This window comes from Anser cygnoides, chromosome 19 (genome assembly GCF_040182565.1).
Source record: "Anser cygnoides isolate HZ-2024a breed goose chromosome 19, Taihu_goose_T2T_genome, whole genome shotgun sequence".
NCBI lineage: Eukaryota > Metazoa > Chordata > Aves > Anseriformes > Anatidae > Anser > Anser cygnoides.
Window position 1 is genome coordinate 1 of NC_089891.1, and position 63,558 is coordinate 63,558.

Here is a 63,558-nt window from a genome sequence, read left to right on the forward strand (position 1 = left end):
AGAGTCACACATTTGTGGTAAAGTTAGAGAAAGGCTTTGATTTTTTTTTTTTTTATCCAGAAGGTTGTACCTGTGAAAGTCAGAACTGGAAAATTAACAATTTACAAAATTGTATACCATTCTGCCTGTGAAGGAAGAACTGTTTGCCGTACAGCAACAAGACTGATGCTCACACAAATTTCGTATAAGCTTGACTGCTTTTTTTTTTTTTCCTGTAAGCTTTGATTTTCAAACCCATGTGACCTCTTGACCCCTGTGCAGATTGTTTGAACAAAGCTCTTGGAATTAATTTTGCTCTGCTCTGAAAATACAGGGTGGTTTGCTGTTTTTATTTTTTTCAGCTGCTAACTGCACCATGTATGAAAATAAGAACTGCCATAGCAGACAGACCAATTCTATGACCCCAGTATCTGCAGCAATATCCACCTGAAAGATGTCTTCATTGGTAGATGTATTTTGCTCTGATCTATGACATTTACCCCCTTAAAACTGCATGATGTACAAGATCTTCTGGCAGAACTGGTCCTTCTAGAATGTCAACTGTTAAAATATTTTCATTTTGTTGCACAGATAGCTGATGACTCCTCTGAAGTTTCGCCAGTGCTAAACTGATCAGAACTGATCAGAAAAATCTAGTGCTGATTTGGATTTACAATATAAACACTATTTCTTGAACCAGTTAAGCAATTCACATACACAAAGATCCAAAATTAACTCGAGGTTCTCTTTTATGGCAATTTGCATTCATTCCACTGGTATTTACATAGTAAGAGTGAAACTCAGTCAAATGCCTCCATTCATGATTAGTGAGTCTCCAAACTGTGTTATAGCAAGGTGAAAATAACCTTCTTCTGCTTCCCTTTATTGAAGGTGAGATCACAGTAAGAAAATGAAAATACCTGTGCTTAAGAGGAAATCCATGAAAAAACTTAGGTCTCACAGAATTAATTGGTCAAATGAAAATCCATTTATATATATATATATATATATTTAAAGAAGCATATTATGCTTTTAATGTTGCTCCTGTGACATCATTCAAGACAAATATGTTCATTTTTGCCTAGAGGAGTAACAACATCAGCAAGAATAAAACACTTCCCTGTTAAAGTCATTTAATTTGCTGTTTTATCTAGAAGTGTATGAAGTTTTTCATCTGTACTATAATCTGTCACCATAAAGTTCTTTACAGAAAATATTAGATTTTTTTTTTTTGGAATTGAACAGAAAGTACTCTCTAAGATCCCCCTTTCCAGAGTAGAGCAACTTTTTAGGGATACTTTTTCCTTTAAAATACATACATGATATTGCAGCAAAGAGGAAACTGACACCAAATAAGTAAAAAAAACTCTGATTAATTTCTGAAGTAAATGTACATATTTTTACTCACCTTCCCCATTTATAATCTCTTCACAGGAATACCAGATCCCAGCATGAAACTTTCGGTCAATGAACTTGTCATCTCCTGTCTCCCAAATATATTGCACAGCATTACTGTTGTTGGCATCAGGGCTATTAAAGCGGATGCAGTGATCCCCTTGGTTCTGTTCTGTACAGAAAGGTTTGGCAACTTTTCTTGTCCCTTCACACCAGTAACTGCTACTGAATGCTGTAATAGAGAAAACTAAAGAGAAAAGACCGAGAGAAAATGCTGCTGAGGCTCTCTGTTGTCTTGCTGTGCCAGGGACTAAAACTGGCATCCTTCAGGACTGCAGTATCAATTATTCTAGAAACAACCTTTTATAAAGCTATGTATATGTCTGTCTGGTGAAACACCTGCCTGTGTTTACCATCCCAACCTTTTTTCCTCTCAGCAAAGTGTACCAGCTTAGTAGTTAAGACAGAAAGCAGAGATATGGGCATAAGGAGAAATCATGTGGCAGAAGAGATTAAGGATATAGGACAGTGTTGTCTGGCACTAATATCTTGTGAAAGAAATATGAGGGGAAGAGATAAATTATAGTTTGGCCAATGAATCATAGGAGAAAAGACACAAAGAACACAAAAGCATAGGAAGTACAACAATATACAATCAGAAAAAAAAATATTTACAGAAAAAAAATTCACATATTTACCTCGATCAGCAGGTGGAGTCAGACTGATGAAGATTCTACATTTCTCACCTACGAAATAAATAAAATTAACCTTGCAATTCCAAATGCTCCTGTTACACAGAACATTGAATTAAATAGAATACAATCAAGAATCTAAAGAAGTTCTTAAAGAGATGAAAACAGTTGCTAAGTTAGACTATTTCACAGCATTACATCATTTTCCAAGACCACTGGGAAGGTGAGCAGACTTGTCTGAAGTTCTACCAGTTACAAATGAAAGTCATAAGTTACACGTTTTAGCTATGGACAGTATTCTGGGCACTGGCCAGTCTGCCTCCATGAACACATAATTGAAACCTTGATAATGTTAGGTGAAAGAGTAGAGAAAAGGCTGTATTGTCTTAATTTTGTCTGCCCATCTGTTTGTTCACTCTGTGAAACAGCTATTTTTTCCTTCACCTAAGAATCATTTCCCACCTTGACATGTTAGAGATGTGTCTTTTTCTGCCTATTTGATAATGCAAAGGATTTAAAACTTTTTCTTATGAAACGAGTGAGAAATTTTGTGAAACCTTCTGTGGAACAATTGTTGCGTGATGAGATAGTAAAAAAACATTTGTGCTAAAAGGAACAAGGGACAGGGTCCCTGCAAAACAATGCACAACCTACAGGAACAGTAACAGGTCAAATCCACCTGTCCCTGCTGTGTCAGTGTATGAATATTACTATAAAAATATGTGATGCAAAAAAAAAAACAGAAGGAGCAGGAGTGTAAGTAAATTATCACTTTGACTGTAAGGTCAAAAACATTCACTAAGGGAAAGTGATACTGCAGAACAGACATGTATCTTTTAACAAAAGTCGTGTGTATCTTTTAACGAAACCCATTCTAATCTTTAAGACAAGAAGCTGTTGGGGAAATAATGAGCCCATAAAACATCAGTACTTAGTCCTCCTAAAATTTGCAGGTAGAGGTATATATATGGCCTCCTATGTCATCTGTTTACTCTTCCTATCACAGGATTTTCACTTTCCTTATGATTATGGGTGTGATGCACATTCAGCAAAGGACCTTGAGGACCTCCTTAGTTGTTTTGTAGCCCCATCTAAGGCCTAAGAAAAATTGAAGGAATGTTTCCACTCCCCAGCTTTACAGAGTTCCTATTTTCACTTATGAAAAATTAAGCTTGAGGAAGTAAACAAGATTGCTGGTCAGGTATCTTCCTCTCTTGAATATTAGCACTTAACCATTCATTAATTAGATTAATTAGTGGCATTTCCAAAGAGAGTTTGTCTTTAGATCAACTGTAAAATTACATCTGGAGTGAAGGCATGTTGTTAAAACAAAATTGATCCATACAATTGCTCTTTTTTATGAGCCTTGTTTACAGATTCCTTTGTAGTCACTGTATCTGACAACTTGAACAATAGGAATATTGTTGCATTCTTAGTACCCATTGATATGATTATGTGACAAATACAGAGCTTTTTTTCGCTTGCCACAAATCCCCTTCCCTTGTACTGAAAGTCTCCTAAAATGCCATTATGTGCTACAGAAGAGGGAAGGGTGTAGTCAAGATGGAAGATGCTGAAAGCAGAGTTTAGTATATGCCCTTGCTTGCATTGAAAGGTCACCTGGAAACCATATAAGCACTACAAGAGAGGAAGACACCTGTTTACCATATTCTGGATTATGATTTTGGGGTTTAGTAGAGCACTCCAATGAAACTGATGGTGTTAGAGGTATCAAGAGATGCAAAAGCAGCAAAACCATAAATGATGGTGTTGAGGAAAGCAGGAGGAGATACGAAGCTGGACCTTGGTGTAAGAGCAAAAAAGAGATACAAGACCCCTTAATGTGGGTCTCCTTCATTGACCTAGCCTTGGGTATTTTTAGCTCTAAAGAGAGACCACAAAGCTTGATCAAGCATAAATGATGATTTTAGAAGGTGAGTAGGTAAAAACAACTTTTAGAAGTTGAAAACAGAAAACAGACCACCAGCTGCTGGGTACCAGCTATCAGTAGAGCAGATGGGAGGTATTGCATGGTCCTAAGAAATATCAAGGATGTATTGTAGAAGATCCTGTGAATCTGCTCATTTAGGGTCTAGGTAGACTTCATGATTTCTTTAACATTGAGATATATATGGTGGTCTCAAAAGAGCTCCAATGCCAGAGCGTTATTCGGGTTTGCTGTTTGTAACCTACTGCAGAGGTAGTTGATCTTACATAACAATTAGAAAATTTGCATTTATCACTTGTAGCAATATACAGCTGAGCAGTTGCTCTGGGGGTTTTGAGGTGCATCTCCCTGGTCCTTACAATTACTGTTATGTGTGGCTTTGGGAGGTTGTATACACGGAAGAACAATTCCTGGCCACAGGCACAATAGTGACAGCAGTCAATGCCCTTGCTGCCAGGCCTCTCTAGAGTAGGATGGGTCCATTTCCATACTGAAATGTTTGTCTCCAGAGCACTTTCTCATTCCATGTCCCAGCACACTTATCTACCACATCCAGGTTTCATGTAAAGATTGCATATAGTTACACATCATGCCCTTCCACCCCTTGATTCATCTAGACAAAACCTTGGGCATGTGAGTGGGTAGTGAGTCAGGACACACCACTACTGACAAATATCTAATATCCTTATCAATGACATAAACAATGGGGTCTAGTGCACCCTCAGAAAGTTTGCATATGACACCAATCTGAGTGGTGCAGTCAACACAACGGAAAGAAGGGATGCCATTCAGATGGCCCTGGACAAATTTGAGAAGTGGGCCCATTTGAACCTAATGAAGTTGAAGGTGCTTTTCCTGGGCTGGGGCATTCCCCATCATGAGTACAGACTAGGAGAAGAACTCATTGTGAGTAGCCCTACTGAAAAGGATTTGGTGGTTCTGGTGGATAAATAGCTTGACATGAGCCAGCAGTGCACGCTTGCAGCCCAGACGGACAACTGCACCCCGGGCTGCATCAAAAGATCAGTGACCAGCAGGTTAACAGAAGTGATTGTACCTCTTTACTCTGCCCTTGTGATACCTCACTTGGAATACTGCATCCAGGCCTGGGGCCCCCAGCACAAGAAGGATGTGGATCTGTTAAAGCCACAGAGGAGGTCCTCAGAGGAGGACCACGAAGATGTTCAGAGGGCTATAACATCTCTTCTATGAAGAAAGGTTGAGAGAGCTGTGGTTGAACAAGAGAAGGCTATGGGGAGACCTCATTGCAGTTTTTCAGTACTTACAACGGGCTTATAAAAAAGATGGAGAGAAACTTTTTGCTTAGGCAGACAGTGACAGGACAAGGGGGAATGGTTTTAAACTAAAAGAGGGGAGATTAGATGTTGGAGGAAATTCTTAACTCAGGGTGGTAATGCAATGAATCAGGCATCCCAAGGAAGCTGTGGATGCCCCATACCTGGAGGTGTTTAAGGCCAGGTTGGATGGGGCCTTAGCCAACCTTGGGTAGCATCCCTGCCCATGGCAGGGAGTTGGAACAGGACAATGTTTGGTTTCCTTCTACCTAAGCTGTTCTATAAAATCACAGAATCATAGAATATCCCCAGTTGGAAGGGACCCGTAAGGATCATCAAGTCCAACTCCTGGCACCGCACAGGTCTGCCCAAAAGTTTAGACCATGTGACTAAGTGCACAGTCCAATCTCTTCTTAAATTCAGACAGGCTCGGTGCAGCGACTACTTCCCTGGGGAGCCTGTTCCAGCGTGCAACCACCCTCTCGGTGAAGAACCTCTTCCTGATGTCAAGCCTAAACTTCCCCTGCCTCAGCTTAACACCGTTCCCGCGGGTCCTGTCACTGGTGATAACACAGAATAGGTCACCTGCCTCTCCACTCCCCCTCGTGAGGAAATTGTAGACCATGATGAGGTCCCCCCTCAGCCTCCTCTTCTCCAGGCTGAACAGGCCCAGTGACCTCAGCCGTTCCTCATATCTCTTCCCCTCTAGGCTCTTCACCATCTTTGTCGCCCTCCTCTGGACACTCTCCAACAGTTTAACGTCCTTTTTGCACTGTGGTGCCCAGAACTGCACACAGTACTCGAGGTGAGGCCTCACCAGCACAGAGTAGAGCGGGACAATCACTTCCCTCGACCAACTAGCAATGCCGTGCTCGATGCATCCCATGATACGGTTGGCCCTCCTGGCTGCCAGGGCACACTGCTGGCTCATACTCAACTTGCTGTCAGCCACAACCCCCAGACCCCTCTCTGCAGGGCTGCTCTCCAGCGTCTCATCGCCCAGTCTGTACGTATAGCCAGGGTTGCCCCGTCACAGGTGCAGGACCCGGCACTTGCCTTTGTTAAACTTCATGTGGTTGGTGATCGCCCAGCTCTCCAATCTGTCCAGATCTCTCTGCAAGGCCTTTACACCCTCATCCGAGTCCACAACTCCTCCAAGTTTGGTGTCGTTGGCAAATTTGCTCAGAACACCTTCTAGTCCTACATCCATATCATTTATAAAAACTTTGAAGAGGACTGGCCCTAAAATGGAGCCTTGAGGGACCCCACTAGTGACCATCCACCAGCCAGATGTGGCCCCATTTACAACAACCCTTTGAGCCCTGCCCGTCAGCCAATTGCTCACCCATCGTATGATGTTTTTGTTTAGCTGTATGCTGGACATTTTGTCCAATAGGATCCTATGGGAAACCGTGTCAAAAGCTTTGCTGAAGTCCAAAAAGATCACATCAGCTGGTTTCCCTTGATCGACTAGATGGGTGATCTTATCATAAAAGGAAATCAAATTTGTTAGGCAGGACCTACCCCTCATGAACCCATGTTGGCTGGGACCAATGACTGCATTGTCCCTCAGGTGCGCTTCAATAACTTCAAGGATGATACTCTCCATAATTTTACCAGGCACTGACGTGAGACTGACAGGCCTGTAATTGCTAGGGTCTTCTTTCTTACCCTTCTTGAAAATTGGCACAACATTTGCCAGCTTCCAGTCCAATGGGAACCAGATTCCTCACCAGATTCCCAAGATCGTTCAAAAATAATTGAGAGGTCCCACAATGACATCTGCCAGCTCTTTAAGCACCCTGGGATGAATCCCATCCGGACCCATGGACTTGTATGGATCCAGGTGCAGCAGCAAATCCTGCACACGTTCAGGGTCGGTTGGGAGTTTGTCATTCCCACCATCATGGTCCTCCAGCTCAGGGTACCCTGGGTCCCGAAGCCCATCATCAGCGTTGAAGACAGAGGCAAAGAAGGCACTAAACGTCTCTGCTTTGCCTATGTCATTGTCTGTGAGGAGACCTTCCCCATCTAGTAGCAGACCTATGTTTTCTTTGGTTCTCCTTTTTCTGTTCACATATCTAAAAAAAACTTTTTTATTGTCTCCCACAGACATGGCCGGTTTCAACTCTAGTTGGGCTTTGGCCACACGAATTTTCTCCCTACAAACAGGAACAGCATCCCTTTATTCCTTCCTCGTCGCCTGACCCTCCTTCCAGCAGCCGTACATTTTCTTTTTTCGCCTTAGCTCCAGTAGAAGATCCCTGGTCAGCCAGGCCGGCCTTCTGCCCCGCTTGCCTGACTTCCGATATTTTGGAATTGCCTGATCTTGAGCTTTTAGGAGGCAGTGCTTAAAGATCGACCAGCACTGATGGACGCCAATGCCTTCAAAAGCAGTTTCCCAGGGGACCTTGCTGACTAGTTCCCTGAGCAGCCTGAAGTCTGCTTTCCCCGTATCCAGGGTTGAAGTTTTGGTGACAGTTTTCCTTCTGTCACCATAAATTCTAAACTCAACCACTTCATGGTCATTATGACCGAGACGGCTGCCAGTTGCCACGTCTCCCACAAGACCCTCTCTGTTCTCCAGCAACAGATCTAGGAGGGCACCTTTATTGGTTGGCTCTCTTAGCACCTGCACCAAGAAGTTATCATTGAGGTGCTTTATGAACCTCCTGGACTTGCTCGTGTCAGCCGTGTGGTGACCCCAGTTGACGTCTGTCAAGTTGAAATCCCCCATAAGGACAAGGGGAGTCGATCTCGAGGCATCTCTTAGTTCTGCAAAGAATAATTCATCAGCGTTGTCGTCCTGGCCAAGTGGTCTGTAATAGACTCCCACAACGACATCCCCTTTATTTGTTTGTCCCTTAATCCTTACCCAGAGGCTCTCAACTTTGCCATCGCCAACTTGAAGTTCCACACAGTCCAGCCCATTCTTCACATACATCGCCACCCCGCCACCTCGCCTACCCTGCCTGTCCCTCCTGAAGAGCCTGTAACCATCTATTGCAACACACCAGCCACAGGACTCCTCCCACCAGGTTTTGCTTTTGCCGATGATGTCGTAGCTGTGGGACTGGGCCAAGACTTCCAGCTCATCCATTTAATTCCTCATACTGTGTGCGTTTGTGTAGAAGCACTTCAGGTGCGCCTCCCTACACGCAGCACCTTGTGTATCCGACCGAAGGGCCTCACTAGGACACAGTCCCTCTGATTCTAGTACACCATCCCTTAGCTCGTCACCAGCGTGCCTGGTTCTATCCCCTTCCCCCTTCAACTCTAGTTTAAAGCCCTATCTATCAGCCCAGCCAACTCCTGAGCAAAAATCCTCACCCCTCTCTGAGAGAGGCGCATCCCATCTATGATCGCATTCTATGATTCTATGGTTCTATGATTCCATGACTGCTGGACAGGTTGAATGATTGTACTGCAGAGTTTAGATATAGACTATGTCTAGTGTTGAAAACTGGCTACCACTGGCTCTATGGTCTTAGTGGCACATCTCTGCCCCTTCTTGCCCAGCTGCATGGGATGCCCATGAATTCTGGGAAAGGTACAGAGAATCCTCCTGTACCAATAGCAATTCTGGAAATGCAGAAGGTAACACCTACCTGTCTCTCCATGCTGTCAACTCAAAGCATAAACCAGACATGAAAATTATTGTACTGCAAATGGACTGTTTTCGTTTCCTGAGTCTACGTATCATATACAGTTATTCATGTTTTCAGGCTTTCCTCTAAACCTAGAAAAGCTACAAAAAATGTTTTGAAAATTCAAGCTGAAATTCATTGGCAGCTTCTCAAAACTTGCAGCTGACATTGTGACAAAACTTTGAATATTACAAGAACTGCAGTAAAACTTAAAACGCTGGTTAGATCAGGTTTTGTATATTTAGATTCTCCCTGAGAAATATGTACTGATTGTACATATTTGATGAAGTATGACCAGAAATTATTAAAACAGCTATTATTGAGCAGCTGCCTATCAGCCAACTTGATTCAGCAACCTTCCTACAGTTTTTTTTCATTCTGGGTAGTCTTTTAATAGTTTCATGAAGTATGTATAAATATATGTATATATTCGTGGAGCTGTATTCCATTCTTGCAAAACCACTGGCAAAATTCCCATGAAGTTTCAAGGGAACAGGATCAGCCCTTTAATGTTTTAATAGTTTTGCGACTTCTTATTGGCTAAGGGACAAGCTGCAGTAAGCAGACATTCTGTGAAGTTTAGAGAAAATTCTCTGTGCCTTTAATCATAAAAAATACAAGACTTAGTTGGAGTCCCTCAAGCTTAGACATTCTTGTAGACTTCCAGGCTTGTTTGTAAGAAGATTCTTGAAACAGTTGCACTAGTAAAAGAAGATATTTTTTTTGTTGTTGTTGTTGTTTTGGTGTTGTTTTTTCTTTTTTTTCTTTTTTCACAGGACTGGGTGATATATTTGATCTATAGTAGAGGGAAATAGCAGCATACTGGGTACAAAATTATTAGAATGGTCATGATGACACTTTTTGATCTCTGCTCCACCATGGGGCTCTGGTCCAGAATATCTGCTGGACCTGCCAGCTCTGTCATGGTATTATTTCTAATTAAACAGGTAAGCTAATTCAATAATTAATAATTAGCAGTATAAAACTATCACACAGCATTTTAACCTTCACTGCATGTTTGTTTCAAAAATAGTTCTGATATAACTATTAATGTTAAAATGAGTTATGAGGAATGTTGACTGAGAAGCTGTAGAATTTTGTATTGTAACTCATTCTGAATAGGTAATTTATTACAAATTTCTGCTATTAATGTTGATTCTTACAGTGAATAAGTTGTGTTTACCTGTGTTTATACAATTTCTTTTCATTACAATATTGATCACTATTAAATTATTTTTATTTTACAGCTTGACTCAGATATCAATTCCATTCTGAAATGTGTTTATTTTCTACTATTTTTCCCACTTGTATTCTAAAGTCACCTTAGCTTTGTTTATAGAGCTACTGCTTAGCCTTTTAGACATATATTAGGAGTGAGTGTTACATCTCCAATGCAAGCCAAGGTTATTGGCATTGTTCTGCACCTCAGCTTCTTAAGAAGGCTAGAAAAAACTATATACAATATTTACTTTTATTTCTTGTAGAGCTTTAGCAAACTGTTCACTTCTTTTTCTTATAGATCTATAAAAACTTAAAAGCATGTTTCTTCATCTATATTGTCTAAAAATTTTAAGAACTTTCAGTATTTAATGATAATATCTCAATGTAAGTCACTTAAAGGAAATTTTCTTTTTCTTTTTCTTTTTTTTTTTTCTCATTTTCATGTTCATTAATGTGTTCCATTAGTTCAGTAACTTTAAAACAAAAAGTCTTAAGGTGTTGTAGTAAATTCCAATTTGTCTGAATAAAACTAATATATAAATTTAGGGTAAATTTATATGAAATAACTATACAAGAAAATCAGCACAATTGATAGGTTTACTTTAAACTGAAAGTAGTAAGTTATTTCTATCCACCTGTCCTACACCTAACTCCACAGGAAATCTATTTGCATGTGTAAGTGCTGTAAAGACTCTTATTTTGCTCCTTTTCCTTTTTTATCCTGAAAAAATTACCAGGAGACACATATTCTGATATTTATTTTCTTTTAGTAGAAAATATTCTTATTGCTTTTGGATAATTGAATCTAGAGCTTCTTTCATATAAATGAGAATAGAACTGAAGCATCTCCCAGTTTTTTGAGAAGCCTTGAATCCATAGCACGTCTTGACCTTAGTGCTGGTGCCATCAATATTAACAAGAAAATCTTCTAATGAGTTTTGTGAAATCAAAGTTTTACAAGACTATAAATCACTGTGAGTTACTTTATTGTCGTGTTTCCTGTAACTTGTTTACAACAGGTCATGTAAAGAAATGTGTAATTTTTTTATATTTAACAATAAAGTTAACAATAGTCATATAGCACTATATCCACATGTTCTAGCAAACACCTCTATAGATAGGAAATTATCAATCAGAGTAAATCAGGATGATGGATGAAAGAATGAACAAACATTTAAACTCTTACATTATTTCTAATTCATTCCAGAATTTTGTTTTTTTCTAACCATAATAGCATTGTCCAAATAAACAGAACCATTTCATTTTATTGTTAGCTTAGTATAAGAAATTTAAAAGGTGAAATCCTGACTAAAATGTAGTCAGTTATGAAAAAAAAAAAAAAAAAAAAAACAGATTTAAATCAGTCTATTTGCAACCTTGGAGGTTTATTATTTTAATCCACCTCTTAGACAAGAGCTTCATGCAGTGTTCTCTGCTTATTTTTAAACAGCTGTGTCAACTTTGTGCACCTTGTGTGCTCTGAGTGAACTAAATGTACTTAAAGACCCTTCCAGGAAAGTCTGATCAAATTTCAGTGCCAGTGAACTTTGGTGCAAGCATTTAGGACTAATGTGGTTTATATGTTACCAGCAAATCTTCAGACACTCTGAAGTGAAGAAATGTCCAGTTTAGGTCAAAAGGTCACAGACTTTCTGAGCTTCTGTCTTGGACTTTGGTATTTAATTTCTTCTGAGCTTAAAGTTCTGTTTAAATGCTAGAGTGCCTTAATGTCAACTGAAATGTAAAACTGAGACAAAAAGCCATGTTTAGCTGCATGTTGTCAGAATGTGAGATCACTGTAAATTTACCTGAAAGCTTGAGAGCATGCATCTAAGTTTTGGTAGCAGAGTAGCACAAAATTTAAATCATAATCAAACCTCAGTGGGATCTCTAATCACAGACCCATTTCAGATGCAGAGTGATGTGTCATCTCTTTTTAGAACACACCCACAGAACTAGGTCTTCACACATGGTGAAAGCAGGAAAAGTCCCTATGATCACAGCAGTTATTGCTGTACTCCTCACATTGACTCAGGCTGTAGATATTCCTCTTTCTGAGAGAACCTGCACTCCTTTCTGAAGAATATTAAAGACACAAATATAAGATACAAAATCTGTATCTTTTTCCTGTCTCTTCGATATTTTTGTTGAATCCTTTTCACTTAGCTAAACAGAGACAGGACATCAAGGTGTCTCACCTCCTTAATTTCCCTTAATTTATTTACTTTTATCAGAAAGTCTTATGGCAGAAAACCAAGCATCTCACAGACATTTACATCAGTAGTGACCAGGTATTGGATATCTGACTCTGCTTATTGTTTTGCAGAGAATGACAATTAGGAAGGGAAATGAAACTGCATTTATGCCTAATCTGCTCCTCCATCTTATTAACTGAGTTTCTTCATGCCAGCTTCTCAGCTCTTTCCCCAGTAATGGAACCAAACAAGCAGCCAGGTAGCCACTATATGGCTTTTTCTGTGTTTCCTTAGCTGTTTAATGCATTTGTTTATTAGAAACAGAAGTGCTATCTCTTAAATCAAGCAGTCTTTTCTACAAGTGCGTCATCTTCTCTTTGCCTCTTCGAATGAGGTTCACTGACCCAGGAGTGTATAAAGAATCTCCCCATGCTTTCAGCATTTTGAGACCCACATGATGGAAATGTCAAGATTTTTATTTTGGAAACATGCATTCCTTTCTCATAGCTGATGTAAATATTCTCTCCTTATCTTACAAGCCCATCAACTGAAGAATAATTATAGTCTTTCTACTCCCTGGAATTTAAAGCACAGTGTCTGGAAATTAGCTGAGAGTCTCAAAACAGAGCAGGGAGCAGGCAACATCTTACATAGCAAAAATATGCATAGGGTGTGGTCTCATATAATAAGTAGCTAATATTCACCAATGTTCTTGTTTGAAAGTAAATAAATACAATTTTATTTATTTTCCAACAAACTTAGCTTCAAAGAATAAGGTACAGGTGCCAGTCCTTGGCACATCACCTAGCTCAGACAAGCCCAGTACAATTGCACAGATGTGAAAGGCAGTTTCCAAAAAGGGGGTAGTCCAGACAAAAGGAAGTGGATTTTCCCTGGTGAGCTAAAAAGTATTGTTTGGTATAAAGATAATTGCTTTTTAGAAAACTTGTACTTAGCCCACTATCCACATTTTGAGACCACATCTCAAGTATTGTGTTCAGATTTGGGCCACTCGCTACACGGAACCCACTGAGTTGCTGGAATGTGTTCAGAGAAGAGCAATGAAGCTGGTGAAGGGACTGGAAAACAAGACATATGAGGAGTAGCTGAGAGAACTAGAGTTGGTTAGTCTTGAGAAGAGGAGGCTGAGAGGAGACCTCATCTCTCTCTACAAGGGCTTGAAAGGAGGCTGTAGCAAGGTAGGGGCTGGTTTCTTTTCTCAGGTGACAAGTGACAGAATGCAAGACAACCGCCTCAAGTTGCACCAGGGAAATCTTAATTAGATGTCAGGTGGAACAGGCTGCCTAAGGAAGTGGTAGATTTGCCATCCTTGGAGGTATTTAAGAGATGTATGGATGTGACACTCAGGGATATGGTTTAATGGTGGACTTGGTAGTGTTAGGTGGTGGGTGGACCTGATGATCTACTGGGTCTTTTCCAATCTAAATGATTCTACAATTTTATTATTTTATGTGTTTCAGCAGCTTCAATGCTGTCCATATAAATGAAACTGTGCTCCCTCATGCAGCCCACCAGGATTTGTACATCAAAGTGCTCATTTAGGGAAAGGAGCAGCCAAGAACGGCTCTTGACTTTGCAGGAGGGTTGATTTTCCAGGCACTAGAGGGGCAAGTGCAGAATTCACTGTCACCAAACTGAATAAATCCAAAGTTGAGCCTATACTACACTACAACAGTAAAAGATAAATTGTTTTTGAAGTGCTCCTCTTTCTATTCTCTTTAAGCAAACCACATCAAAGCAGTTATTCCAGATTATATTCTCCAGAAATCTAACTTTTCAGAGGAGACAGTAAAACTGTACCATCTCCAGGCAAAGAGGATAAGATAATTAAGATGAATGATTGAGTGTTTTTCAAAATGCTTAGGAAAATAAAAGTGTCTATAGCACAGTTGCAGGTGTTGGAGGAAGAAGTGTCTGTTGAAGTGCTCAGGTGGAGCACAGAATGCGTTGCAGAATAGATAGCAGCTAAATATTATTGTTTGTTTATTATACTTTTATTCAAATTATTACTGAAGTACTCAAGTAAGGTTGATTATCTTTTTAAAAGCTGTAAAAATAAACAGTCCTCAAAACTGTTATCAATCAGATTCATAAATTAATCTAGCAAAAACAGAAACATAAATGAGAAACCTACATGAGAACAGTTAGCTGACTTTGGCATAAAATGATTGTAAAAGGCTTGGAAAGACTGAAAAAGTTTTGAAGATCAGCACACATTTTCTACAGTGGAGGAATTAATTGCCTTTTTTTTTTGGTGGTCATGGTTTCTGTGGTAACAGAGTACCATGGCAATACATTTCTTGCTCAGGCAAAAAAAATTGATGAAATTTCAGTAAGACTCTCCTAGGCTCCCAGGAAGGTCTTTTTCTCCCTGCTTACCTAACTTGTCTCCATTCTCCTCCCCCCTCCTCTCCTCTGTTCTTAAATTTGTTAGAATGGAAGGAAACTAGCTCACTTAAACACCACAAGGATCTTATTTTCCTCATGCAAGGTGTTCTTACTCACAGGCCAAAGCATCTCTGCTGGAAAAAACAACTACTGGATGGAACAAATATAAACAAGAATGCTTGAAAATGCTACAGGAATCAACTGTAGATGCTGGTAAGGAAACAAGCAGAACAACAAAGAAATGTGTTAAGTAACATTGCTGAATATGCAAATATTCAGATTATTTTACTTGCTTTGCCCAAGTGAGTGCCTCTTTATAAATTCTAAATGTAAACAGTCAGCCATAACTAGACCCACAGACATGCAGTCATGAAGTTAATGGCTGTCTTTGTCCTGAAATATATTAGGTTTCTATATATAAAACCAGATCATATACTGAAATGAACTACTGAACAGCTGGTCCTGAGCTACCATTATGATAAGTCACAGAATACACAGTCAAGAAATGGCTGCTACCCATTATTGGGACAAAACACATCCTTTAGATGAAGGAAACCTATGTTCACTCCCCTTTTCAGCCTGAAGGAAAGTCAAACCCATATTCCTGGAAACTGTAATAGCCATAAGACAACAGGTCATCAAGGGAAAACGGGATGACTCCCATTTCTCATTTAGAAACTGAGCCATGGTAGACAAAAACACAAAACAAATGAGGTAAGGCATAGTCTGTTTTTTACCTAGGCAAGGCACCTGGGGCCTGCTCTCTTCTCACAGGACTGCTTATGCTTTTTGCAATAATGTAATTAGGTTAGTAAACTAAGGCACAGTAACCAGGTTGCCCCATGTTCACCTGGCACCTGTAACCTTTAGCTTACAGTTCCTTATATATTCTCCCAACTCTGTAACTTGGATTCTTGGCTCAAGAGCAGAATAGCTTCAGAGGACAGTGTCTTCTCCTGAAAAGTGGCAGAGGGAGGGCCTTAGTCCATGTCTCCTACCTCTGAGTGTGTGCTCTAAGATTTATGCTCTTTAGCAAAAGGGGAGCTCATAATCTGTGATTATTTTACACTAAAAGTATAAGTTCTGTTCAGCCAGGTGTTTGTCTTCAGGAGAGGATGACACAGGCTCTGTCTGCTAGTTGGAGAAGTTCAAGAGGCAGCTGGGATAGTGATGACTGCAGTCACCAAGAAAAGATTTGGAGTGTATCTGTGTTCTGTGTTTTGCACTCAGCATCTATAGGCAACTTTCTGATCCTCTGTGCAAGTGATACACTCATGGGTATTGCTTGGTGGCTACCTCAGCCCATCAGCTGTATTGGGAGACTCCAGGACAATATTACAAGCACTTTGCTAGTAACAGAAAGCTGCAATACAGTCCACAACTGTATTGGCCAGAACATGGGGTCTGATTAAGATCAATGTGTTTATTTTCCATAATTCAAAATGCCTTGAAGCTGAAAATTGATCCAAAGCAAAGAATTTAAAAGAGCAGAAAGAAAACCTGATAGGTATGTAAGCCTGAATTATACAACACTTTATATTTTTAGATTTCTTTATGTTTTTTCCCAAAATATTGAAACGTCTAACATACCCAAGCCTTTGAAAAGAGGAAAAAAAAGATAAAATTGGAGAGTCAAGGAAACTGTTTTTAGTGATCACACATAATATAGAAGCTTTTATCTTCTTTCAAGTGAATTAGGAGTTGCTGAAAATGAGCAGCTTGGCTTGGCATGGCAGGATGCTAAAAGTAACTAATTCTTATGCTCTCCAGGCTTCATCGCTGATCTGCTCGAGGCAGTTACTGTTCCTGGCAGCTGTCACACCATGAGCTAATTGCCTTGGCATGTGACGTGAAGCCTCGATGGCTGGAAAGCAAAGCAAGACCCCATTCCCATTTCTGACCCTGATCTCCATCAATAATTTGATTCTGCTTTCATACCACTTGGGGGCAGAAAATGCTCCACTGATGAAAGATTAGCAAGTAGGCACACAGCTAATGATAGTGTATTGCTTACCAGCAACAGCTACAAGCTCTGTACCTGTTTTGTTGATCTGGGCTTTGGGCTTAAAGCTTGTACTAAAGAAATATGACCCCATTTTTAAATAGGACAGAATCAAATTTATTCACTTCTCTCCATCTCTGAGAAGAAGCCTTGGAAATACCTAGTTTTACTTTTCTCATTGCCCAATCTGTTAGTTTTTAGATATCTTTTCTAAAATTTTATTTACTGCAAAAAATCTGCTGCTGCTAACTAGTGCAATTCAATGCACAGAAGTAGATCATGTGCCAATGAAAGTGGGAAAGGAAAGGAAAGGAAAGGAAAGGAAAGGAAAGGAAGGAAAGGAAAGGAAAGGAAAGGAAAGGAAAGGAAAGGAAAGGAAAGGAAAGGAAAGGAAAGGAAAGGAAAGGAAAGGAAAGGAAAGGAAAGGAAAGGAAAGGAAAGGAAAGGAAAGGAAAGGAAAGGAAAGGAAAGGAAAGGAAAGGAAAAGGAAAGGAAAGGAAAGGAAGGAAAGGAAAGGAAAAGGAAAGGAAAGGAAAGGAAAGGAAAGGAAAGGAAAGGAAAGGAAAGGAAAAGGAAAGGAAAGGAAAGGAAAGGAAAGGAAAGGAAAAGGAAAGGAAAGGAAAGGAAAGGAAAGGAAAGGAAAGGAAAGGAAAGGAAAGGAAAGGAAGGAAAGGAAAGGAAAGGAAAGGAAAGGAAAGGAAAGGAAAGGAAAGGAAAGGAAAGGAAAGGAAAGGAAAGGAAAGGAAAGGAAAGGAAAGGAAAGGAAAGGAAAGGAAAGGAAAGGAAAGGAAAGGAAAGGAAAGGAAAGGAAAGGAAAGGAAAGGAAAGGAAAGGAAAAGGAAAGGAAAGGAAAGGAAAGGAAAGGAAAGGAAAGGAAAGGAAAGGAAAGGAAAGGAATCATGGATCTCTATATGATGGATCTCTATATGATGGGATTGGTATCCACTCCACACAGAATGAACCCATGTGATTGCAGGTTACTCAGTATTCAATGTTTTTCATGATTATCCATTGTCTAAACTTTTTTTTTTTTTTTTTTTTAAACATCTATTTGCTTTTCTCCCCAGGAATACACTGCAATGGAACATTTGATCAGTTTGTTTGCTGGCCTTACTCACCCCCAGGAAATGTCTCTGTTCCTTGTCCTTCATATTTGCCATGGTTGGAAAATGGTAATGTGAATGTAGTAACTTTTCTTGGAGTTTATGCTGTGAATCCAGACATAGGACAGATGGTTCTGGTCTATTTTGTCCTAGTGTCCTTTGAAATGTCTGAGGGCTGTCATGTCTCACCTCTTTTCAACTCTTTTCTTATTCGAGACACGGAATTACTGTTACTGTTCAATTTTTTACCCTTTTTCTCCATCTGTGCTCGTTACAGCTCTGTATTGTCTGCTACAAAGCAAAATTTCCAAGAACATATAACTGTACTGCCAGGCCTTGATTGGCAGTAACATATTTAGGGTTCAGCTTCTGGGATCCCCACTGACACCCAAGATGAAGCTCTCACACAAATTGGAATAGCCAGACAAAGGTATCTATCTGAGCAGTCAGCCCCCCCAGTACAATGTACTGTGCCACCAGCGAACGGTGTGCTGAACAAAAGGGTTTTCAAAGCTGCATTGTCCTGGCTGGAGCAGATCAGGGAGACTTTCAAGAAGGGAAAAGTAATAATATTTGTAGGACCAAAGCTATCCAAACACAAACAACCTTCCCTTTCTACAAAAGAAAGTAAAAGGCATTCCTACCAGCATAGCCTAGTGATTCTGACTCCTGCTACACCGTGTTTCTTAGCTAGCTACTTGTGGCTTTCTTAGTGTGAGAAACACTCTGTAGCCAATAACTTAGGCTCAGGCCAGGATCTCAGTGAAGTAGCTTTTTTATTCGTGATTGCAATGGCGGGCATCCCACAAACAGGAGCGCACCTACTAGTTCCATAACACAGTTTATATACCTTTTTTCTCGACAACCAGGACCCTCCCCTGTTTCCCCACTGAGTGGGTAATCCAGGTTCACAATCTATCCGGTGCTTCACAGACTCATTGAGGTGGTAATGTTTCTTACACAGTGATTTCTGCCTAATTGTTCTAAGGATTCTGGTTGTCTGCATTTTACAAAGTTGTCTGTTAAGCTTTCTTATCACTGCAAGCATATCTCAATACCACATTCCTTCCCTCTATACAATGTAACTCTGCAAAAACAACATTTTTTTCCCACATTAGTCACATTTGCAATACCACTTAAAAGAACCAGTTGTGGGTGAGTCCTTTAGTTTATGGGAGACTACCATTGTGTGCCTATCCTATCTTTTCTCCAGGTAGGTTTGATATGGAATTTCATCATTTGTCTTTTTTGTGGCTGCTAAGCTGAAAGATGACCAGCCTCTATCTATTCTACCAAACATCTGCTTCTGCCAATTGTTTGGAACAAATTCAACTGTTCATAACAAATATAATAACAAACATCTTCCTTCCCTCCATGTAATAGACTCCTTTGTTGTTGTTGTTGTTGTTGTTGTTTGTTTGTTTTCTTTCCCTCCTCTTTTTCTGTCTGAATTTCTGCAAAAGCAAGATGTAAGACATTGCACCAGATCATGATGCTTTTCACTGTGATCACAATAGGGAATACCTTGGAGATGCATTTTCATCCATGCCTACATACCTTAGGAAAAGAGGCATTGAGATAGCCCTGCTGCCTGTCCTAGGATTTCTGTGTGGCTGCTCTTTCTAGTGGTCCCTATTTGCATTGCTGGTCCCCTTTCCAAGGCACAGGTGTGTGGGACTTAGCTGGACTTGGACCAGAAATCCTTGGAAGTTTGAGGTAGATTTTTTGTGTTTTGTCATCATTGTCAAGTTTGAGCACTAGAAAATTAGAATAGTCTAGAACTAAGACTAGACCCTAAGATTCCTCCTGACCTGACCTGACCTTATCTGGAATTCCAGGATCCCTTTTTTTTTTTTTGTCCTAGACTGGGACACTCTTCTCCTCTGGCCTGTATTTCTTTTTTTATTATTATTATTAAAAACAAAAACAAAAACAAACAACAACAACAAAACAAAAAAACACCTTGTATAAATCAGGTCCTTTAAGAAAACCTTCCTCTCTGTGCAGTGTGCCAGATTGCCAGTAAAAGTGGAGAAGCCATTTTCTGCCTGGGGAACCTGTTTTAACTCCACTACTTGTTAGACCACACGAACTACACTGGGCATGGGCAGCAGTCCTCCCACAGAGCTCCTGCTCTGTAAGAACAATGTGTGCTCTAAAAATAGTTCTCTCAGTTCCAGTTATTCTAAGTAAAATGAGATATTCTGGTGGTTGCTCCAACACATTTTATATATATTTATTATATTTATAATTAAACACTTGTGAATTCAAGAATGAATGAAAAAGCTCAAGTCTGATTAGAAATCATCTAATGATTTAGGAAGGCATCTGTTGAGGACAATCTTAAGATGAGGTCAAGAGGCTAAGAGAGAAAACATGGAAAAAATCAGGAGACACTGAAAAACAAACATCAGCCAGAATCTCCATACCATTTTTCTGATGTTATGGGCAAATTCTAGTTTAGTATAAACTACAATGCACTAAAAGCCAAGAAAGCTCCACCTGCTGATAGGGTCCCAAAGCATATAAATAAAACATCAACCACAGGTGCTTTGAAATTCAAAAGAAAGATAATTCCCTAGTCAAACCACAGTCTTCTTCCTATAATTTTTGCAGCACAGCATAGGCAATGTTGACGGAACTTAGGAACATAGTGAGGAAAAAGAATTAAAATGAAACGTGGGCTTATCTTTTGGATGGAGTAACCATGTTTTTTGTAAAGAGTGAGTATATACTGGGAACTGATTTTTGCTATATTATGGTCCAATTTTCTTCTGTGTAAATACGAAAAATATATTGTCAAAAACAAAATAGAAGATGTGGGTGTTTTTGGTGTTTTGTTTTTGGTTTTTTTTTTTTTTTTTTTGCAGGAACTATTGCTATGGTATGAGGGAGAAATCCTTAAAATGTGCATGAAAAATGATATCTTTATTTTGACCTTTCAGACTAAACCTCTGTTTACTTTCAGGAAGTGCGGGAAATGTATACAGAGTCTGCTTGGATGAAGGAATTTGGCAAACAAAGGAAAACTCCACAGACATTTGGCGTGACAGTTCGGAATGTTCTGAGGAAAATCATTTCAGAAAAAAAGTAAGTATGATGTTTTATATTATGGTTTAATACTTTAATCTTCTTAATCCCTTCTTGAACAACTGATAAAATGTTTCTATTGAATACCTGCAAAAGATATTCATATTTCATTTAGATTACCAAATAGGAAACCTGCTTAGAAGAAGCAAAAGAAGAAAGATTAAGGAGGAGGATTCCTGCTTTAGATGAAAGAAATTATTTTTGGTTCAGTCCACTGTTCACATGTACTGAATTCCTCCTAATAATACTGAGAGGAAAAAGGGCAGGGCGGGGCAGGGCAGGGCAGGGCAGGGCAGGGCAGGGCAGGGCAGGGCAGGGGCAGGGCAGAGGCAGGAGAGGAGAGGAGAGGAGAGGAGAGGAGAGGAGAGGAGAGGAGAGGAGAGGAGAGGAGAGGAGAGGAGAGGAGAGGAGAGGAGAGGAGAGGAGAGGAGAGGGGAGGGGAGGGGAGGGGAGGAGAGGGAGGGGAGGGGAGGGGAGGGGAGGGGAGGGGAGGGGAGGGGAGAGGGAGGGGAGGGGAGGGGAGGGGAGGGGAGGGGAGGGGAGGGGAGGGGAGGGGAGAGGGAGGGGAGGGAAGGGGAGGGAAGGGAGGGGAGGGGAGGGGAGGGAAGGGAAGGGAAGGGAAGGGAAGAGGGAAGGGAAGGGAAGGGAAGAAGGAAGGGAAGGGAAGGGAAGGAAGGGAAGGGAAGGGAAGGGAAGGGAAGGGAAGGGAAGGGAAGGGAAGGAAGGGAAGGGAAGGGAAGGGAAGGGAAGGGAAGGGAAGGGAAGGGAAGGGAAGGGAAGGGAAGGGAAGGGGAAGGGAAGGGAAGGGAAGGGAAGGGAAGGGAAGGAAGGGAAGGGAAGGGAAGGGAAGGGAAGGGAAGGGAAGGGAAGGGAAGGGAAGGGAAGGGAAGGGAAGGGAAGGGAAGGAAGGGAAGGGAAGGGAAGGGAAGGGAAGGGAAGGGAAGGAAGGGAAGGGAAGGGAAGGGAAGGGAAGGGAAGGGAAGGGAAGGGAAGGGAAGGGAAGGGAAGGGAAGGGAAGGAAGAAGGAAGGGAAGGGAAGGGAAGGGAAGGGAAGGGAAGGAAGGGAAGGGAAGGGAAGGGAAGGGAAGGGAAGGAAGGGAAGGGAAGGGAAGGGAAGGGAAGGGAAGGGAAGGAAGGGAAGGGAAGGGAAGGGAAGGGAAGGAAGGGAAGGGAAGGGAAGGGAAGGGAAGGGAAGGGAAGGGAAGGGAAGGGAAGGGAAGGGAAGGGAAGGGAAGGGAAGGGAAGGGAAGGGAAGGGAAGGAAGGGAAGGGAAGGGAAGGGAAGGAAGGGAAGGGAAGGGAAGGGAAGGAAGGGAAGGGAAGGGAAGGGAAGGGAAGGGAAGGGAAGGGAAGGGAAGGAAGGGAAGGGAAGGGAAGGAGGAAGGGAAGGAAGGAAAGGAAAGGAAAGAAAAAGAAAAGAAAAGAAAAAGAAAAGAAAAAGAAAAAGAAAAAGAAAAGAAAAGAAAAGAAAAGAAAAGAAAAGAAAAGAAAAGAAAAGAAAAGAAAAGAAAAGAAAAGAAAAGAAAGAAAGGAAGGGAAGGGAAGGAAGGGAGGGAAGGAAGGGAAGGGAAGGGAAGGAAGGAAGGGAAGGGGAGGGAAGGGAAGGGAAGGGAAGGAAGGAAAGGAAAGGAAAGAAAGGAAAGGAAAGGAAAGGAAAGGAAAGGAAAGGAAAGGAAAGGAAAGGAAAGGAAAGGAAAGGAAAGGAAAGGAAAGAAAAGAAAAGAAAAGAAAAGAAGAAAAGAAAAGAAAAGAAAAGAAAAGAAAAGAAAAGAAAAGAAAAGAAAAGAAAAGAAAAGAAAAGAAAAGAAAAGAAAAGAAAAGAAAAGAAAAGAAAAGAAAAGAAAAGAAAAGAAAAGAAAAGAAAAGAAAAGAACCCTACAACTTTCCTAGCAAATAGCTTAATCTCAGAGGACCCCTGTTCTGCCAAAGTCAGACAGCTTCATTCCCCACGGCCTCCTGAGCTTTTCTGTACTTAACGAGCCGTTAACTGGTCCTTTCAACTGAAAAAGTGTGAAAAGCAAACCCTTATTTTCCATTTGCCTGGAATTTCACCTCATAATCTAGCTAGCAGCAGACTGGAGGATTTAACATAACACAGATTCCATCCTGCCTGATACAGCATATAGCCCCAGCACTGGACTTTGCCAGAATGGGAAATTACTCTCCCGGGCTGAATATAAAGCATAGTATAAATACCTTGACAATACTCAGCTCTTAGTACTGAAGATAAAATTTAAATATTTACTAATCAGCTTTGGGTTTTGAAGCTGGGAATCATCCTTGCTACCTCTCTGTTTGCAAAGAAGCCTGGCTGCATGTTCTCCATGAGAAAACACTTTGCAACTGTGTATGCTCGCTTTCAGTTTTCATGTTATGTTTTAAACAAAGAAGAGTTCAAACAGGAACCCAGGGGTCAATCCTGCTGCCTGCTTGCGCACCCATGCAATGATGTGCAATGAATGCAGCAGAATTTCAGATAACAATAAAGTATATAGTTTACCTCATTTCAGTTTCTTGTAACTTCTTTTGCCATAGAGTTCAGCTTTACTGATGTCAAAATAAAGTCTCTTAGATGAGCACTATTACTGTGGAATGCTTTATAATTCACCTTTTGTTACTTTGTTTGGTGAGCACTTAAATTTTTTATTAATTTACTGACTATATTATTCATTAAGAATTTATTGATCATATTATTTGTTGATTACTTTATTAAGAACTGCTATTTCAGGATCCTCATGTGTTACCAAGATTTTAGTAAACTATAGTGAGTATATGGATTTCCAACCTCACAGTTTATTTAAGTACAATAAAATCCCAAGAGTACTGAGGGCTTTCCATTCTCTATTGACTGTTCTGGATTGTAACTTGTGGGCAGAAAAGTACCACGTTAAGTCATCATGTGTGAGGTTTCTCTGAAAGCTTTCCAACCAATCCTAAATGTGGATGTTAAGCATAACATACCAACATACCAGAGCTAGTATCCACCCACAATGGATTATTCACCTTGATTTGATATACTTTGGTTTTGAAAAAATGTCATATCCAAGGTGATAACTCACCCTCTTTATTATGTTCTTGCCTGTTTGAATCTTTTCATAGAGCTGAGTATGGCCATGCACCCACATTGCTCTTCCTGGGCACTTGCACTCCCTCCAAGAGAGTTTCTACCAGCAGGCACAGCTCACTCTGCTATCCAGATAGTACTCATTAGCATAAATTCATCAGAGACAACTAACTGGCAGGAAGAGAGTGCTAAAATCTCTGGCTGAACAAGTAGGTAGTTCATATAGGAAACAGCAAAATCACTAAGGAAAAGAGACAAGTTCCAAGAAAATCTTTGTAGGGCAGATATGGATTATGAAAATAACATATTCTGCATCTCCATGTTCCCACTGTAGAGAAGCTTTTCTTGAACTAGAAAAGCAAAATGAACATATGGGAGGCAGATACACAAAGAAAAAAATATAGCAGGAACAAATATCAATGGAAGCGCTTCCCTTCTTCCTCTGAGGTCTTGCTCATGGCATAGAATCATAGAATCATAGAATGGTTTGGATTGGAAGGGACCTTAAGGATCATTTAACTCTATCCCCCCCTGCCATCGGCAGGGACACCTTCTACTCGACCAGATTGCTCAAAGCCCCATCCAGCCTGGACCCTAGTTCCCAGGTTCTTCATTTTTTCCCTTTTTAAAAATAGAGGTTATGTTTTCCCTCTTCTAGTCAGTCAGAACTTCACTAGACTGACACAACTTCTCAAATATGATGGAGAGTGACGTAGCAACTACATCTGCCAGTTCCCTCAGGACCTGTGGATGCATCTCATCAGGTCCCATGGACTTGTGCACCTTTAGGTTCCTTAGCTGGTCTCAAACCTGATCTTCTCTTACAGTGGGCAGTTCAGCATTCTTCCAGTCCCTGGCTTTGCCTTCTGGGGCCTGGGCCATGTAGCTGGAGCTCTTGTCAGTGAAGACTGAGGCAAAAAAGTCAGTAAGTATCTCAGCCTTCTCCATATCCTGGGTGACTGGGCCTCCCATTTCCTTCCAGAGAGGACTCACAATTTCCCTAGTCTTCCTTTTATCAACAGTGTACCTATAGAACCCTTAGAACCCTATAGTACCTATAGAGCCCTTGATGTCTCTGGCCAAATTTAATTCTAAAAGGGCTTTGGCTTTCCTAACCTGATCCCTGGCTGCCCAGGCAATATCTCTGTATCCCTTCCAGGGTATCTGTCCTTGCTTCCACCCTCTGTAGGCATCCTCTTTCCACTTGAGTTTGATCAGGAGCTCCTTGTTTCCCCACACAGGCCTCCTGGTGTTTTTCCCCAACTTCCTCTTTGCTGGGATACATCTCTCCTGAGTTTGGAGGAGGTAATCCTTGAATATTAACCGGCTTTCTTGGGCCCCTCTTCCTTCCAGGGCTTTGTCCCATGGTATGCTACTAAGCAGGTCCCTGAACAGGCCAAAGTCTGCTCTCCTAAAGTACCAACTTTGCTGTGCTCCCTCCTTGATGTCTTCTGAATGCAAAACTTCACAAATACATGATCTCTGCAGCTGAGGCTGCCCTTGAGTTTCAAATTCCCCACCAGTCCTTCTTCGTTGGTGAGAATGAGGTCCAGCATAACATCTCTCCTCATCGGCTCCTCTATCACTTGAAGAAGGAAGTTGTCATCAATGCATTTCAGGAACCTCCTGGATATGCCCTGCTGTGCCGTCCCTCCAACAGATACTGTGGTTTTTGAAGTCATGTGTGAGGAAAAGGGCTTGAGAATGTGAGGCTCCTTCTATCTGGCTATAGAGGGCCTCATCTGCTTGGTCTTCTTGGTCAGGTGGCATTTAGCACACTCCCCTGTAACATTCCCTATCCCTGCTATCCCTTTAATCCTGTCCCATCACCTCTCTGTCAGCTCCTCATCTAACCCCAGGCAGAGCTGTATACACTCCAGCAGCTCATTGACATAGAGGGCAACGCCCCTTCCTCGCCTCCTCTGTCTGTCCTTCCTAAAGAGCCTGTATCCTTCCATCCTTCCATCCAGTCCTGGGATCCGTCTATTTCAATGACTCAGACACAGCTGACTCTGAAAACTGTGCACACAGGACTGTTATGTGGCTGTGTCCCCAGGCCACACAAATAATAATTGCATTTGATTGCACAGGTGGAGTCAGTTAACTCTGCAATTATTAAACCAGTAGGATCCATTTTGTTCCATGTAGTCATGGCAATGACTAGCTGTAATTAAGACTCAAAATGGTGTTTGTGCAAGATCATTCTGGAAACGAGACCTTGAGTGCATTCAGATTTGAAAAGAAACTAAGGCTGTTCTCCATTTGTGTCTTTCCTGCAACGATTTCATGAGGACGTGCAGGGAACTGACACCAGAAACCCGACCTGGCTGTGCTGTAACACAAAGTTTGACTCAAAGGTTTCTGAGCTATCTTCATGCCCTGCTTACCTGCCTGCACATATTGTATAGATATATTATCTTTCTTTTTTTTTCCTAGGAAGAAGAACATAAATTACTTACCACACTACAGCTGTTGTACACTATAGGATATTATTTTTCTCTCATCTCACTTGTATTAGCTCTCCTTACACTTTCTTTGCTCAGGTTAGTACAAATTTGCATGCATTTTTAAATTATAGACCACAGTATGCACATTCTTGTTTTGATATATTTGAGTTTATTATTTAACTTCTGATATATATATATATATATTTTATAATAATAAGCCTTACAAAGATAATTGCTAATTAAAATCCATTAATGGCAGCAATATGACTACAACAGTATTTAGTTGTTGGTGTTATTGCTTTAATTAAATATATTCCAGAGGACTGATATATTTTCTTCCTACAGAAAACTTCATTGCACAAGAAACTACATCCATATGAATTTATTTGTGTCTTTTATCTTGCGTGCCACAGCAGTTCTTATAAAAGACACTGTATTCTACAATATTTACTCCAAAAGACCAAATGATGAAACTGGATGGATATTATACCTCAGTCCTGAGGTAACTTTTTAGTTCATTGCTAATAGTGAATGTATGCTGTCAGTAGACACAACAGTTACGGTTTCAGAAGTTTGCCATGTGGCATCAAGATTTCAGGTATTTGTTAGTTGAGATTCAAATGCTAAAGCTTTACTGATAAAGCTTGGGGTAATCTGAAAAAAAAAAAAACTGATTTGATAAATTATAAAATATTGATTTTATTATAAAGGCCTGTATAGAAAAAAATGAATAAACATATATATATTTAGAAACTTCTACATAAGCAAAACAATTTTATTACATCTGTAGTTTTAGAAGGAAATCTATACATTTATTTTGCATTTTCATATTATATTTATTCGCTCTAGATATGCATAGCACAATGCAATGCACACAAATCTTACTTTTGAGCAATGTTATTAAACTATGTATTTGCATTGAAAGTACACTAACGGGAAAATGTACTTTAAAGCTTTTTCTGTAGTAGGAAAATATTCTGATTTTCTTACACTTCTATATATAATGGAATAACAATGTCTTTCATTGCCACCACTGTGGATATATTATACTTTTATGATGTATCTATACAGTTTGCCCATGTAAGCAAGCTAAATTACCTGTAAGATGTTTATCACTTCCTAGCATAGGACTTCTGCTTGGGGCCTATTGACTTAATAGCCCACCAGTAAAACCTCTGATATGCAGGTCATGACAAAGAGCACATACCACAGTGTACACTGTCAATATCCTATCTCAATTATCAGCTCTTCTCAAGCTTTGTGGCCATCCAATATAGAAACCTTCAAACTGTTACACTCCCTTCCAGCCTCTCCCAAGTAGCACACAGAGTCTCAGAAGTACTACAAGTCTTGTTTCTCCTCATTTCCTCTTAAAAGTACTGAATACGGCTTGATTAATCTCAGATTAATTCAGTAAGTCCTTTCTGGTTATTGGTACATAAGTTTGGAATATGTTTGGATGAATCATATAATCATAGAGTATCTTGAGCTGGAAAGGACCCCCAAGGATCATCTAGTCAAACTCCTGGATCCACACGGGACCACTCAAAAATCAGACCGTATGTCTAAGAGTGTTGTCCAAATCCTTCTTGAACTTCAGCAGATTTGGTGCCATGACCACTTTCCTGGGGAGCCTGTTTCAGTCTGACCACCCTCTCAATGAAGAACCTTTTCCTAATATCCAACCTGAACCTGCCCTGATACAGCTCCATGCTGTTCCCTTGGGTCCTATCACTGGTCACCTGAGAGAGATCAGCACCTCCCCTCTGCTTCCCCTCATGAGGAAGCTGTAGATCACAGTGAGATTGTAACCAGAAATTAATCAGAGTAAGTATTGAACACAACAGCCGCTGTAGCGTCACTTTCTGCTGACCTGCTTGTGTACTAGCAACACTTCTTTTCTACTGAGTATAATTCGTGAAATGAATACTCCTCAGTTCTTCCCCTTGCTCTTAGCATCAACCCCTGGCACAAACAGGAGCCGCTCTACCTTCAGCTCCTTTTTCCTCCAAAGAGCCATACACAGCCTAATTGCATCACAGGTTCTCTACTCTCAGAAAGCCCAGATCTCCCAAAATAACAGCAGCTCGGTATCTTGCAAGATACATGACTGAACTACATATGTACCAAAACCACGCACTGGTTTTAAAATGGTTGCTAAACTAAGAAGAATAAAACAGGATTTGTCAGAGTTTTTATATATTACAATGATGACTGGTCTTTCATTCCTACAGATTTTAATCATTTGCAGGACTGCCCAGTTTTTCATGCATTACTTTGCTGGGGCAAATTATTTTTGGCTATTGGTAGAAGGAATTTATCTCCATACATTATTGCTTACTGCTGTACTCTCCGAAAGGCGACTGCTACAGACATATATTGTGATAGGATGGGGTAAGTACCTAACAATTTCAAAGTTCTTGGTTCTGTGGCATTATTTTTAAGTCATTGGAGGATATTTTGTAATGAAGAGAGAAAAAAAAAGTATTTTTTTTGTTGTTTTGAAGTCAGCAGTTGTCAATAGAAGTATATTAGAATTGATACACTAGTTGCAGTTCAGTTTGACCTGCAGGTACAGAAAATGGGTTAATTGTTTTATAAGATAAAATAGCTTAATAGACAGAATGAGAAGAAATTTTTACTATATTTGACCATATTTTCTGTCGTTACTGCATATTAAAGCACTATCAGCACCTTCACTTTCTTCCTTTGTAATAGAGCACCTACATGGTGAAGACATCTGTACATTAAGCAATTGGCTTTTATATATTTACCTTGCTATCTCAAGAAGTTCCTCAAGTTCTAAAGTATGCTTTAAATCAGAGGACAGTGTGAAAGTCTATACGATATAGGTCCTATATTTCAGGCATATTTTAATGGAATAAAGATAATGCAAAGTTAGACAATGCAAAATTTGAACAATTTTGTGTAAATTGTATTCTTTTTTCTTTTTGTATGAGAGGTGTGTGTAATCTGACAGTTGTATTTGTTGCTCACTCAGAGAACATAATAATGGACAAAATTATTTGCGTGGACAAAGGGCAAAGTCAAGGTTTCCTAATTCCCAATTGTCATCTAAGATCTACCTGTACAACTTGCAAGTCTTGTAAGGTTTTAAATGAAGATTAAAAAATGTACTTTTAGACAATACTTGGGTTTGGTGCAAGAGTTATTGATTCATATTCAGTGGCCTGACTTGAGGAGGATGATAGGATGGAATGCCATATGAATAACTTCTGACCATATAACTTTTATCAATGTATAGTTTTACAAGCTTGTTCACTAATACCTTTATATTTTCTAATGTAAAATTGCATATCCAGGACTGTAGGATTATGGAGAATAGTCCAATCTTAAAAAAAAAAAAAAAAAAAAAAAAAAAAAAAAAAAAAGAACCTAGAAGAACCTATGTTAAGGAAAAGTGATTAGACTATGGTGGATGATTACATAGTTATAAATAAATTATTCCATATTTGCTCTGCTGTTCTGCATGCTAAAATTATCAATCCAGGATAAAGAGGAAAATTTTAAAGATATGTTTAAACTCAAAAATAAATGAAGCAAATGTCAGCTAAGACTGAAGTTACACTGATTACAGCTGTAATTTAAAAAAATCTACATGTTTAAAAGAAATTTTTGTGGATTGTTACTAAGAGTGTAGAAAATTCCTTGTCAATTTGACAATAATTCATGCCCTTTAATTCTAGCTATCTTAAAGTTGTACAAAGTTCTTTCACAGAGAATTCAAACAGCTAATTTTACTCCTTTTTGACATCTACATTGTCTCCTGAGATTTTAATTGGATAGCGTCTAAAGCAAATGGACTACTGGAAAAAATTCCTAGAATTAAGTGAATTTTAGATAAGGTCACTCTTCATGCCTTTATAGCTGTATTTATTAAATAAACTATATTTATTAAATGAGAACAATTGCTGTAGAAAATATCAACACTTTGAGAAAGATCTGAAACAGGGCTTCAGCATCAAAAATACCACGCAGCGGAAATCTCAACAAAAAATAAATAAATTCAAAAATGTAATTTAAAAGCTTGTTGAAGTAAGTGTGGTAAATTAATTTTGGGCAAAACTGCCTAGTCTGAAAGAATATTGATGCATGAAAGAACCCAGAAACCTTAACTCTTACAGAAAAGTCTTGCTTTTGCTAACACTGACATGGTTAAAAGGTATCTGATATTTGTCTCTTACAAAATTTGAACCAGGTTTTGGATACTTATGATATGGTATCATATGCATTGCTCTGAAAATGTTAATATAATGTGCATTGTGAAATATTGCTATCAGAAATCACTAAAATAGTAGTCAGACCTAGTGATTTTGGCAATGACACATTTTATTCTGGAGTATTAAATCAGTTAGTTCTATGATGCGAATGCAAAACTTACTGTTGACCTTGTTTGTTGTGTCATTTTTTTCTTTTGTTAACAGTGAGAATATCCATATTCTTTTCTTCTTGTTTTCAGTTTTAAAGCCAAAAAATACTTATTTTATTTTGCTTCCTGTACCAATAAAAGAACTCTAATACATGGTTCAGTACCTTGTGCCTCTTAGTTCTTTATAGATGAGGAGAACAAAACAAACAAACAAGAAAAAAAAAACTAGCCTATCACCATAAGCTAGAAAAACAGGTTATTCCAGCTTAGGTTCCTGAGAAACTGAGGAGTTCTGAGGTCCTGGTGATTAGCCTTCTTTGCTAATCAACACAAAAATGAGCTAATAATGTGGTTAGAGATGAGAGTACAGAACAAGGATTAGACAGAAGTGGGTGCAGTGTTTTCGATTAACTCAAAATTATTTTATTCAATTTAATTCAAAATTATCTCACTGTGTAGCATATCCTGGCATTTTGACATCAGATCAGAAAGAAGCTTTAACAAAAGTCACTGCTTTCAATTCAGGAAGAATGTACAATGGGGAAAGGCAAGCTTTATTACATACTTGGAAGAAACTTTTTTCTTTTTTCCTTTTCTTTTTCCACCTCCGAAACAGAAATATTGTTACACTCTTCAATATAAATTTAAGTTTAACTTCATTAGGTTAACATGATTAAAAACTTGTTGGAAATAGATAGTTAATACTTATGATGAAGATTATTATGATTATTTACTGTACTGATTATTTACTCATCAATCATTTGGAACACAGTGCCTCAAAGTAAACGCTAGATACTCAAATGCAGTTTTTCCAGGTCCCAAGGCAGATGTGAAATTTCACATAAGCAATCCTTTTGTGACAAATGCACTCACACATTTGATCCGAGATGGATATGTACAAATATTCCAATATATTACAGCTCAGATTTGGTGATGAAACCTATGTACATACAGAGACATCTCTGTGCATGTTTTCTCAAGAGTTCACAGGGCAGATAGAAAACAGAAACAGCAATACTAAAATCCTGCATTTTGGTATCTGGATAGAAATTTGTTGGTCAGAACTGTCTCAGAAAATTGGTCTTGCTCCAGAAAAAGTCTAGCTTCTGAGGGTAAATGAGCTTAACAGCAAAGCAGATTCCTGTCATCTTCTCTCCATAATCAATGAGGAGTCCCAAATATTCTCAGCCAATTTCCTTATGTTTACAGGGAAATCAAGTAGTTAATATTAAAAATAAATAAATAAGTCTTTCCTTATTATCTAACCGTGAAGTCAAGCTCTATTTGATTAAAGCAGAATTCTTTTTTTTTTCTTTTTTTTTTCATTCCTGTGCCATCTCCCAAACTCTGTTGCTCCTCTGGTCCCCCAGTACGATTTTTGCTTTGTTTTTTGAGGCCCATGCTCTAAGAGCTGTTTCACTTCAGAGTTCTTGTGAGTTCTTAAAATCAGATAGAATTTAAATCTTAAATTTAGTCTACCTTATACAGAGTGAGATTCATTTTACCTTATTAAGTTAAATTTAGGTAACTAATATCTAGACTCTACCTAGAATTAAAAGGAGGAGAGAAGTACCTTTAAAAAGTGAATTGTAATGTTTAAGAGAAGTAGGATATTCTCTTAATCTTTTCATGTGTGTAACTCTAGATATAGTCAAATAAGAACTTGTATTTCCTAAAGAATCATTTTCTCTGGCCTTACCTGTATCCATCCAGAATGCTGCTATGAAGATTATTTTTCAGGGTTGAAGTTTTTAACATGCTATCCCATTTTTGGCATCCTTCTTTTTCCTCTTTTACTTATTCCTCTTCAGAAATTAACTACTTCCCTTCTCTTTCATGCTTGTTCCCATCCTTCTTTATCTATTAAAAGTTTCTGTCAAATGACAACACTCTTCACTGTCCACTGGCAAGCTTCTTGGCTGTCTCCTTTACTGTACTTTATACTTTTGACGTTCATTCTCACCATTCATTACTTGATTTCTCTGTTCTTTCTTACATTCCTCTTTAAAGATCCCAGTGCTAGGATAGCTTTTAGAGTTCATGGTTCTGGCACATCAAGACCACTGTCTTTCATGCTGGTTAGTGTTCTCTCATTTCTGCCTCTTTCTTTCCACCTCTCTGAATGCCATTGCATTGATCACCAGCTCACTGGCAGGTTTTGTTACTTGTTCAAACTGCAATAGGACAAGTCTGTTAAGAAATCTGATTACCAATGTAAGAGTATAAGGATTATTTACTTGTAAGTTCCCCTCAATTGTTCTCATACCCATGTCATCATCACTGATTTCATAATGGCCTTTTTCTACTATTTAGCTGTTTCTTATTTATATTTATTGGAATTACTCCTAAGACAGGAGATCTGGTCCTTCGCTTCTTACAGACATTTGTGGTACTGCTGCTGCTGCTGAGCCAGCAGCATGCTTACACTTGCAGCTACACACACCTCCTCAGCTAATCCCCAGGAACTGCACTTGATAATGTCCACTCATCCTCCCTGGCATCATCTTTCCCCACTGGAAAACTCCATTTTCCCCTGCACATGTCATCTCCCTTCCCAAGTGGTCCATGCCCTGATTGTTCTCTCAGACCTACTTTCTACACGAAAACAAGTGAGACGGTTTCTATCTCCTTCCCCATATTACCCATGCAGAGGTCTATTTTCACAGAAACATGGAATGGCTGAGGCAAGAAGGGACCTCTGGAGGTCATATGGTCCAACCTCCCTGGCTCAAGCAGGGAGACCTAGAGCCGGTTGTCCAAGACCATGCCCATGACGGCTTTTGAATACCTCCAGGATGGGACACTCTTCAGCTTCTCTGGGCAACCTGTGCCACTGCTTTGTCACCATCAAAGTCAATAAGTGTTCCTGATGTTCAGATGGAGCCTCCGGATTTTCAATTTGTGCCTATTGCTCTAGTCCTGTCACTGGGCGCCATTGAAAATAGCCTGTCCCCATCCTCTCTGTACTCTCCCTTCAGGTACCTATAGATTTATAAGACCTCCCCTCCAAGCCTTTTCTTCTCCAGGCTGAACAGTCCCCTCTTTCAGCCTTTCCTCCAGTCCTTTCAGCATCTTTGTGACCCTTCAGTGCACTCTTGCTACTATTTTCGTGCATCTCTTGTACTGGGAAGCTCAGCACTGGACACAGTACTCCAAGTGTGGCCTCACCAGTACAGACTATTACCTCTGAGAATATTTTGCATCCAACCCTTTCTATGCACTGCTCCCTCCATTCCAGCTCTCCCCACAGCCTTAGCTAGCATTCCCAGACTCATGAATAGTCCTTGATCTGACCCATATCTCCTCTTCATTCTGCCATATCCACCAGAAAATCTGCCCTGTGTTGTCAAGCAGAGAATCCAGCTGAATAGATGCCTTTTGTAGTTCACATTGCCTTGTGCTTGAAGCTTGTACTTGCACATTTATAGGCCACTGGAACAGTGTAGTAATACTTAATTCAATATTTTTTTCACTCTGTGGTCTATGATCTCCAATAGGGGAGAAACAATAGGGGGATGGGGACCATAGGTTAACTTTAAGGGGTCCATGAAAGGTAAGTCAGAAAAAAAAGCTTTTTTTAGTTGTGTTAAATAACCAGATAGAATTCTATGTCTCTGTTGAAAATTGTTTAAGGTTCAACAAATGAAAAATGTTAATAACCAGTACTTTAGGTAGTCTGTGATGCCTCAAGTGCCAATTCTTCTGAAATCTCATAGTCAGAGACTTAGAAGATTAAGACTAGTCAGCAGTGTATGTAGCTATGCATCTTTGTGTGTATATATGTATATATATTCCAGTGGTGACAATTTCTATACTGAAAACAAGATATTCAACTGCAGAACGAAATTTCTTATTGCCTTTAAGCTACAAATGGGGAAATACAGGAACAGGTTGATTTTTGTACAACATCTAAACAGAGTACTGAAAACCACGTCTTTACACCTTACACTGTTGTAGTGTATCTTTATTTCATATGAATCATTCTGCAAGCTTGGTTGTAATCAACTCCTTTTCTTTTCAGTTGTTCCTATACTGTTTGTGGGCCCGTGGGGAATAAGCAGATCAAAATTGGAGAACACGGGGTAGGTTACTAAAGGAAAAGTGTCTTAGAATACTGGTTTTCAGTTGCTTATTTTTTTCTGGAAACCTTTGACAGTAATTGACATTGGTATTAAAAACTGAATTATATTAAGATTATACTACACATATTAATACTTGTTAGATTTTCTAGGTTCATTTTAGTCCTTTCACAGTAAACTAGTAGGAATTCATGGGTGCACATGCATAAATCAAGAAAGAAAATGAACATGCACTGTTTCTCAAATGCAAACTATTTTATTCATTGCTCATGAATGTGAACATGGAAATTACATGAAGCAAAATTTCAACACAAACATCCTCACTGAGAGCATCTTGTTAGCAAGAAATGAAGACCAGTGCTTTCATTGGAGACCATCTGCTGTTTGAGTTTAATTAACATTCACTGCCATTTTGGAAAAAAAAAAAAAATCAGTTATAATAGATAATGACAAAAACTGATATTCACAAAAAGCTGATATTAGATGAATGTATTCAGTATTCAGTGAATTAAATAGTAAGAGTAACCTGCACCAGTAGGCATCAGTTTTCCAGTCTTACGGTTTTCAGCGTTGCTGTTAATGGCGTCACATAGACTTTGTCTTTCATATATGATTTCGTTTTATTTCCCTATTTTATTTGTGGATCCTAGAGAGTTTTGTTTGAAATAGCAATATAGATATTAAGCAACATCATCAGGAACTGAATCAAATTTGCACTCTCATAGAGTTACACGTTATATAGACCATAGTCCCACAGGGTTACAAGCTAATTAGCAAGAAAGAACATTTTCATGTGAAAAATTAGAAGGTTAGATCAGGAGAAAAGGAGACATTTTCCTGCTGACAGGAAGCTAGTGAATGACTCGGTTTTAGGGTCAGTTCTGTTCAACATTTTTATGTGATATGGATGCAGGATTGTAATGCATCCTCAGCAGGTTTGCTGATGATATCGAACTGGGAGGTGCTGACTCCCAGGAGGGACAAGAGCATGAAGAGGGGTCTAGTTAGATTGGAGCAGTGGGCGATTAGCGAAGGCTTGAAACTCAACAAAAATGTCGTGTTCTGTGCATGGAAGAGTGTAATGCCAGACACAGAAACAGACTGGGAGATGAGTGGCTGTAGAATGGCCCAGCAAAAAGGGATCTGGGGGGGGTTTGGTCAACAGGAAGTTCCACATGAGCCAGTAGTAGTGTGCCCTGGCAGCCAAGAGGGCAAACTGCATTTTGGGGTGCATTAAATACAGCATAGCCAGCCAGTAAAAGAGGTGATTCTCCAGCTGTATTTAGAATTTGTGTGGACTCACCTTGAATATTGCATGCTGTTCTGGTCTCCAAAATATTAAAAGGATATTAAGGTCTTTGAAAGCGTCCAGAAGAGGGCAACAAAGCTGGACTGGAAGGCATGTCATATGAGGAGAGGCTGAGGACACCTGTGTTATCTAATCTGGAAACAAGAAAGCCAGGAGGTGACCACATTGCTCTCCACAGCTACCAGAGGAGGGGAAGCAGGGATGGAGGTGCCAGTCTCTTCTCTCTGGCAACTGATGACAGGATGTGTGCGAATGGTACAAAGTAGTGCCAGGGGAGGTTCATGTAGATATAAGGAAAAAATTCTTTACTATGAGGGTGGCCAAACACTGGAACAGGCTTCCTAGTGAGATAGTTGATGCCCCGTGCCTGTCAGTGTTCAAGAGGCATTTGGAAAATGACCTCGTTAACATACTTTAACTTCTGGTTAGCCCTGAAGAGGTCAGGCAGTTGGACTTAATGGTCTTTCTAGATCCTTTCCAGCTGAACTATTCTATTCTATTCTATTCTGTTCTGTTCTGTTCTGTTCTGTTCTATTCACAGAGACAGTACGCATACTTTTTAGTTAGTCAAAAAGCAGTCACAGTTTGCAGCTTATCCTTTTCCAGTTTATGAATTTAGATGATTAAATTTCAGTAAGATGTATCCCACTATGAAGGTTCAGTGCCACATAAAGTTGTTGTGGGGATCCAAAGAATCATAGAATCATAGAATACCCTGGGTTGAAAGAGATCTTAATTGACCATCTAGTTCCAACCCCCTGCCATGGGCAGGGATGCCACCCAATACATCTGGTTGCCCAGGGCCTCATCCAAGCTGGTCTCAAACACCTCCGAGAATGGGGCATCCACAACTTCTCTGGGCAACCTGTTCCAGTGTCTCACCACTCTCATAGTAAAGAATTTCCTCCTAACATTTACTTTAAATCTCTCCGCTTTCAGTTTAATCTGTTCCCCCTTGTCCTATCAGTACCTGCCCATGTAAAAACAAACAAACAAAGAAACAAACAAGAAAAAGACACTCTCCATCTTTTTTATAAGACCCATTTAAGTATTGAAAAGCTGCAATATGGTCACCATGGAGCCTTCTCTTCTCCAGGCTCAACTACCCCAGCTCTTTCAGTCTTTCTTCATAGAATAGGTATTCCAGTCCCCTGATCATCCTCATGGCTCTTCTCTATCAGACTCACATCTTTCTTGTGCTGAGTCCCCAGGCCTGGAAGCAGTAGTCCCAGTGAAGTCTTACAAGGGCATATTAGAGAGGGACAAGAGTTTGCCAAATAGTTATGAAGTACACAGCCTATGGAAACTTCTCGCAAGATTCTAGTGGAAAGATCTTCAGAAAACATACAATAACAGTTGCTGGTGAGACTCCTCCTATTTTAATTCAATTTCTCCTGAATGTCACCTAAAAAAGTTAAAAGTTGTCAAATTCCCTTTGAAATATATGCATACATTATTTCAGCTTTCTAATTTATTTCTATGAAAATAATGTAATTATACTTTAAATTATTCTGCAGGTGCTGGGGAACAAATGAGCACATGGGAATCTGGTGGATCATCCGAGGACCTATGTTGTTTTCCATTACAGTAAGAATTATTTTATCTTTTCCAGTATCATACACAAATATGTCTTTTGTGACGCTTTCTCCCAGTGTAATCCAATCTTTGGATTGGAAGACATGAGATTGAAAAGACTGTAGATGAGATCTCTTACTGTGTGGGGGTAGACATAGCTTCATTTTGTCTATCTGCAAGCAACAAGAATTTCAGTAATAGTCTCTCAAAACACTGCTGTGTATCTGTGCAGTGAATTCTGCACAGTTCTGCACAAACAAACACAAAGCCTTTTGCTGCTCATAATTTTAGTCTAACTTTATGCAGTGAGCAGGTTACTTTGGAGAGTGCTACAATGTGGTGAGCATCTACAGAGTAAGTTCATGTGATAACAAGGACAGAGAGAAGTAGCAACAGAAAGTACTGATGGTCATGGAGAGAAAACATTCCTCTTATCAGGCATCAGAAGAATGGAATAAACAGAAGCATGGCATGATAAGACTAAGATACAGTTTAAAATAATAATAAAATTGCACAGAAGACTAAACCTGAAATTGGGTGATAATGAAGAGATGAAAATAGCATGAACAGAATAATTCGTGAGGACATAATTATGAGCACAGATTTTTGATAGGTGGGGCTATGGTGTCTATCCATAATTATCTTATATTTTTACAGAGCTGGCAAGGCATGAAAGGATTAGAGGAATAGGTGATTAGATTAGCATCTTTCTAATCTTTCTGAGATAGCAAATGTACAGAAGAGATGTTCTTTACTTACGCAAGGATTGCTCAAAGTGCAATACTGAGGCACTGATGCATGTGGAAAGAACATAGTTTTCTGTTACACTGCAGAAAAGCTGTAGAAATTATTACTTTTGTGAAGAAACAATGGACTGTTTTGCTGCTGCTGAGTTGGAGAAAGCCATGGGAGAAAGTGGACATAGTTGTGAAGCAGAGAAGCACACTTAATAAGCAGTCAACAAAAAGTAAATAACTTGAAGGGCAATGGAGGTCTTTCTCTCTCTCTGTCTGTCTGTTTGTCTCAAAAAGGCGGTAGAGACAAGAGCCAGAAAAGAAAGGTAAAAGGCCTGAGAGCTGAGAAGAGACAAAAGCTGAAAGTGTTAAGACAGAAACTACCCCAAAACTGAGGGAGAGATCAAGACAAAGTCCAGAACTGAGGGGATCTGAACCAATTTCTTCCTGGATATGTCTACCTCTGATGGAAGACTGGATCGCCAATTTACATTTTTGGAGCTTGGGTAGAAAATAAACAGCTAGTGGAACATAACAAGCAAAAACAAATACTAGCATTTCTATTATATTAAAGAGATCCAAGAGTTTTGCTTTTGTTGTAAGAATGTTACATTCATTGATGCTCAACCCAGAGTACGTTCCCTGAATAACATGAAACTAAACAGATCTAAGAGTTAGGAATGAATTCATAAATAATTTGAAGAATAGCACTTGGATGGAGATTATCAGTAGTTTAAAAACACCTTTTAATAAAGATATTTCTGCATGATTTCCTGTTAGCTAGTGACATAGTAGGGCATAACCTTTGCTGGTGTAAATCAGTGCAAAGAACTGAGGAACTGAAAAGTTTGCCAATGACACCAAGCTGTGTGGTGCAGTCGACATGCTAGAGGGAAAGGATGGCATCCAGAGGGCTCTTGACAGACATGAGAGGTGGGCTGGTGCAAACCTCATTATGTCCCTGTGACATAATAATGACTTTTTCCTCTGAAAAAAATCAAACCAAAACAACTTGAATTACTGAGATCTTACACTTTGGAACTCCATCTATGTTTCCATTTTCAGGTGTCTGTTTTAAAGGGAATAGTATCTCCTTATCACCCTGTGGTGTTTTAAAGATATATCTGTGCACATTTGTAGAGAACAGTATGGAAAGTGTATGCTTTTTTATACAGGACAATAACTGGACTATCCAACAAATGAAGACAAGAAAAGTAGTCCTGAATAATTGTCCATCGACCAAATTGGGAAGCACTGTTCCATGTTAAAATTAAAATGTAATTTTGTAATGGAAGATCACATATCATAATGTACATGTAAATCAGGCTGAAATAAGGCAATGTTAAATTTCCTAACTGCACAACTTGAACATCTTTTTTCTATAAGGCTTTTTGTTTGTGGAAGTAAAATAGTTAATGCTGTATAGGCCTTTGCAGGCCACACTAGATGGGAAATATTGTCAGGTTAGTCTCAGTCAAGTCAGAACAATTTTATTAACATTGAATTATTTGTAAAAGGATGCACTGCCCAGAGCTTCCTCACCCGGTTGACTATAAAGTATTTATCTAGAGAATTCCAAGTGTTGCTGTTGTTCAACCACATCCTGCCTATCTGACTAATTTTGGTGAAAAGTTTTATAACTTAAAGGTACATTAATGCTGTAAGTGTCTCACTGGGAGAGAGTTCCTATCAGCACAGCCTGTCATTACTGCTCTGTGCTCTCTCCTGTGGCAGTATTAATAACCTGCTTCTGTTCTGACCTGAACACAGTTGCATTCTGGTTATTTAACATCAGGTTTTACAAATATTTAATGCCAATTTTATGACTCTTTTATAGCTATATGAATAATGTCATCAAAACTTGCATAAATAACCAATATATATTTTCTTTCAAGGTTAATTTTGGCATCTTCTTAAAAATTCTAAGGATGCTGATTTCCAAACTGAAAGCCCAGCAGATGAGCTTTCATGACTACAAATACAGGTATGTAATAAACACAAAGAAATCCTAGTCTTTTTTTTTTTTTAATGCATCAGAAGATTCCCAATGTGAACTTGCAAACTACATTTACCTACCACCATCAATGTAAAAGGTATTCAGTATTAGACATATGAAAGCCAAATAGAGAAACAGGATCCACAAATATTTTCTCATCTGAATAAGAAGGATAAGTTATTGCCTCTGTGCTGAGCATTATGGGCATTTTCTCAAGGAGTTTACAATGCAGTAAGTCTTCCGCACGCACGTAACTAGACTACACAAAGATAGCCTTAACTGCTGTGACACTTTTATTTTCCTTCATTGTGACAAAGGGCCCTCAAAAGAAAAGGAGGTTCAGAAGATTTGTGGGACATTCCTAGGTGACACTAGCATCTACCTCTTTTTCACAGACACAGACACCATTGATTGAAGAATATCCCTCTTCTTGTAAATCCAGATGAGAAAACTAGCCTTAGTCTGCACTCTTGCTGGCCCTCCTGTGTTGTTTCCTAGCCAGAGTCTCAATGGTGCAGCATGTCTTACATGAAGTCCTAGAATTGACCTCTGCATGAACATGTTCCCACTTTATGGGAACATCAAGGACAGGTTGCTCTGCAAGAGCAGGTGAGCCAGAAGAAAAGGATGACAGCAAGGCAGGCAGGGACAGTGATCTAATTGACAAGGGGTGTAGACTCACAGTACTAAAATGAGCAGGGCAGGTCCAGTGAAAGTAGTCAAGATAGTCAGTAGTCCAGTGGTCATCAGACAAGTCCATAGTGAAGGACAAGGCAGCTGCAAAGTCAAGCCAGGAAATCACATGTAATATGAAAACTGCAATTAAATAAATGGAAACCAGAGGTTATGCTGTTTTACACATTTCATCTCTTTCCAGTTCTTAGTATCATTTATTATTAAGAGCTTTGTGAAGCCCTGTCTCCTACTACAGTCCTACCTTACTTATATCAAGTATTTTATTGTCTAATGCAACTTAGGGGATATGGCCAACCTTTTTAAGGGATATGGCCAACCTCTTTTCAGTGGTCTGTGGGGACAGGACAAGGGGCAATGGCTACAAAATGGAGCACAGGAAGTTCCACACCAATATGCAAAGGAACTTCATCACAGTGAGTGTGACAGAGCACTGGAACAGACTGCCCAGGAAGGCTGAGGAGACTCCTTCTCTGGAGATATTCAAGACCCATCTGGACGCCTACCTGTGCAACCTGCTTTAGAGAACCTGCACTGGCAGGAGGGTTGGACCCAATGATGGACCCAAGATGGAGGTCCCTTTCAACCCCTACAATTCTGTGATTCTGTGAACTGGATGGGGGGAGAGTGGATGGCCATTCCAGTATTAAGTTCCTAGTAAATTCCAGTATTAAATCCTTAACAAGGAACCTATTTCCGTATTCCATATTCCCTCCCACCAGTACTGAGTACTGAGGGACAATCGCTTCCCTAGTCCTGCTGGCCACACTATTTCTGGGGCAAGCCAGGATGGCATTGGCCTCCTTGTCCACCTGGGCACACTACTGGCTCAAGTTCACATGTTGGCTGTTGACCTAGTTTATTCCTGGAAACTATGCTAAGGCACATGGGAGGTGATTGATGACATCCAGCATGGCTTCACAAAGGTCAGGTCATGTCTGCCAAATCTGATAGTCTTCTAGTACGGTGGTAAAGCATTGGTGGACCTATCTGAAAGAGCAACTGACTTCATCTACCTGGACTTGTGCAAAGCATTTGACACTGACCTGCATGAAATGCTTGTCTCTAAATTAGAGAGACATGGAATTGACGGATGGACCACTTAGTGGGTAAGGAATTGGCTGGATGGTTGCACTCAAAGTGTTGTGGTAAATGGCTCAATGTCCAAGTGGAGACCAGTAATGAGTAGTGGTGTTCCTCAGAGGTCAGTATTGGGGGACCAGCTATAACGTCTTTGTAGGTGACTTGGACAGTGGGGTAAGTGCACCCTCAGCAAGTTTTCCAATGACACCAAGATGTGTGGTGCAGTCAACATGTTGGAGGGAAGGGATGACATCCAGAGGGACCTTGACAGACATGAGAGGTGGGCCTGTGTGATCTTCATGAGGTTCAACAAGGCCAAGTGCAAGGTCCTGGATCTGGGCCAAGGCAAACCCAAGCACAAATACAGGCTGGGTGGAGAATGGATTGAGAGCAGCCCTGAGGAGGACTTGGGGGTGTTGGTTGATGAGAAGCTCAACATGAGCCAGCAGTGTGTGCAATTGCAGCTCAGAAAACCAACTGTATCCTGGGTTGCTTTCAAAATAAGCATGGCCAGCAGGGCAAGGGAAGTTATTCTCCCCTTCTGCTCGGCTCTTGAGACCCCACCTGGAGCAGTGCATTCAGCTCTGGGACCCCCAGCACAAGAAGAATATGTACATATTAGAACGAGTCCAGGGGAGAGCCACAAGGATGATCAAAGAGATGGAGCACCTCCCAAAATATTTTATGATGATTCTGTGATTCTATGATTAACACTCCAGGTCCTTTACTGCTGGGCACTTTTCCAGCCACTTGTGTCCACATCTATACTGTTTGGGGTTGTTATGACACAATTGCAGTGCCCAGCATTTAGCCTTGTTGAAAGTCATGAAATTGGATGCAGCTCATCAGTGTAGCCTATGCATATCCCTCTAAAGATCCTTCTTAGCCTCAAGCAGATCAACACTCTCACACAACATGGTGTCATCTGCAGACTTACTGAGGGTGCACTCAATCTTCTCATCAAGATCACTGATTAAAATGTTAAACAAAACTGGACCAAATACTGAGCCCTGGGGAACACCACTAGTGACCAGCTGCCAGATTTAACTCCATTCACAACAACACTTTGGGCCTGGCCATGCAGCCAGTTTTTTACCCTGCAGACAGTACATCCATTCAATCCATGAGCAGCCAGTTTCTCCAGGAGAAAGATATGGGAAACAGTATCAAATGCATTGCTAAAGTCCAAATATACAACATCCACAGCCTTTCCCTTGTATTGTTTTTAGAGTTCAGGTTAGTAAGGCAGGACCTGCCTTTCATAAACCCATGCTGACTGGGTCTGATAACCTTGTTCTCCTGTACGTGTTGTGTGATGACTTTCAAGATGACCTGCTCCATCACCTTCCCTTACACCAAAGTCAGACTGACAGGCCTGTAATACCCCAGAGCCTCCTTCTTGCCATTTTGTAGATCGGCATCAAATTTGCTCATCTCCCTGGTTAGCAGAAAAATAATTTCTGGAATATTTTCTTTGTAGATCCATTTTAAACTTTGTACCAAGGATGTTGAATAATATCATAATCAAACATTTTCTTTTTAAGATTGGCAAGATCTACACTTGTTCTGATTCCATTGTTGGGGATCCATGAATTTATATTTACCTTCATCACTGATGAACAGGTGCAAGGACTTTCAAGACATATCAGACTTTTCATTCAGCTGACAATGAGCTCATTTCATGTAAGTACTCTTTTGCAAGTACTTTTTAGGGGTCAGATACCCACATATGTATGTTGTTCATTTGTAGATGCCACAGACATACAGTATTCTTTTTTAATGTTATACTCCAGCCTGTAATGTCTTAAAATATAATGTTAGACTGAGATGATAAAAAATTCACAGAGTGAATTTCACATGTGAAAAATCTTCTAAAGTTAAATGAGATTTGTCAGTAAGCTTTCATGGGTGAAACAGATAGATGGACTAGCATCTGCAGACAGAAAACAATTTCCCCACCTTGGAAACAATTTTTCCACAGTCAGTGGAGTGTTTTAAAGATATTTGTGCACTTGACTCCCTTTCAGATACCCTGCCTTTGTAGGGTGTAAGTATGCACAAACTTGAAACAGTGAAAGAAACTGTAAAGTTCTGGCAGCTCTGCACCCTTGTATCTTGGGCTGCAAACACGAAGGTGTGAAAGAACCACACTCAATTACAATGGTTAATGCTAAGTAGTCCAAATTCCACAGCTAGCTATTACTGAAAATGAATGCTGTTTCTTAGATAATCACTTATGCACAAGTATACGTTTCACTGTAACTATTTGTTTTACAGTTCAAAAACAACAAAGAATGAAAATGCCAGTCATTCAGCACTGTACATAAAGCACTGCTGTCTGCTTCAATCTGTGTTATATAAAGTTGCTGAGTAATGGGTGTTTTTTTCATGTAGTACTCCTGTTAAACTACCTGCTTAACAAAGTTGTCCTTTGCCCATGAGAGATGATATATGAGAGATCAGTGAAAGCACTCTTGCCCTGCTATATCTTCCTGCCTTAACCATCTTGGTGATATAGGACAGTAATGTTCAGGTCTCCTTTCTTTAATGTGGTGCTCAGGAACATCTCTGGCCAGAAATCCTTATTACTCACCAATTCATTTATTTTCGACATACCTGTGCACTCTTCTATTGTCTGAGACATGAAGCCATCAAAACACTTTCCCCACAATTTATTGTAATCTTTGTATTTAACCTGTAGGTATGCACTGGTGGATGGTGTATGCATCAATGATTTGACACTGTTATTGAACCTCTAATGAAATATTTCCCACATAGCTTGAGGGGAAAACTATCCAGGCAGGCAGAAGGGAGTTCATGTGGAATCATCCCTAAGAGGACTGATATTGTGTGGAAGTACATGTTCCTCAGATAAACATATCCTTACTTGGAGAGATTGCAGTGTCTAGATGTTATTTTAAGCAACACAACCATTTTAAGTGAAAACTTTATTTACTGGCTTTTAAAATAAGACTGATATAGAAGAGAGCTTACTCATCCCTGCTAGAAACTTCATACCATTTAGAGGAACATGCAGATGCTCTGATATATGGCAAGTTTAGAAGAAAAAATTCTTTAAAAAAAAAAAAAAACAGAGATCTTAGGCAATGATTATTGCAGATTCTCTTTTTTAGCCACAGCATTATTTGTTAATTAAATATCAGAGAAAAAAAAAAAAAAAGAAAGAAAAAAGAAGAAAAAAAAAGAAAAAAAAAGCATATAAACTGGACCTGGACCCAATTACATTTCTTTTAAAGCACAGTTAAACTGTTTTGCTAAAGAAAACCAGTTATCTGGGATCTCATCTGGAGGTTTAACTCAAACATTTTCAAAAATCAAAAAATTAAATTCTAAATAAGAGTTCTTCTCTAGCTATGATGGTTTTTTATTTCAGAAAGTGGGGCAATCTCATCATCTTGGCCAGCTGGTGCATACGGACTGCACAGGATAAAATACTGGCTTATGGTATATTAAATACAGTTATTTAATGAGTCATTTATCATATTTTTATTACCAATAGAACTGGAGGACAATTATGAGGCTTACACATGGATGTACCCTTTCCTGTTGGATAGCATGCCAATGAATATTTCTTCTGAATTTCTGCTGCTTCTTTTTGCTTCATATTCTGATCATTTGGAAAGTGTATTCCTTGGAAGTCATTACATAGAAGAAAGATTTCTAAGAACAAAGTTCTATGTACGGCAAAGGAAGAAGCATTAAAAAAATCAGGATATAAAACAAACAGCAAACATGAATAATCAGCTGAATTTGCCATCAACTAATGTGAATTTACTGTGTTTCTGCCTGTCATTGCATGTTCTACTTTTGCAGCAGCAGTGGATTAAATTCACACAGAAATTTACAAAACTATATTCAACATAGAGGTGCCATCAGTACTCACAAACCTTTCTCCTAATCTGGTGACTTTCCACATTTCTGGTAATGGGTATTACCAAGCTTGTGACATAGCAGCACCAAGTAATTCGGCTCCTATTTCTGCTTGTGGTGCCTGTGGGTCCAAATTCAGAGTTCATGCTCAGAATACATACGAGCAAACAAAAAAACACATTACAGAACAAGATTTTCATGGAATTTCTAACCAAAAAGAGAAGCATTTCTAAATAAAAGGCTGCTTTTTAAACCATTTAACTTGGTTTTTTTCATCAGAACCTTTCTCTGTGGAACGATACTTAATGATTTTTTTTTTCATATTTCTGTGAAATAACTCAGATGCAGAGAATTATTTAAACGTTACATTAATAAATGGTATAGCAAAAGTGCCTAGATCTTGCAACCACAATCCAGGTGAAGCATGAAATATGGTAGAATTAAAATACAGGGATAAAGCAATTGTAACTTCTATCTCTCCTGCCCTTATTTCACTCATGTGGCAGACAGACTGTTCTTTCTCACACTTACTGGACGTATGTTTAAAGAATAGATGGTTCCAGACTTTTCAGGATTGCTAGAAAAATTCACTGTTGTTTCAGACTGCTACTGGTCAATGAATAAAAAATATTGAAGCTGCTGTATACATTAATTTCTTTTTAAGATTTTGTATGAGAAAAACAGAAACACCTCTGGAAAAAAAGTATGAATGTGAAAACAGATGAATGATATCAACTGGTTATGACACCTTTTTCCTTGTTATATGAACATTGCCTTGGGATTGATAATCAACAGCATTATTCTCTTCATCAGAACCTGTGCCATAGATGTGTTTAGACATACTAAAGGAAGTTCATTTCCTGAAGCAATTGCCATAAATCTGTACATTTGTGCCAGACTGTTAGTCTGAGATGCACACACATAAGCTGTTTTGATTTGAGATCAAAGACAGGGAGGAGGAAAATGGAATTTTCCTTTTTTGGCTTATTTGGCTTATTAATTTTTGGCTTATCTTAAAACACATTTGATTTCTAAAATTTCAATTTTTTTTTTCTTAAGGTGTTTACTTAAATCTGTTTCACAGGAGAAATGACATTTCAAAATAGTCAGAACACTTAATATATCTGCATTTTTGGATGTTTTAATAAGTCTGCAAATAGCAGTTTCAGTATAGCAGTGGTAGTCTTAAAAATAATGTGGTAAAATGTAGATAAAATGTAAGATCAGATGGGGTTGTATAGGCTCTTTGCTTCAGCATCTGCACCAAAACACCTGCAATTGTGCCCTGATTTTGCTAAGGCACCATAGGAAAACAAGTTAATAGGTACCTCACTAATAAGAGAAGACAGACAGCTCGTTTCCATTCTGAAAATTAGGAAGCGTTGTTTATATTTATGACTTTAATAGTAATGACATCTCTAAACTGAGACTTCAGGTATCTAACTTTTCCTTATTGTCTATCTCTTACAGGGTTTCTTTGTAGCAGTTTTATATTGCTTTGCCAATGGAGAGGTAAGAGTCACTTAATGATATAAATTTTTAATTGATTAACGAAATATATTGACACCAAGAAGGATGAAAATACTGACTAGCTCTGGTTATTTGGGAGCACACTTGCATTCTTTTAAATTGATATAAATGTTTTGAACAAAGAAAGCAGCAAGACCTCTCAGGTCTGTATTCAAATACAAGATATTTCCGCTAAAGCTTGTGTTACTATGTGACACTGTGGGGGTATAGATGTGTGTGAAATACCACTAAAGGCTTATGATCAGCTACCTAAACCCCATTCATTTACACAGATGAAATCTCAGACTTCATGTTTGACCCTTGCTTTGCTTACCCCTGAAGTCTAGGCAAAGATGCAAAATTTGGAGTGTTTTAATATATTAAAAAAGTTCAAAAATACATTTTCATGTGTGCACTTCACAGGACATCTCTAGATTTGATATGAGGACATTTCTTGGCTGGAGATTAACTTTTGTTAAGCCTCAAGAGTCATATGGGGGGGTGTGTTTACTCCACGCCAGGATTTAGGCAGATCAATAACGGCAATTTTGCAAGGATATGCCAGCAGGAAATCACAGAACAACTCAGCAAGGGACCTCAGGAAATAGTTAGACCAACTTCTTGCTCGGTGCACTGTGAAAACTGAATTCAGAGAAGGTTGCTCAGCTATTTATCCAGATGAGCTTTGAAAATCTCCAAAGAAAGGTTCTATCACCTCTCTTGTCCTCTGCTCTGGTGCTTCACTGCTCTCAATAGAAAACATATTTTCTGTAGTTCCAGTTAGAACTTCTATTTTCATTTATGACCGCTGTCTCTTGTATCCCTACAAAGCAACTCAGTAGAGTATCTGGCTCCATCTGCTCCATGAATTCCTTATAGATTATATTTAAGCCTTCACTGAAGTCTTCTCTTCTCCAGAACGAACAAGTCCCTGTCATTCAACCTCTCCGCAAAGGGGAAGTTCTCCAGCCTTGTTATCTGCCAAAAAAGGCCAAGCTTATCAGCGTACTTCTTGTACTGGGAGCCCAAAACCAGATGCAGCATTCAGATGTGACCCGTGGTAGTTTTATTCTGCTGGGCAGCTGAGCTCTACCACAACTGCTCTCTCACTCCCCCTCCTCAAAGGGAAAGAGGGAGAAAATATGATGCAAAGGGCTCAAGGGTTGAGTTAAGGACAGGGAGATCACTCAACAATTACAGCGACGGGCAAAACAGGCTCAGAGTAGGGAGGTTAGTAAAATTTTTTGCCTATTACTAAGAAACTAGAAAAGTGAGAAACAAAGGAAAGAAGACAAAAGTAACTTCCCCCCACCCACTCTGTTCCACCTGCTCCCCTTGAGCAGTGCAAGGGAATGGGGGAATGGGGCCTGCGGTCACTCTATACCACTTTGTCTCTGCCGCTCCTTCTCAGTCACTCTCCTCCCCTGCGCTGTGGGGTCCCTCCCACGGGATGCAGTCCTTCCTGAACTGATCCTGCATGGGTTTCCCACTGGCAGCGGCCCTTCAAGAACTGCTCCAATTTTGGGTCCATACCATGGACCATCCATCAGGAGCAAACTGCTCCAACATGGCTTCCCCCAAGGGCAGAAGATCCTGCCAGGTCAACTGCTCCTGTGTGGTCCCCTTTCCGTGGGCTACAGGTCCAGCCCAGAATCTGCTCTCACAGGGGTTCTCCACAGGTTGCAGCTTCTTTCAGGCAACATCTACCTGCTTCACTGTGGACTCCTTCATGGCCTGCAGCGTGAAAACCTGCTCCACTGTGGTAGTTCATGGGCTGCAGGGGGACAGCCTGCTCCACCAAGGGCCCCTGCACAGGCCACGGGGAAACTTCAGCTCCCATGCCTGGAGCATCTCCTGCCTTCCTTCTTCAATGACCTTGATGTCTGCAAGGCTGTTTCTCTTTCCTCTATCTCCCAGCTGCTGTTGTGCAGCATGGTTTTTTTCCCCTTTTCTTAAATATGCTCTCACAAAGGTGCCAACGACATTGCTTATTGGCTCAGCTCTGAGCAGCAATGGGTCCCTTTGGAGCTGGCTGAGACTGGCCCTTATCTAACATGGGGCAGCTTCTGGATTCTTCTCACAGAAGTCCCCCTGCAGCCCCCTGCTACCAAAACCTTCCAGCATAAACCCACTACATGGCCTTACAACTACTGAGAAAAGGAGGATAATTTCTTTATTTAAATGGTTGTGCTATACAGCCCAGTGTACTGGTATCACAGAATCATAGAATATCCTGAGTTGGAAGGGACCCATGAGGATCATTGAGTCCAACTCCTGGGTCCCCAAAGGGCCACCCAGAAAATCAGACCAAGAGACCGGGTGTCTGAGAGCGTTGTCCAAATACTTTTTGAATTGCAGCAGGCTTGGCGCCATGACCACTTCCCTGGGGAGCCTGTTCCAGTGCCTGAACACCCTCTTGGTGAAGAATCTTTTCCTGATACCCAGCCTGAACCACCCTTGTCGCAGCTTCAAGCCATTCCCTCAGGTCCTTATCAGAGGTCATCAGTGAGCAGAGGTCAGCACCTGCCACTTCACTCCCCCTCTTGAGGAAGTTGTAGACTGCAAAGAGGCCTTCTCACAGTTTTCTCTTCTCCAGGCTGAACAAACCAAGTGACTTCAGCTGCTCCTCATACATCTTCCCCTCCAGAACCTTCACTGTCTTAGTAGCCCTCATTTGGACACTAACAGTTTTATATATTTCTTATACTGTGGCACCCAAAACTGCACACAGTACTTGAGGTGAGGCTGCACCAGTGCAGAGTATAGTGGGACAATCCCTTCCCTTGACCAGCTAGCAATGCTGTGCTTGATGCACCCCAGGATACGGTTGGCCCTCCTGCCCACCAAGGCACACTTCTGGCTCATGTTCAGCTTGCTGTCAACTGAACCCCCCTAGATCCCTTTCTGTGGGGCTGCTCTCCAGCATCTTGCTCCCCTCCTCCCCCCAGTCTGTACGTATAGCTAGGGTTGTCCCTCCCCAGGTGCAGAATCCAAGACTTGCTCTTGTTAAACTTCATATTGTTGGTGATTGCTCAGCTCTCTTATTTGTCTAGATCCCTCTGCAAAGCCTCACCACCCTCGACAGAGTCAACAGCTCCTCCCAGATATCTGCAAACTTGCTCAAAAAACCTTCAAGTCCTACATACAAATTGTTTATGAAAACATTGAAGAGGACTGGTCCTAAAATAGAGCCCTGGGGAACCCCACTAGTGACAGGTAATCAGCCTGAGGCAACCCCATTTACAAGAACCCTCTGGGTCTGACCCATCAGCCAATTGTTCACCCATCTTATTATGCTTTTATCTAACTGTATTCTGGTCATTTTGTCCACAAGGATACTGTGAGAGATGGTATCAAGTAATGGACCAACATTATCTCTGGTCCTTTTGCTGTTAACATACTTTAAAAAGCCCTTTTTGTTGTGCCCCACAGTACTGGCCAGCTTCAACTCTAATTGAACCTTTGCAACACAAATTCCCTCCCTACAAATGCGAGCATCATCCCTGTAGTCCTCCCTTATCTCCCTACCTTGCTTCCAGTAGCCATACTCTTTCTTTTTCCACCTAAGCTCTTGAAGAAGTTCCCTGCTCAGCCAGGCCGGCCTTCCGCGTCTCCTGCTCGACTTCCGACATGTTGGAATTTCTTGTTCCTGCAGTCTTAGGAGGAGGTAGTTAAAAACTGACCATCACTGTTGGACCCCAATGTCTTTAAAATCAGTTTCCCAGGAGAGCTCACTAGCTATTTCCCTGAGCAGTCTGAAGTCTGCTCTCCCCCAGTCCAGGCTTGAAGTTTTGGTGTCAGTTTTCCTCCTGTCACCAAAGATTGTGAATTTGACTACGTCATGGTTGCTATGACCAAGCTGGCCACTTCACCACCAAGACCCTCCCTGTTTACAAGGCACAGGTCAAGGAGGGCACCTTTCCTAGTCGGCTCTCTTAGTACCTGTACCAAGAAGGTATCATCAAGGTGCTTCAGGAATGTCCTGGACTTGTTTGTCTCAGGTATGTGATATTCCCAGTTGACATCTGACAGGTTGAAATCCCCCGTAAGGACAAGGGTAGCTGATCTAGAAGTATCTCTCAGTTCCTTAAAGAATAATTCATCAGTGTCGTAATCCTGGCTTGGTGGTCTATAGTAGACTCTCACAATGACATTTCTTTTATTTGTTTGTCCCTTGATCCTTACCCAGAAGCTCTCAGTTGCATTGTTGGCAACTGCAAGCTCCGTAGAGTCCAGCCTCCGTTACATAGAGTGCCACACCCCTGCCTCATCTGCCCTGCCTGTCCCTTCTGAAGATACTGTAACTGTCCAGTGTAACACATCAGTCACAGGCCTCTTCCCACCAGATTTTGCTTATGCCAATGACGTTGTAGCTCTGGGACTGGACCAAGGCTTCTAGATCCTCTCGCTTGTTTCTCATGCTGTGTGTGTTTGTATAGAAACATTTCAGATGTGCTTCATTGAACCCAGCCCCTCATGGGGCAGACTGAAGGGTCTTGCTAGCATGCAGTCTCTCAAATATTGGCGTTCAGTCCCATAACTGGTGGGCCTGGTTTTGTCCCTTTCCCCCTTCAAATCTAGTTTATAGCCCTATTGATCAGCCCTACTAACTCCTGGGCAAAAATTCTTTTCCATCTCTGAGAAAGGTGCTCCCCACTGGAAGCCAGTATGCCTCGTGTCATGTAGACCTTACCATGATGAAGAAACCCAAAATTATACTGGTGGCACCAGCCTCAAAGCCATGTATTGATCTGCTGGGTCTGGCTGTTCCTTTCAGTATTGATTCCCACTACTGGAAGGATGGAGGAAAACACTACCTGTGCACCTGATCTTTAAGCAATTGCCCCAAAGCCATAAAGTCCCTTTTGCTCACTCTTGGACTTCTCTCTGCTACCTCATTACTGCCAATGAGAAAAACCAATAAGGGGTAATTATCAGAGGGCTGTACCAGTGATGTGTCATCCTTCATCACTGACACAATTGCATGCAGCTTTTGCCATTATCACACTGACTTGCTACAGGCCACTTCAGGATATGAGGCTTATGTAGGCTGTGGAATTCATCTCACAATTTTAAATATTTTCTAACTTGAAGTCCATTGTTTACACTTCCCTTATGGTCTGCATGGGTACAGATATCCACTACCTGCACTAAACTGACACTTATCCAAAATCCGTAGCATTTAACAGCCTGGCACAGCCAGCTGATGTGGTACACATTACACTGACATTTGAACATGACATTGGACACCTTCTTAAAGGCAACAGAGGAGATGAGCTATGTAGAAAAGGTAGGGTATATGCTCCTAATATTTAACAAGGAAACCTGGAGCAATTTCTGAACTGCTTAAGTAAAACAGAGAGACGACACTTGTCTGCAGCGCAAGAGCACTTGTCTAAGTCTAACTTTTATGAAGGGCACAGAACTACTAGCACCTCTCAACATCAGCTAAAAGTTGTTCTTTGGGGCTTTTAACTCCCTGGTCAGCTGAGCCCTCAGGCTGAAGGTTCTGCTGGTAAAGCAAGGGGACATTCAGTGAAGACATTCAGTACTGAGAATTTAAGGCAAGCTGCCAAATAACAAGCTTCAGCAAAACAAAGCAAATATTCAAGCATAACACTCCAGAAAAGCTACATGGTCCTCATTTCCATAGCCCTTGGACTTTTCTCCTCCTCACTTCATCAGGTAAATATGAAAGTCAGTTGAGCTCTCCCCTTATACACACATCAGGATCACAGTATATAAAATTACAGAGAGAGATTCAGGGGCTACAAAAACCTTTCCTAAATTAGAGTGAAGAAGCCTCCAGGCTGTACTCTGAAGACGGACAGCAAACAAGCCCATTTCTGCCATACAAGGACCTCAAAAGCTGTGAGGTGACCCCCAAAGGGGCAGAAAACTCAACATTTCCACAATCCCTCTCATTTTACAACTAGTGTTTGGATTAGCAGACTGCAGGGTAGTCACAAGGCATCACCATGGATGGACTTTTTTCTTCTTCTCCCAGGTGAAAGCAGAACTCCAGAAGCAGTGGTCCCGCTTCCTGCTGGCAGACCCCTTTGGCTGCAAACTCTGCTTTCTTGGAGAAAACATAAAATATCTCAGGAAATGTTCACAGAAACAGAAAAAAAAGCACCCAAGCAGCAAACACTTGTGCCTGGAGGAGAGTGAGCCCTGGGGCATGAAGCTCCAGCAGGTGCTGGCAAACCAGAGGACAGACCAATGCTCGGAGCCAGGCTGTAGGCTTCCATCTCATCTGCGGGCAAGTGTGTCAGACAGCAGTGAAGGAGAAGTCACCACTGGAGAGACAACTGAGGAAGTGGTCTTCGAAGAAAGTGAGATTTAGAAAGCAGTCCACTGACAGCACCTATCAACAGCCATGGTATTTTGAAAGATCCTCTTCTTTCACCTCCAGGCCGTACAGATCTCTGACATGCTCAATGCAAAGAGAAAGCAGACATATTACTTGCTAGCAGTTAATACCCCACATGTCCCTGTTTTCTTAATCTGAGAAAAATCTGAATGTTCCTAACCTGTGCAGCCAGGGTGGAAGTGGCTCAATGGATCAAAAAAATCCTTTGGGTCTGCCAGTCTAGATGATAAATGATGCTGAGGGACATGTACACAGGGGAGCAGGATATATGCTGAAAATGAACAGATTCTGGTCATTGTGTCCCCTATCAGCTTCATCCATACATGTCCACCATTCTATTCACATAACAGAGAAGTTGTTAATTATTTGTTTTTCTCTTTTTCAGCTGTATATTTCACAGAGATACGTGATTCGAAGACTTTTTCTCTCTGCCAACTGAAATCATCCCCCATCTCAAAAAATCAGTTTCAGGTCAACCCAGATACATTCTATTTAAGCAACATGGAATAATTTATATATAAAGAAAGCTCGGGATGAAACAAACTTTTGCTTGTATGTTTAAACTTCTTACCTTACAGTTAGTGCTGGAAAAGCCATTATGAAACGAAAGACCAAAAAGGTTTTGTTCTTTTTTTAAATGCCCAAATGAAACATTTTGACAAACATTTTTGTTTTATTTTCATTTTCATTGTTTTATGACACAAGCCACGCACTTTGATGCATTTTCAGGTTTGCTCTGTCTGTCCTGCAGATATCCTTTATGATTTGGCCCAAATAATAATATTTATGTCATTGGGGGAAATGTGTTGCTTCCACCTGAAGTACCCAAAATGGATAATGGCTATGGAATTGTAAGAACATTGTGAAAAACATCTTCCAGTATTTAACAAGGGTCATGAAGGAATTCTGATTGTCAAATATAGGTCACCTGGAGACCTGAGTAATTCAGGTTTTTAATATTCAATGAGCCGGTCTGCAAGTTTGTATGCACGAGCCACTTGACATACTGAGAGAAGAAAAGAAAAGGGCAAAATAAAGATTAGCAGACAATATTTACCTACAATATAAATGCATACCCCAGGCACAAACACGTGTAATTACCTAGCTCACATCTAGTTACATAGCATTTGTTATGATTATTTCCTGTGCTTTACTGGCAAACGCACTAAGTGCTAGCATATGTCATAAAACCAGATGATCTTTTCCAATCTTAATGATTCTATGATTATATGAAAACATCAAATGTCACCTAAACAATGTTCAGGGCTGCTCATGGACTCCATTGTCCCACCACTCCTTCTCTTCACCAAGTACCAACAATGCAGCTGCCCTGGCTTTCCCTGTGTCTGCATCTCCCCATGGTGCAGCTTTGTCCTTAGATCTCCACTGACAGCTTTACAAATGGCATTTTTCTGCGATAAGCTGCCTATGTCTTTGATGTGTTGTTTGAGCAGACTCAGTTTATGAAGCTTATGTAACTTAGTAATGTTTTTTGAAGTATTTTTCAGTCTGCAGATGTTCAGACCTGTAAATGTTACCAGCTGTGACATGCTGCTTTCTTGCAGAGACCATATAAATTCATTGACTAACACTAGATCAAGACTACGTTTTAACACTAAGATTTCTGGTACTTTTAGAAAAGTATTTCTTTTACAGTTTTATCAGTGACAAGAATTTAGCCTCTTTAATCAATACGAGGCTGTATGTTTAGATAAAATATTAATTAAATGTAAATATTAAAACATTTTGAAAATACATCTTTAGTTTTTAAAGGCTTTTTACTAGAATATCTGCTTTGTTTATTATAACATTTTATTGCAATGGATTACCAGCACCAGACACTACATATCTGCTGATGCATTTTCCAATTTAAAAAAGACTGATTTCTCCCAGAGACATTAAGATATTTAAAAGCTTTAAGTGCTTTAGGATACATTTTACTTGGGTGCTAATAATGTAAAAATTGTAAGAACTTTGTTCTCTCTCAGCAAAATACCTTTTATTTTAGAGTATTTTTAGTGGTCAAAACTAACAAACAGTTTTCTATGCTCTCAACAGCAGGCTCTGGTGATTTGTGTTTTCTCCTCTCCCTTGATGGAGAAGGACTCTTTACTTGGGTAGATAACGATAGGACAAGGGGGAATGGTCTTTAAAAGAGGATAGATTTAGATTAGACATTAGGAGGAAATTCAGTGTAAGGGTAGTGAGGCACTGGAACAGGTTGCCAAGAGAAGTGGATGCCCCATCCCTAGAGGTGTTCAAGGCCAGGTTGGATGGGGCCTTGGCCAGCCTGGCATCCCTGTCTCTATTGGCAGTGGGGTTGGACCTCTTTAAGCTGCCTTCCAACCAGAGCCATTCCATGATTCTATGATTCTATGATTATGTGCATGATCTTTTTGCCTTTTTTAGTTTATAAAAATCAACTGTTTTTGCATATGTAGACCCTGGAGGCCAAGTAAAAACCATCATCATGTGAGTTCCTTCAGAAAACATGTTTTTAAGTATATAAATCAACAAGTTTCTTCATCAAAAATATATATTTATTTATTGTATCGGTAAAGTACAAAAGTTGTTAAATGTGGATGGCCACACACGATGTATCTTTACAGAAATATTACAGGCTCCTCAATTTTAAACAAAACATCAAGCAGTTCAGAAGACAGCAACAGACTTGAAAATTTAAACATATTAAAAGAGTCAGCTGCTTCCCTTCTAGGGATGAGAAGGTCTGCAGCTAGGTCCCGCCTGGAATCCATCTCCCATCCCTCGTGGAGTTCTGAGGCTGCCAGAGGGATGCTGCAGCCAGGGGAGGTGGCAAAAGGAGCTGTACCAGACCCTTTGGGTGGAAGATAAAAGCCAGACAACTAGCCAGGCTTCCTACAAGCATACAGACTGGAGACACAGAAAACTGTTTAGAAATGCCTTGGGATAAAGGACAAGAAATATGATCTTGCTCTGATGAAAAAAGAGGTGCAGGAGATAGATCGATATGAATTAGTGTTTCTTTGTGATTAATATTTTGTGTAAATTACTTATTCCATTTGCACATTGGTTAATTATAAGGTAACATAGTGTTCATCCAGGAATTTATGTTTGGGCAGACCTAGTAACAGAGTTTTCCTCTTAATAAATTGCTCACCTTTACTCTCCAGATTACTATTGTCTTCACCTTACCAGAAAGACAGATGTGAGCTAAAGACTTCTTCCTGCTTGATGAGAGAGGCCACCCTCCTATGGTCCTGTTGAGTGTGGTCTCTGCTGTGTCAGCTCATCAAGTAAAGCAATTGGAATGTTCATGGTCAGGACATAGAGACAACCAATGATAAAGCCTGATTCCCCCAATTTGGAAGTTGTCTTAGACAAGGATTGTCTATTGACAAGGATTTTGTTTTCCATCAAAACTTGTGGGACAAAAAAAATAAATGGAATCTCAAGCCCAGATTTGCCTGTGGAGTTCATCAGAGCTCTCCCACTAGATGTATTGTGGTAACTGATCTGATTCGTATGAATAAGGTTTATGTAATCTTAACAATCTCTTGTGAGAGATGCTTTTTTTTTTTTTTAATATGTTTTACTACAGATAAAATACAGTCTTCCAGACACAATGGCTCCTTCTATGGCCTGAGATGTCAACTATGTGCTAATTATAAATGTGCACTCAGATTCTTTGTTTAAGTATATTATTTCTGCATATCAGGGTCTGTCTTTCAAAGGTTCAAACAGTAAAGCACAAACACCCCTGTCTAGAACAGCCTTGTTATTTGTCATTTGTGCCTTGAAATCAGTAACACAGGATTGGATTTTTGAAATACAGAATAAATCTGGTGGATTAAAAGAGATGTACCGGTGTATTGGGTTTACGTGACAAGGTTTAGGTAGCGGGGGGCTGCAGGTGTGGCCTCTGTGAGAAGAGTCCAGAAGTTGCCTCATGTCAGATCAAACCAGTTCCAGCTGGCTCCAAAAGGGACCTGCTACAGGCTAGAACTGAGGCAAGAAGCAACATTGGTTGTGCCTCTCTGAAAGTGAATTTAAGAAAGGGGAAATAATGTGCTGCGCAACAGCAGCTGGGAGAGTGAGGAGTGAGAAACAGCCCTGCAGACACCAAGGTCAGTGAAGAAGGAGGGCTGAAGGTGCTCCAGGTGCCAGAGCTGAAGTTTCCCTGTGGCCTGTGGAGAAGACCGTGATGGAGCAGGCTGTCCCCCTGCAGCCCATGGGTCCCACACGGAGCAGATCTCCACGCTGCAGCCCGTGGAGGAGCCCCCGGTTGGAGCAGGTGGATGTGGCCTGGAGGAGGCTGCGGCCCATGGAGAGCCCCCGCAGGAGCAGGCCCCGGGCCGGAGCTGCAGCCTGTGGAGAGGAGCCCACGCAGGAGCAGAGTACCTGGGGGGAGCTGCTGCTCGTGGGGGACCCATGTTGAAGAGTTCTTGAAAAGCAGTTCTTGAAGAGCTGCTGCCTGTGGGAAGCCCATGTAGGATCAGTTTGGGAAGGATGGCATCCCATGGGAGGGTCCTGACATAGCTGGGGCAGAGAGTGACCATGGAGGAGAGGCGGAGACAAAGTGCTGGGGACTGACTGCAGGCCCCATTCCCCATATCCCTATGCCTATCAGGGTGGGGGGAGGAGGTAGAAGAGGGTGGATTGGGGGAAGGTGTTTGTAGTTTGCTTTTAGTTTCTCACTGGTCTAATCTGTTAGTGATAGGCAATAAATTATATTAATCTCCCATGTTGAATCTGTCTTGCCTGTGATGGTAATTGGTGAATGATCTCTCTGTCCTTATCCCTTGAGCACTTTTCTACTGTATTTGGCCCTTTTCTTTTAAGGAAGGGAAGTGAGAGACTGGCTATGGTGGAGTTTAGCTGCCCAGCAAGGTAAAACCACCGCTGTTCTGTCATGCTCGATGACCTCACTTCCCAAGGCACCAAATAAAAGTGAAGTAAAACTAAAAGTCCCACATGCAACACCTCATTAAATTCTACGAAAAAAAGCCAATTTGCAGAGGACTGGATTCTGGAAAACGCTACAGTACTACTGTTTTGTTCCAGTGCAAACATGAATCAATATAACAACCACTATTTTTTTAAAGAGATAAAAGACAAATTTAATAAAATAGCTAAAGTATCCCATGACAACTTGTCATAAGTACATCACAACTACAGTTATGATTGTTTTACAGCCCTCTTCCCCCCGGGACATTGAGGTTGGAATAGGAGGAGACTGGTCTATCTTAGCTACTAATCAGACTATGAAAGAGTGGCAAATTGATATCCCTACATCTCCAGCCTCAAGTGCAGGAGAACAAAATGGTGATGTTGTACTTCTGGGTCCATGTGAACATACTGGTGCCTAATACCAGAACTGGAGGAAGAAAAGCTATACCAGAAGGCATGTGCCGTCCCTAGCAGTCTTGATCTTCATGAGTGTTTAGACTTTGGTGGAAATTGAAGATGTGTGACAAGTAGGACAACAGCAGTACAAGAAACACCAACCATGGCACTCATCTTCAGTAGGTCATAGTCCACAACTGCCAGGGCATCATCCCCTCACCTCAGGCTTGATGTCATCTTTATCTGTATGGCAGATCAGACCACTTCCAGCTTGATTACGCTGTGCTTTACAACCTATTGTCTCTTGGTCCATTTCTCTGATTCCCTTCAGCACCAGCATTTGGTAGTACTGGCAAGTCAAAGTCTGTTTACTGTCATCGGCAGCCTGATGGCAAGAGCTGCATTTAGGTACTTCTAGTGCCTTCAGTTCACCAGCTGTCTAGTGGGCTAATGTCAGTTTGTGTCTACCATAGCAGTTCTTACTTGCCTGTCTACTCAGGCATTCCCATCTGCCACTTCAGGCAAGGAATTGCAGAGCACAGGAACTGTCAGGAGAAAAAGAAACCTAAATAATGTGCTAGAAATTATTAGGAAAGAAGTATACAGCATTATGTTATCCTCAGTGCACCTACACCTTAATACCTTGTTCTTTTCTGGTCTTCCCAACTGGAGAGGATACATCAGAACTAGGTCAGGCAGAGAACAGAGGAGTCTGGGGACCAGAACTGCTCACCTTGAAGAACAAATGGCTGGGGCAAGAGGGAAGGAATATGATAGTGAGCTGTCAGATCATGGGTGGACTACAGAAGGCAAGTAGCTGTCTCTTCCGTACAAGAACTAAGATAATAAACTAACTTGGTGAGGTGCAGATTACATCATTGTGCTTTGCAGCTGTTTTCTTCATAATGTTATGGGAAGTTTATACAAATCAGAAGTCAAATCATGGGAGAAAAAAGTCTGTCAAATGCTGTTTAAATGCAAAACTGTACAAGTGGGAAAGAGAGTCCCTAAACAGAGATCACTAGGGCTCACAGTGTAATCTGGGAAAGTATCACAATGTATTTCAATATAAAGCTTTCATCTAATACATCCTCCCTGAGAAACCAGTATTTCCTGGTCACTGTCCAAGCCAAGATACTGGACTACATGGAGCTTTTGGCCTAATGCAAATGTTTACTCTTCATAGACTTAAGAGGTAAGTTATTTGTAATTTGTTTCAGCAATAGGGAAGAGTGGGAAAAAGCACAGAGCTGAAAGAACTAAAAAAGGAATTGACTACGTATGTCCTTCCATGTAAGCACCACAGTAACTAAGCAGTTAATTATACATCTGGAACAAGTATTTGCTAAAATCTGTAGGCATTTTAATGATAATGTGAACATGAAACACTCCTGGGAAATGTGAGCAGTGCTAGAAAGTTGTCCTGACCCAACGCTGACGTTTTTTCACCTTAACAGCAGAAACATCCAGCAAACTTTCTCCGCTTTAAATATGCTTACCAGAATCTGAAAAGGCAATTAGGAAGAGCTCCTGAACCGTGATCCTGTGAGCAGAGAATAGTCACTGTTGCCACATTGCAGACTTTAAATACATGTAAGCAGTTGATGCAAAAAGAGAGTTCTACTCTCTTCCAGCAAACAAAGCCAAATGACACAGTCTTAAAGTATGTGCTAGGCCTACAAAAAAATCACAGAACTGTAAGTGAAACGACTATAATTTACGCTATAGCTCCAGGAGACTGAGTGTTCACTTTTTGGCTTTATAAAACAGGAAGTCAAAATAAAATTGGAGCTAGAAGTTCTCATCATGTACTTTCAGGGACCTGTGAAAAAAAACAGTGCAAACAGAGCATACAGCATTAACCAATGAAGCTAGACTGTTTATCCCTACAATAAATACTTCCCTAGTGCATGTTTGTAATTTCTTCTTTAATTTGTATAAAGGACTGAGACAGTAATGTTTGTAATTTCTTCTTTAATTTGTATAAAGGACTGAGACAGTAATTTAGACAAGGAAGAATTTTTGAGTAAGAAATGTGACATTAGTATTTCTGAGATTTGTCTCAAGATAGAAGAACCTGACTGACAAAACTTCACTCGTGTATGAGGTCAGATTCACTGTAAGGCATACAAACAGCCTTCTTTGGGCTTGGCTTGACTTTCAGATCTGAAACTGCCATTGTATTTAATGGAACTATTAGAAATGGTAGTTGGTAGCTAGGTAGCAAACCAGGAAAGGTTACTAGAGCTAAAAAAACATTAAACCATTTGCATCAATTTGGCACATGGTTTTGCCCCTTAAAAAGGGCCTCACAAAAGGCATGTGTCACTATAACCTGTGAGAGTTCACAAAAACTTTTAGCCCATTTTGGTTATAGAAGTTTAACCTTCGTTTGACTCACACTGGTAGACTGCTCCTATTCAGTGGTCTTGTGTGAATTCCTCCATGAGCAGTGCAAATCACCATGAGAACCTCTGACCTTCTGCAAACAGATTTTTTTCTGTCCATTGTAAGCCTCGCAGAGCACAATTGTCTCTTCCTGTGTTACATACAGTGACCAACATAGATGGATGCAGACAGGTCCAACAGATCATTGCCTGTCAGGCCCCCTAACTGCACCAATAGGACTTAACTGTGCTGACCAGCCTGACATGGATGTCCTCTCTCCACGGTTCAAGGAGTACAATTTAAGTTCAGGGCTGAGCTCTGTTTTAGGTGTCTGACCTGTGCTGTAGGTGCAGCTGTTTCCAGGCCTATCTCCAGCTTTGTCTCTTGAATGGACCCATGTCGTAGCCTCATCTCCTAGTCCTGTGCCTAGGCTCATCTCCTATTGCAGCTGACCAAAGTCCTTGGGTGGGCCTTGGTCCTGATTCATGAACTCATCTTGCTTTAGGGTGTTGATGCACCACATTACCAGCACCCTACTTCTTTCAAGCTTTTCAGAGCTGTGCCCTGGTGATAGCTGTGTTCACTGAGGGCTCTGCCTGTGCTATGATCTAGGGCCCCCAGCACAAGAAGGATGTGGGACTGTTAGAGCAGGTCCAGGGGAGGGGAGGTTAGAGCAGGTGGGGAGGTTAGAGCAGGTCCAGGGGAGGTTAGAAGGAAATTATTAGCTCAGAAGGTGGTGAGGCACTGGAACAGGTTGCCCAGAGAGGTTGTGGATGCCCCATCCCTGGAGGTCTTCAAGAATAGGTTAGATGAGGCCCTGAGCAACCTATCTAGTGGGTGGTGTCCTTGCTTACAGCAGGGGGGTTGGAACTAGGTGATCTTTAAGGTCCCTTGCAACCTGAGCCGTTCTATGATTCTGTGGTCACTTTGCTCCTGGTTTGTTTCACTCTCATGGAGTAGCCCTGCTCTTGCTGCTTGTTGACACCATTGCTCAGCATATTTTTCATATTTCATTGGGAAACACGACTATTTGTGATGGGTACATGTGAAACATTAGAAGATGTAAGAAGCAACTCCATTAGGCTGACACCAAGGAAAATGACTACACAGCCGGGGATTGTGTGGTCCCTTTCCAAACCTGGTATCCTGTCCTCCAGCTGGCAAGCAGAGGTACTGAGTGCTTTCGTGCTCCCAAGATTGTAGTTCTCTACAGTATAAAAGTTCATTATTACTTCTCCTTAGCTGCACGTTATGGCCTACCCCTTCAGCAAAGAATCTTTTGCTGCTCCACCACTGCTTTGCCCTGGAATGTCTTAAGTCCAACAGACTTCCTTTGCCTGGAAAAATACAGTCCTGTCAAGGATTGCAGATTTGGGTTGAGCAGCAGTGCTGGAAGTGTGGTATGTAATGTGGCTGCAAATGTGGTGTTGTCCTCTGATGCCTATACTTGACATCAAGGTCATATGCAAAGAAAAGGAACGAGTTAGAAATATGTCACATCTGTCACCTCCTCTTTCCTTTTTCCATTCCAAATCAGGATACATTGAAAACATGAGTTAATATGACAACAAAGCCAGGTATTAGAAAGCAGTCAGCTGACACATTTGTGGCCAAGACGTAACAGCTTTTTATTCTGTCAGGCCTGTGTCTGCAATTGCTCCATCACCAGTCCTGACAGCACACCCGGTAATCTTCAACGCAGTTGCAGTTTTCTAAGGACACTCCAA

The 63,558-nt window shown here is 40.6% G+C and overlaps 1 protein-coding gene across 2 annotated transcripts; it reads left to right on the forward strand.

Moving 5' to 3' along the window:
- The first annotated feature begins 1,367 nt into the window (after positions 1-1,367).
- GLP2R (glucagon like peptide 2 receptor) lies at positions 1,368-56,107 on the forward strand. 2 transcript variants are annotated; one of them, XM_066980333.1, is made up of 17 exons: positions 1,368-1,558; positions 9,834-9,903; positions 10,531-10,538; positions 12,625-12,631; positions 14,901-14,994; positions 17,851-17,955; positions 20,855-20,976; positions 26,476-26,582; positions 26,832-26,988; positions 28,721-28,880; positions 34,898-34,958; positions 37,782-37,851; positions 40,469-40,557; positions 43,890-44,028; positions 47,707-47,748; positions 53,753-54,127; positions 54,504-56,107. In XM_066980333.1, the coding sequence occupies exons 1-16, from the start codon at positions 1,368-1,370 to the stop codon at positions 54,089-54,091; spliced, it is 1,761 nt and encodes a 586-aa protein (XP_066836434.1). In that variant the 3' UTR covers positions 54,092-54,127; positions 54,504-56,107. The 2 variants fall into 2 exon arrangements, with proteins under 2 accessions (XP_066836434.1, XP_066836433.1); XM_066980332.1 differs by lacking the exons at positions 1,368-1,558; positions 10,531-10,538; positions 12,625-12,631; positions 53,753-54,127 and having other exon boundaries at positions 9,246-9,903.
- Positions 56,108-63,558: the final 7,451 nt, after the last annotated feature.

Coding starts and splice junctions, on each gene's coding strand:
- GLP2R (XM_066980333.1), top strand. CDS start 1,368: ATGTACATATTTTTACTCACCTTCCCCATTTATAATCTCTTCACAGGA. Junction 26,583..26,831: donor CTTACACTTTCTTTGCTCAG/GTTAGTACAAAT, acceptor TTCTTCCTACAG/AAAACTTCATTGCACAAGAA. Junction 47,749..53,752: donor ATTGCTTTGCCAATGGAGAG/GTAAGAGTCACT, acceptor TTCTTCTCCCAG/GTGAAAGCAGAACTCCAGAA.